This window comes from Nicotiana tomentosiformis, chromosome 9 (genome assembly GCF_000390325.3).
Source record: "Nicotiana tomentosiformis chromosome 9, ASM39032v3, whole genome shotgun sequence".
Taxonomy (NCBI): Eukaryota; Viridiplantae; Streptophyta; class Magnoliopsida; order Solanales; family Solanaceae; genus Nicotiana; species Nicotiana tomentosiformis.
Genome location: NC_090820.1, coordinates 25,942,206 through 26,014,294, shown reverse-complemented (window position 1 = coordinate 26,014,294; position 72,089 = coordinate 25,942,206). Strand labels below are relative to the sequence as shown.

Genomic DNA, 72,089 nt, shown 5'->3' with positions numbered 1-72,089 from the left:
ATTGTATAATGAACGGTAATATTACCGAAGGAAGGGTTGCACTTAGACAATCGGGCGTTCACAGATATCTTGTTGAAATTGCCACGGGCCAATTAGAACCAACACTTTTATGTAACATGACTGCTGGTCCTAGATTTGGAACTTTCCTTCTTTTTAAATTTTATAGAGATGCACCTAGGTGTGATATTCAGAAGAAAAGGTGCACTTGGAATTTAATGCAAGATGGTTTATATCTCTTTTTCGACTGGAATCTAATTTTCAACGGGTCAATGTCATCACCTGTATCATCCAATTTAGATATCAAGTCTGTTGAATATTTGCCTAATAAGGGCACCTAAATGAGTTGGGGTTCCCTATGCTTTTTATATGCTTTTGTCGCATTACAATTCTTTTATTAAAAAAATTTGTTGTCGAATGTGATATGTGCAATGTCTCACCATTATTGTTATTGTTTTTTTTGTTATTTACCTCATAAGTGGGGATGAAGTCTAATTATCACAGGCAAATGCGAAGTAAGCACCAACTGTTGCAGTCTTGCGGCCTGTAATTTGGTTTGAACTTTATATATAATTGAACAAATCCAAAATTTATATCTTAATGGTTGGTTTACACCGATTACCACAACGAAAAGATTACTTTCACTACTATAAAAAAAAGGGGGGGGGGGGGAAATTGTTGAGGAAAGAGTGACTTGAGCATGAGGGTAGTTTAGTCTATTTATACATATCCGGATTAGTTAATCTGTTAGTGGTTAATGATGTGAGTGGTTGGTTAGTTAGGTAGTTACATTAGTACTAAGCTACTTGTATGTGTATATATGTATATATATATATATATATATAAAGAGTGACTTGAGCATGAGGGTAGTTTAGTCTATTTATACATATCCGGATTAGTTAATCTGTTAGTGGTTAATGATGTGAGTGGTTGGTTAGTTAGGTAGTTACATTAGTACTAAGTTACTTATATATATATATATATATATATATATATATATATATATATATATATATATATATATATATATATATCAATTACCCACTGAAGCAGAACAGAATGAAAGTTTACACTATTTCATTCATTTCCTTTCTTCCTTTCTTCTTCTCTCTTCTCCCTCACAGCTAGAGTTTTCTACTGCATTCAATCTATGAACTTTAGCATGGTATCAGAGCTTTGAGCTCTGAATTGAAGCTCAAAATCGATCCTAATATTCTTCTCTACTCTAATTTCAGCTACTTTTCCCTAAATTTGAGTCAATTGTGACTTCAATTTCTCTGATTAGAACCTTCAAACAACACAACATGCGATTGATGATTTGGAATATGAAAATGCAACTATCACTGTCGAGAATGCATCGCATGCATCATCGGACGATGAGTTTGAGGAAGGCGTACAGTAGCAGTTACTCATCCTATGTACCTTGCTCCTGGTGATACAAGTGGCATCTCCTTGATTTCATTTCAGTTGACTGGACCTGATAATTACTCCTTATGGTATCGATCTATGCGAATTGCTCTACTTGGCCAAAATAAACTGGGAATTATTGATGGCAGGTGGCCAAAATAAGAGGTTTCGTGAGAAGTATTAGTACTAGTAGGAAAGGTGTAATATTATCGTACTGCCGTGGTTGACGAATTCAGTTGCTCCTTCGCTAATTAGTGGTATAGCTTATGCTACCAGTGCGCAAACAGTGTGGCTGGATCTACAAGAGTGGTTTGATAAGGTAAATGATACTCGTTGCTACAATTTACACAAAGATACAGCCACTTTGTGTCAAGGTACCTCATCTATCTCTGTCTATTATTCAAAACTTAAAGATCCCTGGGATGAATCTGAGTATGTAATACCTACCTCTGAATGTGACTGTGTCAAAACAAAGGAGTTTATTGTGCATTTATGAAAATAAAAGGTATATCAGTTTCTAATGAGCCTAAATGATTCTTACTCACAAGCTCGTAGTCAAATTCTTATGATGAATCCCTTACCAACAGTAAATCAAGCTTATGCAATGCTCATGAGTGATGAGAGCCAAAGAGCTGTAGCTGCCTCGGCTGGTGTATTAGGTCCTCCTCCTACTATGAATGCAAATACATATGATTTTACAGCACTCTATAGTGCTAAGTCCAACTCTAATCCAAAGTTTAGAGAGAATTATAATGTTCAGTGTGAGTTTTACAAAATAAAAGGTATTAGTAAGGAGAATTGTTACAACATAATAGGATATCCCTCTGATTATAAGTTCAAAAAGAAAGGGGGAGCTAGTGCACACAATGTAATGATAGAACATGGTTACTCCATGCCTTTATATATTGATAGTACCTCTCAGTACATGTCAATGCAGTCATTGCCTATGAACTATGGTCATCATCATGCTATGGGAAAAGTTGCTGAAAAGTACCAGGTACAAGGGAATTCTGGTTCTCAGGTTCAGGCTAACTCTGCTGCTTCACAGGTTCAAGGTGCTATAAATGCAAAGTCATCATCTCAGGGAGGTGGTTTTTCTTTCACCAAAGAACAATATGAGCAAATCATGCTGATTTTGAACAACAATCACAATGGAACCTCATCATCTACTTCTCAGGCAAATGTAGCAGGTACTACCATTGCTCTTTTGGCATCTTCTAGTCCACAGGAATGGATCATTGATACAGGAGCCACGAATCATATGGTGTTAGATATCAATCTATTAACCAAAACCTCCTTAACTGCACCCACTAATCCCATATTCTATTGCCTAATGGAGATATCACTCAAGTAACTCACATTGGAGATAGTCATATTTCAGACAACAATATCATTAAAGAAGTTTTCTATGTGCCTCAATTCAAATTCAACTTGATGTCAGTCTCCAAAGTGACAAGAGACCTAAGATATTTTGCTTCCTTTTATCCTGATTTTTATGTATTTCAGGATCTCTTCAGTGACAGGGTGAGGGAGATTGGTAGGGAGAGAGATGGACTGTATTTTCTATAGAATCATGGTTCCAAGAAGCTCACTGCAATCTCTTTGGCTGCTGCTGGAATAAAGTCAAACAGAAATAACTATACCATTGATGTTAGTTTGTGGCATAAAAGATTAGGACATGTGTCTAGTATAGTTTTTAAGAAGTTGTTTCCTGCCAAACTAGCAAATATTACTGATACCATAAATAAATGCAATTTATTTCCATGTGCCAAGCATACCAAATTACCATTTCCTACTAGCTGTATTAAACGTATTGCTGCCTTTGATCTAATTCATATGGATGTTTGGGGTCCGTAGAAATATGCAACCTTTGATGGTAATAGATACTTTCTAACAGTTGTTGATGACTTTACCAGAATGATTTGGTTATTTCTCTTAAAACTAAAGTATGATGTGTGTATGGTCCTTACTCAATTCATTACTTTTGTTCAAACTCAATTCAACAAAATTTTGAAAGTAATCAGGTCTGACAATGGATCTGAGTTTGTAAATTCTACATGTCATGCATTATTTCAGAAGCATGGTATTATTCATCAGAAGACTTGTGCATATACCCCTCAGCAAAATAGAGTTGCTGAGAGGAAATACATGCATATTCTGGAAGTAACTAGAGCCTTAAGGTTTCAAGCTCATATTCCCATTAAATATTGGGGCCACTCTGTTCTTGCAACTATTTACATCATCAACAGAATGCCAACTTATGTTCTTAATGGTTTGTCTCCCTTTGAGCTACTATATGGTCAAAAACCTACTGTGGAGCATCTGAGAGTTCTTGGATGCTTGTGTTATGCCAAGAAAGTTCAAGAAACAGATAAGCTTCTTCCCAGATCTAAACCTACTATTCTTATGGGCTTTTCTGATACTCAAAAGGGCTATGTGCTACTGGATCTTGCCACTAATTGCTTCTTCATCAATAAGGATGTCTCTTTCAGGGAGGATATCTTTCCTTTTAAGGAGTCTCAATCCTCACCAATGTTGGTCGATAATTGGCAAAAATCGACCGAAGACCGACCGATTCGTGGTGATCGGTACCGACTTCGGTTGATATTTTTAATTATATAATTAAAAAATACACCATCTATTGCGCCCCATTTTCTCGCGAAAGCGGGTTTCGACATGTGACAACTCTTTTAAATGTGTATTGAAAGAGAAGAGTCGCCACCTAATAATTTTTAAGGTGCGTTAGGGCACCTATTTACAAATAACTCTATTTGACTAGTCAACGCCACCAAAGATCGGGTAAGGGCTTAAATTAACTCAAAGAGAAGGTGTTAGACACTCTTCGAGGTCCACAACTGTAGGTCCTGGCCAAACTTTATACTATGTGGATTATGTAATTAAGCTAGGTGACCAAATAAATAGAAAAGAAATTCAGAAGTTGTAGAGTCTTATTAAAACATATAAGAATCGATACAAGTCTTAATAACTACAAAGGTACAAACTATATTGATATATGTTGAATGACTAAGTGTAAATAACACGCACATAAAAAAGAGGATGGGGGTCCTAAGTATTTTAGCCTAAAGGATCACCCTGTGCAACATAAATAATACTTCGCAACTCTCTTAAGGCAGAGGTTGCTTGTATTATTCAGCGGGCATAGACTATCATCTCCTGCTACCTGATTACTATGTTGAAGTTGTTTACTTAAAGGCGTTATAATTCAATTCTAAGCCGTACCCTATGCGTGCACTACTCGTCCCATGCCTATGGTCCAGGAGGCTTTGGACCTACGATCAGGTGGTTCTAGACTTTACTTAGTTTGCTCAAAAATGATAAAACTATGCAACATTCAAAAGAGATAGGACTGCATACAATAGCAATAAAAGGCTCAAGTTAACCTCCACACATAAGCACGAAAGCACACAAACAGATTTATGGTTAGGCAGTAGACAAAATTAAGGCGTATTAGAATCCTTAAGTCCTGTAGGCATGATTTTTATATAATTCCAGTATTATACAGGCAGTGCTGTAATTTATGGACTAATGTATAGGCAAATTAGAGCGTTGCAAGTCCTATAAGCATGATTTCTAATCGTTTGCGTAATAAGGTAATGCAAAACAATCCCAGAACTCTGAATTGCTAGCACTGATTTTATAGGTATGCGTCTTAGGCAGGTGACAGTACGTTATAGACATGATCTCTAATAGTCGCATAATTAGGTTGTGAGGTCGTTCGAAAACACAGGATTAGTAACGTCAATAAACACCCTATGGGCAGGATTTCTAACAATTGAAAATAGACTTGATTTTATAATACTTTATCCCTATATGCATGCTATCTAAGTGAGGTTGTACAAAAAGCAGCATGAAGCAGTTGATTAATTATTAAACCTTATAGCCAGGGTATCAAGGTTAGCAAAGGTATTGCATTATTGTATCTTATAGGCATATTATCTAGGAGTGTTGAATAGCAGACATGGAAACGAGTGTAGCATATTTTTGACAAGTTAAGTGTGTGTGTGATTCCTATCAGTATGCAATGCAAGCTAACAAAACAAACAAGGCATGCTGGACATAATAGCAAATAGAATACATAGACCCTATAGACATGTTTTCTACCCACTCATGCAAGTATTAGAATAACCCAACCCCTATGTTCATTAATGCCCCCAATTGTGTATTTACAAATTATTACAGGCCCAATTTAGAATAATAAAATAAATACAAACTTGATAGGACTATTACAGGACCAAATACAACAATTACAGGTCCAACACAAGTACAAAGTAACCCAGCAGTGCCCTTCTAGGCCTTCACCAACCATACTCTTGCATATCAAACATACCCAATACCCAGGCTCGCAAGCTTGTTTGACCAATGCTTAGATCCAATAACACACACGGCCCAATAAGCCAGGCCCCAAAAATGAAAACAATTGTATTGATTACCCATTAACAAATAACAGGAACATGGGGTCATAAAACATGTCATTCAAATGGCTCAGAGCCCAGGCAAAGACACATGAATTTCTATTATTATAATCATCAGCAGAAAGATTTTCTAAGTATCACTTTATGGGTGACACCTAACAGGTAAGAGGATGCACATGTACAAAGACCTTACAATGAGCACATAAGTGAGGCTTTCAAACTAACAAATAAGTTCAAAGCATAGACTTCTTAAGATGCACCAGATTAGTTATGGGCAACATGAATCCACAAAGCAAGAAACTCAGCATAAGAGTTAAGGACATGGATTAGTTCTAAGAAGATTAACAAATGATAATGACATGCTTGATAGACTCCCCTTTGGGGTATATACCACAACAGTCTTCTCAAGAAGAACATAAGGATTCAAGGCAGGGCATAACTTAGAGTTGCAGACCAATTCAGGGCAAGTAGAAATGCTACTAAGGAAACCTATTACAGAAGCTTAGGGTCAACAGTATCACAAACTCAATACCACAACTAGTCAGTGAACAAGTACTTAATACAAATTGATATCAAAGATTCCCTAGGCATTAAACCTCAGCAATCCTAGCAATAGCAGGCGTGAGTCTACAAAACAAGATGGTAGTAAAGCAAACAACTATAATGAGGACTAGGGTTCACAAATGGTAGAGTAGCATGCTTGTTTGAAGAGTTCAGATTTCATACAGACATGACCAAGTAGCAAGTTATGCCTGAATGGCTTAGCATAGAGAAATACAGTCAAGCAAATTCTGGGCATGAATAAGTATCCCATGAGTTTTAATACAATAACTCAGAGCACTACATGAACATGGGCAAGCAACATACGTAGGAAACTCATGTGTGCATAAATATCGTAGACTAAGTCGGTTTAAGATGGTCAAAATAAACATAGTGGGTAGACATCCGAGTACAGGATTTAGGCAAGTTTAGATGCTAGAGAATACAGGACTATATGCTAACTTCAAGGTAGATAGGATTACAAACAAAGGTAACAACATATTGTAATCTTATAGGTTCAGAAAATTCGAACAAGCATGGTATTCATGTCATGACCACAACTAAGCATAGAATTGCAAGAGTCAAGGTACTCACCAGTTGCAAATTAAATGAACAAGGAAATTAAGCTCCGGCAGCAAATCAACTAGCAATAAACAACAGGACTCCTAGAATCTCAGTGCGTCAGAGTTCCCAAGGGTCTCGAATGAACCCCGGGCAGTGCTCACACTGAGAAGGAGCAACAATTGAATTTTTGTGGCCTTGACTTTCAGCCGGCAAAGGTCTTAAATTTCAGAACAGTAGAATGAAGGAGAGTGAGAGAAAAATAGTGATTCCGGTACGTTTAGGGGAATTAGGTGAGGGGTTTATATAGTGTTGAAATTGAATGAACAAACAAGGAAAAAAATCGATTAAACATAAATAAGGAAAGAAAATATCGCATGCAATCAGTAACAGAGCCGGCAAAGGAAGAAATTGAATTTCAAACCCTAGTTAGGGTTCAACGATTGAAAATTGACCTGTGAATGTGGGGAATCAATCCCTTTTCCAAGTATATGGATGAGATATCGTCCAAATCTTGAAGATCAAAGCTGAACAGGTCTGATCTGAAATGGTGATACTTGCCAAAATTAGGGCGAGTACTAAGTAATATCAAGAGCGTGTGAGTAGTAGCGGGGTAGTGTAAATAAGGTAAGCAGATCGTAGGAATCCATAGTATAACCGGAATCAGAGAGATATTTGGGGGGTAAGACAGCCAGGGTTCATAGAAGATGAGAGCGTGTGAGGGCGACTGGGAAAAGAAAATGGTCTCTAGGGTTTGGGGTGGGGATATAAAGAGAGTGGGGATTTTATTTCGGGTCGTTGATCATTTGAGATCAACGGCTAAGATTAAAAAGGAAGGTGGGGCGAGTTGAATAAGCAGGTCCCGGCCGGATTAAGAGGTCATTTGGTTTGGTCCAGGGCAGATTGGGCTAAGGTTTGGGGTGTTTGGGCTATTAATTTGGTCCAAAAATTGGCTTGGGATTGGGCTGGATTTTAAATACAAGGAATTAAGATTAAAAAAAATAATTATAAAAAATGACTAATAAATTGTAAAATATGATTCACGTAGTAAAATGCTCGAAACTAACAACTCAACATTATAAAAATATAAGAAATGCTATTTTAGTATAAAATAATATAATAAATACAAATATGTACAGAATATAGGCTATTATTGCAAATTGTGTAAAATCGTTTTAAAATACAAATATAATTATATAAAAACAAAAAAAAAATTATGAAACATATTTTTGGATGAAAATAATAATTTTTGATGATTAAGTCATCACAAAATAATTTAAAGGGGTAATTAATAAATATTTGAACAATTTAAATGCAAGAAAATTAATTTCAAAGCCTTAAAAATTATGAAAAATTACATAGAATACTTTTATAACCCTTGTAAATTAAGTAATGATGAAAAATAATATTTTGAAAGTATATATATTATTTGAAAAATATGAGGGCAAAATTGGGTATCAATAGATACCCCTCTTTACCTGGGAATGATGAAAGAGTTGTCGGGTAAAGAAAATGATGACCAATTTTATCCGAAGTGAGTGAGGAATGATGTGTTTTGAAAAAATGGGGGCTGAACCCTGGTTCTTGAGTTGCCTACATATCCCTGGTGTTACGGGAATCAGACCGTGTGTAGTTCTGGATCCAACGGCGAATGAAACCGATGGAATTGTTATAAGAGCGGTCGTATGTTTCAAAAAGGTTCTTTTGGGTAGGATAGTTTCGTAAGTAACAAATTATTTTAGGTGGAGCTATAAATTCGAAATGAACGTTACAGGTGTACGAGGCAGATATTTGAATGATGATAGAACAAAAGGTAATCAATTGCTAATCATCGGTTACATTTGAGGTGATTGAAAGATGTTAATGTTGTTAACGAAAACCGGAGCGAGAATTGCTCCTGTTTGTAGAACGGCTTCCTCCCGAGTTACCTGCGAAAACTTAAAACACGATGCATGCGAATATATACAGGTGATTGCAAAAATTTAACCATGATGCAAATTCCCTTTGGACCATGAGAGTTGTCTTTGGACGATGAGGATGAGGTCCTTAGACTATGATGTCCCGGGCCATGAAGTGTATGATAAGGGATTCGCAGGCCATGGAATGGTTTCCTCAGGCCATGAGTATGGTGCCTCCGGACTATGATGCCTTTGAATAATGATATGCAATTTTGAGAGATCCTCCGGCCATAACATAGTGTCATCAGGCTTTGAGGATGGTGCCTTTGGACTATGACGCCTTCGGACAATGCGGTGATGTTTCAGTCCATGAGATGCAAGTATGTGGTAAAATGGATTTATTGATAAAGGAAGCAGGTGATGCTTAGTCGTATGTGAGAACGAGACGAGACCAGGTTTAGTCTTGTATGAGATGAGGGCAGTGCTTAGCCCGATGCAAAGAGCGGAGACAATGCTTAGTCTCATGCAAGGAAAGGCAATTCCTAGCCTTATGTAACAATAGAGGCCATACTTAGCCTCGTGCAAGGAATGGAGACAGTGCTTAGTCTCGTACAAGGAAAGGTAGTGCGGAGTCTTATGAAATGATGGAGGCAATGCTTAGCCTCGTGCAAGGAATAGAGACAATTCTTAGCCTCGTGCAAGGGAAGGAGACAAGGCTTAGTCTTTGGCAAGGAAAGGCAATGCTTAGCCTTATGCAATAATGGAGGCAATGCTTAGCCTCATGCAAGAAATAGAAACAGTATTTAGTCTCATGCAAGGAAAGGCAATGCATAGCCTTATGCAATACTCGAGGCAATGCTTAGCTGATGGTAGGCAATAATCTCAAGTTTTAGTCGATTATTACATTCCAATTTACTACACTTTAGTTGAGTTTGAGCTTTAATCGCCAGTGTTTTGCACTAATTGTGTGTTTATGCCTTGTAGGAGTGATTTCGAGCTATGTAGATGTTATGGAATGAATTCAAGTGATTTGGAGCTTTGAAGTCTGAGTAAAAGCTCAAGGAATTAATCCGGGATCGTGTTCGGGGATCAACGGATGATAGTTAAGAACAAACGAAGAATCGAGCAGGCATATTTTGCAGTGTCTAGTAAAATGCATATAACCTTTCTCTCGGAACTCCGTTTGGGCTTCACAATATATTGTTGGAAAGCTAATTCAAAGCACAACAACTTTCTTATTTTACATGTTTTCAAATTCCCAATAGAACATGGTGAAAAGTGCACGGCCGCGCACTGACCGCGCATATGGGGCAGAACAGTGTGAAAAGTGCGCGGCCAAGTGCGCAGGCACACTTCTAGGTGCACGGTCGCGCACGTCCAACTCCAAAAAAGTATCCTTTTGTGCATATGAGAAGGTGTATTTGTTTGGCGCCAACCCTACTTGGTATATATACATAGAAAAATGGTATTTTGAGTACTTTTGACATAATTTAGACCTAAGGAAGCTAAGGAGAAGAGGGAGAAGCAAGAGCACAAAGATTTCACCATTCATCCTCACTCAAGACAAGGGTTTGGATATTTTATGTTTTCCATTGACTTAAACTTATTTGTGATGAATTTTTTCCATATCCATGGTGTAATGCTTCCTTAGGGATTGATGGATTTGGTATTTTGAGAATTGTTTGTGGATATTAACTCTAGTTTTATGTATTAAAGTGTTTTGGGTGTTTTTATTATTGCATATATATTCACTTGTTTATGTAATCGAAAGAGGCATAATTTGTGATATTTTGTATTATCTTATTGACTGAATTCATTGGTTCTTATTAGTAATCGAAAGAGGCTAGTTGAATTAATGTTTAGACCTAGTTAGGAGGATAATCGAAAGAGGTTCTCCTAAGGATCAATCCACTATGAATTCTTGCATATCTTCACCAAGCTTAACTTAGTTCATATCGTAAGGTTGAGACTTAATCGAAAGAGGAGTTTCTACTGAATGTTTGAACATAAAAGAGTGAATTCGAGAGACTCACTTGAACCATAGAAGTGAAGTAATTGGAGTTAATTCCCAAACAAGTATCTTACACCTATCCAATCAACCCCTATTTTCTCCCCTTGATATCTTCTTGCTTACTCTTGTTGCAATTGTCATTAGCCAATAGTTAGACTTTTAGTTAATGTTAGTTTTAATTCACACAAATCTAAATTGTTGATCATATTGAATAGAAATAAAGCTGTAAACTACGACAACACTGTTTAACTCCAATCCCTGTGGATACGATATTTTCTATACTATATTCGACTAGCGAGCATAATTTTGTGTTGTGTTTTTAGCTCGTCAAATTTTGGCGATGTTGCCAGGGATTGGCAATCAATAGTGTTTAAAATAGTTTGTAGTGCTAATTCAGGAATCTTTGTTTTTATTTTTCTTTTATTTTTCTCTTTTTACGTTTGGGTGTTCTTTGACTGTGCGCACGCTACAGGTTAGATTGGTGCATGACCTGATCTTCTGGGAAGGAATTGCAACCATACGAACCAGAAATCGAGAAACATCTGCGACAGTTGAGGAAGAAAAGAAATCTCTCTAAGAATATAAAAATGGTTTGGCAATCCTCAACCAAAGAAAAGATGGCGGGAGATGATGATAATGTTGATTTGGTTATGAGAGAGGCAGCCTAAATCAGAGAGAAAGCTGCAAGCGATGCTGAAGAAGCAGCGCTCAGAGATGCACAAATTGATTATGAGGAGGAGAGAGCTTGAAGAATAGCTCAGAATTAGCCGGTGGGTGCAGACCAGTTCAGAAACGTAGCTCCCGGCCAAGGGAGACCACTTGGTGATTATGCTAGACCGGTCTACAACCAAGGTTTATCAAGTGTGAGACCACCTCCAGTTACAGCCAATAATTTTGAGCTGAAGCAAGGGTTGCTTCAAACCCTCCAAAATAACTGTGTCTTCAGAGGAAAGATGAATAAAGATCCAAACAATCATCTACTGGACTTCGAGAAGATCATGAACACCTTTCAATAAAATGGTGTGTCACAAGATGCAGTGTACTTAAAGGCATTCCCATTCATTCTAAAAGATGATGCAAAGCACTAGCTTCAAAGCTTGCCCCAGGGATCAATTAGAACATGGGAGGAGATGACCTCAAAGTTTCTTGCTAAATATTTCTCCTCAGCTAAAACGGGCAAGTTTAGAAGAGAAATCCATAACTTCTGCCAGAATGAGACTGAGATTGTGTTTGAAGCATGGGAGAGGTTTAAAGAGATTGTGCAAAAGTGTCAACACAATGGAATTGAACTCTAGATGCAACTCCAGTACTTTTGGGATGGTTTGACACCAACCTCACGCAGAACATTGAGCAATGCAGCTGAAGGTCCCTTAATGAAGAAGACTCTAGAGGAGATAGTCACTATTATAGATGACTTATCTGAAGATGCAAATTAGTGGCCCTAAGAGATTACTGAAAGAAGAAGATCAAATGGTGTTCACCAAGTTGATACTAACACATCGGTGCAGGTACAGCTTGATGCCATGGCAAAGGAAATAAGGAAGCTAACCTTAGCTTCAATACATAATGAGCCTCGTGCAACATGTGATATATGTGGAAGAGGACACCCTACTCATGAGTGTCAAGCTTCAATGGAGGAAGTTAATGCTATGGGTAATTACAATTTCAATGTAATGGGTCAGAAGCACGCCGGTTTTTCATGGAGTTCACCTAGGGTACAGCAAATTCATGGCAACAAAATAACTCCAGATTTCAAGGAGCTCCTGGTTTTGTGAATCAGCAGAGGCCGCAGTTTCAGCCTCAATAGCCAATTTAGTCTGGGTTAGAAGATCTAATGAAATCCTTCATTGTCAATACTGATGAAAGATTAGATGCTCATGGGGCAGCTATCAAAGAACTTGGGACAGGTTTGCGTAACTTGGAGAGACAAGTGGGACAAATTGCAACTGTATTATCTGAGAGGATCCCAGGTACTCTGCCTACTGATACTGAAAAAAATCCCAAAGAAAAGGTAAATGTTGTGACCTTGAGAAGAGGACAAGTGTTGAAGGATCCCACTCCAATTCAAAAGAAGTTGCGCCTGAAAAAGAAAGTGGGAAAGAGTTAAAAATTGAATATGATGATAAAAAGACTGAGAAGAAGAAAGGCAAGAAGGGAGCTGAGAAAAAGAAAAATGAGGAAAATTCAAGAAGGGAGGACACTGATGATGGGAGCAAGCACATGCCTGCTCTATCTTTTCCTCAAAATCTCTATAGAGAAAAGCTAGACAAGCAGTTTGAGAGATTTCTAGACATGCTAAGATAGGTTAATGTAAACCTGCCATTCACTGATGTTCTCTCACAAATGCCAACTTATGCAAAGTTCTTGAAGGAGATCCTTATAAAGAAGAGGAAGATAGAAGAGAGCTCAGTGGTCAAGCTTACAGAGCATTGCAGTGCTATCTTGCAAAATAAACTCCCACAAAAGTGTGGAGATCCAAGGAGTTTTACTATACCTTGCTCTTTAGGCACTCTAAATTTTGATAGGTCTTTACGTGATTCCGGTGCCTCAATTAATCTAATGCCATTGTCTATTTATAGAAAACTGGAGAAGGAGATTGGAGACATAAGGTCGATGCCAATATCTTTGCAGCTGGCGGACCAAATGACTATAACACCCGAGGGGATAGTAGAAGATGTTTTGGTGCGGGTGGATAAGTTCGTATTTCCTGTAGATTTTATAGTGGTGAATATGGAAGAGAAAAGGAGGTCCCCTCATCCTAGGAAGACCATTTTTAACAACGGGTAGAGCTATACTAGATATACATGATAGAAAACTCATTCTTAGAGTGGGTGAGGAGACTGTGACTTTTGATATGAATGTGCCAAGTGCAGTGAAAAAGGAGAAGCCAGATGCAAGTGTTGAGTGGAAGGTGAAGAGTTCAAAAGAGAAGGCTCCAGTGATTGAGAAAGACAAGTGTAGGGTGTACCCCAAGAAGGCTGAGAAGAAGTTGTCCGCATGGATGTGTGCACTAGTTCGGGCGCGTGGAATGGAACCCGACTTCAACTCAGACCCCAACTGAAAATTCAGGGAAGTTTCCTTTACCTTATTCTTTTTAATTGTGTGTCATGGGGACGTGCCATAACTTAAAGTGTGGGGTAGGGGATATTTGTATGTTGTATGTATATGTATTTTAGTTTTTGTTAATTTTAGTAGTTAGAGATAGAAAAATAAATTGAAAAAAACATAAAAAGTTTAAAAAAAATTATTTTTCCTGACGATCGATATCATTCGACGGGTTTCTTGAGGGATTAAAGTCGAAAGAAAAATACAAAAAGATTTTCTTTTGGTAGGTAGTGTAGAAATTCCCTCTTGGTTTTTCTTTGTGCCGCGGTTCTTTTCCAAGGGTTTTGTTTTATCCGGGTGTAGTTAATTTTTATTTTTGTTAGGTGTAGGAAACCTTGTGCTTTGGTTTGAATTGAAAGCAATTTTTCTTGACTTGGTTATGCCTTGAGAAGAGTGAGTGCTTTGGTTGTGATGCTTAGGCTCAGTTTTTGACTCTTGTTTAAGCACCTTAAAGTATATGATCTTAACTTTGCTTAACTGCTTTGACTAGAGTGTCTTGATAAATCCAATCTTGAGTGAGTTATGTGCCATGTGTGTGTGAGGTTTGTATGATTCTGTGCATTGTATTTGTTGTCTAGAACTTGCCCTGTGTGTTTGCGAAGCGAAATAGTAGTTTTATTTAGTCTTGAAAATGATATAGGTGTTTCTTTGTTGAGCCAGATAGATGTGTTTACCCACCAAATTTTTATGTAATCGTAGTTAACCCCATTGAGCCTGCAATCTTATTTCTGTGGCAACCACATTACAAGCATTACCTAGTTGTTTGAATTGATCATCTATTTGAACCAATTACCTCTCGTGAGCACTTGAAATTATTATAAACTTTACAAAAGTTGAAGTGTGGGGTGATTGGTTTGGCTTTTGAGTAGAACTATTGAAATAAGGAGAAAGGTGCAATGAATTGAAAAAAAAAAAGAGCCACTTGAATTAAAAAATAATAAAAAAAATAGTTGTATTGTTGTGAACGAGATTCATTAATAAGTGGTAACTCTTGATGTAATGGTGCTTAAATAATTTGGGGAGTTAATGCATGTTGATGTCAAGGTGGAGTATGGTTTGACATAAGTGTGGGGTTTGAACAATGAAATGTATGTATTAAAGTACTTATGGAGGTGTAGTCACTCTTATATCTAAATGTATCATATCCGTCCAGCAGCGTACATTACAACCAGCTAAAAGTCCTACTTGATCCTTGACTGAATGAGCTCAATTAGAAGAGTAGTACACTACGGGCAAGCCTATGGTTCATCTTTTGTGGCATATGAATGTTGTTTCTGAGAGTGAGTGAATTCATTCTACCTTGAGTTCCTGATTATTCATAATTTTTATTGTGTGTGGAACTATTCTCTATTGTTGTGTGAGGGCACATGATTCATGAAGGAAAGGTAATGTCATTGACCTCTATGTTAGAGTAAGTGAGTCAATTGTGAATAATGCGTGGTACTTGTGAGTCAAATCTTGAGGTGAAGATGTTACACTATTGTGCTTAGTCTATTTTAAATATTCTTGGTGTGATGAGTTAGGAGAGTTGCTTAGTAAGGTTGTATCTATATAAAGTGTGGTTTGATTGCTCGAGGACGAGCAATGGTTTAAGTGTGGGGTGTTGATGGTAGGCTATAATCTCATGTTTTAGTCGATTATTACATTCCAACTTACTGCACTTTAGTTGAGTTTGAGCTTTAATCGCTAGTGTTTTGCACGATTTGTGTGTTTTATGCCTTGTAGAAGTGATTCCGAGCTATGTAGATGTTATAGAATGAATTCAAGTGATTTAGATCTTTGAAGGCTGAGTAAAAGCCCAAGGAATTAATTCAGGATCATGTTCGAGGATCAACGGATGATAGTTAAGAACGAACGAAGAATCGAGCAGGCATATTGTGCAGTGTCTAGTAAAATGCACATAACATTTAGCTCATAACTCCGTTTGGGATCCAAAATATATTGTTGTAAATCTAATTCAAAGGGCTACAACATTCATGTTTTACGTGTTTTCAAATTCCTAATAGAACAAGGTGAAAAGTATGCGGCCGCGCACTGACCGCGCATATGGGGCAGAACAGTGTGAAAAGTGCTTGGCCAAGTGCGCGGCCGCGCACGTCTAACTCCGGAAAAGTGTCCTTTTCACGTAGGAGAAGGTGTATTTGTTTGGACCCGACCCTACTTGGTATATATACATAGAAAAATAGTATTTTGAGGACTTTTGACATAATTTAGACCTAAAGAAGCTAAGGAGAAGAGGGAGAAGCAAGAGCACAAGGATTTCACCATTCATCCTCGCTCAAGACAAGGGTTTGGATGTTTTATGTTTTCCTTTGACTTAAAATTAATTGTGATAAATTTATCCATATCCATGGAGTAATTCTTCCTTAGGGATTGATGGATTTGATGTTTTGAGAATTGTTTGCGGATATTAACTCTAGTTTTATGTATTGAAGCGTTTTGGGTGTTTTTATTGTTGCATATACATTCACTTGTTTATGTAATCGAAAGAGGCATAATTTATGATGTTTTGCATTATCTTATTGGTTGAATTCATTGATTCTTGTTAGTAATCGAAAGAGGCTAGTTGAATTAATGTTTAAACCTAGTTATGAGGATAATCGAAAGAGGTTCTCCTAAGGATTAATCCACTACGAATTCTTGCATATCTTCACCAAGCTTAACTTAGTTCATATCGTAAGGTTGAGACTTAATCGAAAGAGGAGTTTCTACTGAATGTTTGAACATAATAGAATGAATTCGAGAGACTCACTTGAACCATAGAAGTGAAGTAACTAGAGTTAATTCCCAAACAAGTATCTTACACCTATCCAATCAACCCCTATTTTCTCCCCTTGATATCTTCTTGCTTACTCTTGTTGCAATTGTCATTAGCCAATAGTTAGACTTTTAGTTAATGTTAGTTTTAATTCACACAAATCTAAATTGTTGATCATCTTGAATAGCAATAAAGCTGTAAACTACGAAAAAACTGTTTAACTACAATCCATGTGGATACGATATTTTCTATATTATATTCGACCAGCAAGCATAATTTTGTATTATGTTTTTAGCTTGTCATTAGTCTCGTGCAAGAGATGGAGACAGTGTTTAGTCTCATGCAGGGAAAGGCAATGCTTAGCCTTATGCAATACTGGAGGCAATGCTTAGCCTCATACAAATTATGGAGACAGTGTTTAGTCTCATGTGCAGTAAAGGCAATGCTTAGCATTATGCAATAATGAGGGTAGTGCTTATCCCTATGCAAATTATGGAGACAGTGTTTAGTCTTGTGCGCAGGAAAAGGCAAAGTTTAGCCTTATGCAATGATGGAGACAATGCTTAGCTGCATGATGTGTAGAGGCAATGCTTAGCCTCATGCAACGTGAGGGAAATGTTTGGACCTATGCAATGATAAGGACAATACTTAGCCCTATGCAAGAAAAAAAATGACTAAATGCGAGAGGATAAAAGCATTTCTTAGCTTGACGTGTTTGCGTTTGGCGACTTTTGTCGGTATGAAGATAGTGAACTGTGTGTATGTATTTGCGGTCGTTCTTGTTATGTTCATTGTGACTGCGTCCAAAGAAAAATTGTGAGTTTTGCGGGGGGAAAGATTGGTTCATGCTCTCGATTCCTTGCTTTGCCTTTGCTCTTGTCTGGAGGCACTGTTTGAGTTACCCCGGGTAACGTCTGGCTGCTATAAAAATAAAATTTTCAAAAAAACATACATCTGTGATAAACTGCTTGTATAAAATGTAGTTGTTTTGAAATATGTGATAATGCATGAGAGAAGATAATTTGTTAAATGGATGACTGTAACACGCTTTTGAGACATTACAACTTCCTTAACTCGGAATAAGAGGATCCTCCTCAAAATTCTACCCCAGTTTAAATGCATACTTCCTACGATACATTCCTTGGCGATTTCAAACATAATGGGGTCGGGAAAACTCGAGATCATGCCCCAGTTTCTAACCATAGGGAGTATGAAGATTTTATTATGATGTGACCGAACCCACAGGGTTGCCTACGTATCCCCTCTTAAATGGGAATCAGGTCAAGCGTAGTTCAATTACATCAAATAGAAAGTGCAAACATAATCTTAAACATAGTATCTCTTGACTGCATCCGAATTGATGGGCTTTGGCCAGATCTCTCCGTCCATTTCTGTAAGTATAAGTTCTCTTCCTGTTAATACTCGGTGAACCATGTAAGGGCCTTTCCAGTTGGGTGTGAATTTCCCCTTTGCTTCATCCTAATGTGGGAAGATTTGTTTCAGTACTAATTACCCTAGTGTGAATTGCCTTGACCTAACCTTTTTGTTGAAAGCTCTTGCTATTCTATTCTGGTAGAGTTGACCGTGACATTCTGCGATTATTTTTTTTTCCATCAATGAGAGCTAGTTGTTCATACCGGCTCTGTACCCATTCTGTGACGCTAAGCTCGGCTTCCTATATGATTCTTAAGGAAGGGATTTCTACTTCGGCGGGAATAACGACTTCAGTATAGTAAACTAGTAGATATAGGGTTGCCCTAGTGGATGTACGAACTGTGGTGCGATACCCGATCAAAGCAAACTCTAACTTCTCATGCCATTGTTTGTAATTGTTTACCATTTTCCTTAATATCTTCTTGATGTTCTTGTTTGCGGCTTCTACGGCTCTATTCATATGCGGCATGTATGTTGTAGAGTTCCGATGCTTGATCTTGAATGTTTCACACATGGCTTTCATCAAGTCTCTGTTGAGACTGGAGGCATTGTCAGTATGATTGACTCATGTAATCCAAATCGACAAACGATGCGGTTGCGAGCAAAATCTTTTACCACCTTCTTAGTTACAGCCTTATAGGATGCGACTTCAACCCATTTCATGAAGTAATCTATAGCCACCAGAATGAACCTATGTCCGTTTGAAGCAGAAGGTTCAATTGGTCCAATGACATCCATACCCCAAGCAGAGAAGGGCCAGGGCGAACTCGTTGTATTGAGTTCGTTAGGCGGCACTCGTATCATATCAGCATGTATATGGCATTGGTGACACTTTTGAACATATTTGGTGCAGTCTGTTTCCATATTCATCCAAAAATATCCTGCTCTTAATATCTTCTTGGCCAGAATGAAACCATTCGTGTGGGGTCCTCAAGTTCCGGTATGTATTTTCTCGAGCAATCTAGACGGATCCTTGGCATCGACGCATCGCAACAATCCCAAGTCAGGAGTCCTTCTATACATAATTCCTCTGCTTTGAAAGAAATAGTTGGCCAATCTTCAAAGCGTGCGCTTCTGAGTGTGTGTAGCGTGGTCTGGATATTCTCCCTTTTCCAAGTATTCGTTGATGTCGTGGAACCACGAATTTCTGGCAATCTCTTCCTCAACATTAGCCTTATAAGCTGGTTGCTTATGAATTCCTATTGGGATAGGATCGATGAAATTCTTTTCTGGGTATTTTATCATAGAGGATAAAGTGGCTAATGCATCTGCAAACTCATTTTGAATCCTTTGAACATGCTTGAACTCTATCTTTGTGAATCTCTTGATCAGCTCTTGTACACAATGCAAGTATGGAAATATTTTGGTGTTCTTCGTAGCACATTCTCCTAGAACCTGGTGTACCAATAGATCTGAATCTCCGATTACCAGTAACTCATGAACGTTCATGTCAATGGCCAACCTGAGTCCCAGGATGCAGGCCTCATATTCTGCCATATTGTTGGTGCATGGAAACCTGAGTTTTGTGGATACCAGATAGTGTTGACCGGTTTCTAACACTAAGACAGCTCTGATACCCACTCCTTTGAAGTTTGCTGCTCCGTCGAATAACATCCTCCAACCATCGTATGCCATGGTAATATCTTCTCCCACAAACGATACCTCCTCGTCGGGAAAATACCTTTTCAATGGTTTGTATTCTCCGTCTACTGAATTTTCTACCAAGTGATCCGCCAATGCTTTCCCTTTGAGTGCGTTCTGGGTTACATAGATGATATCGAACTCACTCAGCAATATCTGCCACTTTGCTAGTTTTCCCGTAGGCATGGGTTCTGAAAGATGTATTTTAGCGGATCCATCCTCGATATGAGATATGTAGTGTACGCACAGAAATAATGCCTCAACTTATAGGCTATCCATGTCAGAGCACAGCAGGTGCGCTCCAATAAAGAATACCGGGCTTCATAAGGCGTGAACATCTTGCTCAGATAATATATCGCATGCTCCTTCTTTCCAGTTTCATCATGTTATCCTAGAACATAACCAAAGGCCCCATCCAACACAGACAGATAAAGCAGCAGGGGTCTTCCTGGTTTTGGTGGGACCAACACGGGCGGTTTGGATAAATACTCTTTGATTTTGTCAAAGGCTTTCTGGCATTCTTCAGTCCTGCTTGTTGTAGCATCTTTCCTCAGCATTCTGAAGATTGGATCACATATCATCGTCGATTGTGCTATGAAACGACTGATATAATTGAGGCACCCTAGAAAACTCATCACATCTTTTTTATTCTTTGGCGGTGGAAAGTCCTGGATAGCTTTGATTTTTTACGGGTCTAACTCGATACCTCGGGGACTGATGATGAAACCTAATAATTTTCCAGCAGGGACTCCGAAGGAACATTTTGCAGGGTTCAACTTCAAGTTGTATTTTCGAAGTCGATCGAAAAATTTCTCCAGGTCTGCTATGTGATCCGAACTCCTTTTAGATTTGACGATAACATCGTCCACGTACACCTCTATTTCCTTGTCTATCATGTCATGGAAGATAGTCGTCATGGACCTCATGTAGGTAGCCCCAGCATTCTTCAAACCAAACGACATCATTTTATAGCAATATATTCCTCATGGTGTGATAAAGGCGGTCTTTTCGGCATCCTCTTCATCCATCCAAATCTGGTGGTATCCTGCAAAGCAATCCATAATGGATTGGAGTTCATGCTTGGCACAGTTGTCAATCAGTATGTGTATGTTAGGCAGCGGTAAATCAACCTTAGGACTTGCTCTATTCAGATCTCGGTAATCGATGCATACTCTAACCTTCCCATCTTTCTTTGGAACTGGCACAATGTTGGCTAACCAGGTCGGGTATTCGACCATTCGGAGAACCTTGGGTTTGATTTGCTTGGTGACCTCCTCCTTTATCTTCAAACTCATATCTGGCTTGAACTTTCTGAGCTTCTGCTTTACTGGTGGACACATGGGATTGATAGGTAGCTTGTGAGCTACTATAGATGTGCTTAAACCAGTCATATCGCTGTAGGACCATGCAAATATGTCCTCATACTCCTTTAGGAATCTGATATACTCTTCTTTCTCAAACGGTGATAGATGAATGCTTATACGAGTTTCCTTGACTGTTTCGGAATCCCCTAAGTTAACGGCTTCAGTTTCCTCCAAATTAGACTTTGGTTTATTTTCAAAATTCTCTACTTCTTTGACGATTTCCTCAGGTATTATATCATCTTCCAGATCTTCCGAATCACTGTCCTTATGTTGTGTTGTCTTATTACATGTCACAGTTGTAGGTTCATCGGGATATGTAATAATTATGCTGAAAAGAATGTAGAAAGATAATAATAAATATGAAAAGCATAAATGCATTAAAACATTAAAATGTCAACAAATACGACTCGATGGCTCGAGTAATTATTTCAAAACAAAATACTAAAAATGTCTTAAATGCTCAAAACTATTTGAAAGTAATTCATGCTAATTTGCCAGGCTACCCAGGAACTCGGCGAGCCCGGGACGGTGCAGTGGTCCAGTTTTTGAGAAAAGCGCCCTCCTCCATTGTCTGAATAGTAAGATCTTCCTCCTCCTCCTCTGCCTCCTCAACGATTGCACTGCAGTCCATGTCTTCTTCATCTAGAAATAGCTTCCTCATGCCGGCCAAAACCTCATCTTCCTCAGATCCCCACATCATATCAGCCTGATGTAATGTCTGGTGCAGCGGTGGTATGGGTTGTTCCAGTGGATAATAAGGGGCACGCCATGGCGGTGACCAATCCTGATATTCTTACTATGTATATTCATATCCGAGTCCAAAGGTCGTGCCATGGTACTGTGGTTGTACGGGTTTGGTGATCCCCTGAAACCTTTTGCCAAGACCCTTGCTTTGTTCATATCCCGTCCACAGCAATATACTTTCTATCTTCTTGCTCCACCATCGATCCTTTTCAATTGCATTCACCCGTTCAATGCGGTGATATGTTTCTTCACCTAACTTCCTCCTGTTTTCGATGACCAGAACGGTCTGATTGGTGTATATGGGGTTTCTTCCATCTCCATGAATGATCACCGCCCGATTATTCCACTCAAACTTCACAGTCTAGTGCAGAGTTGAAGCCACTGCCCCGACTGCATGTATCCATGGCCGTCCCAACAATATATTGTAAGTAGCATATATATCTAGCACTTGGAACTCGACATCAAACCAAGTTGGACCCATTTGTAGATCGAGGTTGATCTCTCTGATAGTGGCTCTCTGAGATCCATCGAACTCTTTCACATTCATGCTTCCCATTCGTATCTCGTGTAGGCCTTTACCCAATCTCTTTAGAGCGGTCAGTGGGCATATGTTCAAACTCGAACCTCTATCTATCAAGACCCTGACGATGAACTTATCCTCGAATTGCACTGTGATGTGCAATGCCCTGTTGTGACTCAGTCCTTCTGGTGGTAACTCATCTTTGTGGAGAGTGATTTTGTGGCTCTCCAGTACCTGTCTGACCATGTTAGCCATCTCTCCACTAGTGATGTCGGCGGGTACATAAGCTTCACTTAACACCTTCATCAAGGCATTCTTGTACGCTTCTGAGTTTTGCAACAGTGATAAGATGGATATCTGAGCTGGAGTCTTGTTCAGGTGGTCAACAATAGAGTACTCCCTTGCTTTTATCTTCCTCCAGAGATCGTCAGTGCCAGTCTCAACAACAGGCGGCTTAGGTGCAACTTCCTTTTTTGTTTCTCCCAGATTCTCGGGTGTGTAAACTATGCCAGTTCTAGTCATACCTTGCGCGGCACCTGTTTCTTCCATTTTGGCTTTTCTTTTTCTCCTTGCTTCCGCAACATAGTCCCACGGGATGGCATCAGACTCATAAGATGGTGTGGGAGCTACCATTACAGTGTAGGGCGTAGCTACCTCAACTTCAAATGGCGCCTGGGTTTGTACCACAACTGGCATGAGGGTGACTTGAGATGTTTTAGGAACGTCTCCTTCTGGAATGAGTCCAATGGACCCTTCCTGATCCCACTCTTCATTAGTTTTTATCATAATCACTCCCTCACCTCTGTGATCCGGGAGAGGGTTGTTGTGAACATTTGGTGCAGCTTCCTTTCCTTGTATAACCTTAGTGTCGATCATCGTTTGAATCTTGTCTTTCAACGTGCGGCACTCCTCAATGGTATGACCATTCATGCCTGAATGATAAGAATATATTTTATTGGGATTGATCCATTGGGAGGGATTTTCCACAACAATAGCAGGAATAGGGATGACGTAACCAACGACCTTCAATCTCTCATATAGTTGGGATATGGGTTCAGCAATTGGGGTGCATTGTCTAGGTGGCCTGCGGTCAACATTTGGACGTGGCTTTGGGTAGTTTTGGCGGGCGGGTGGAGGTGAATGGTAATATATAGGTTGAGTGTTGTAGGTATGGTAGGTGGTGGCAGGGTATTAGTTTTTTGGTGGTGAGGGCTGATATGTGGGTGGAGGTGTTTGGTATTTGAGGGGAGACTTAGGGCCCAGGGCTACCATCACGACACCCACTTCTTTCTTCTTTGAGATACCTCTTGATTTCAAGGATTTATTCGCGGCTTGCATCGCCTCGAAATTAGTTACCATCCCGCTCTTGATTCCTTCTTCTATTCTTTCTCCTAACTTGATGATGTCGGAGAACTTGTGATTTTTGATGACCATCAACCTTTCGTAATACTGCGGATCTTGAGCTCTAACAAAGAACTTGTTCATTTGTTCTTCTTCAAGTGCTGGCCTTACCTTTGCGGCCTCTGATCTCCAACGTCTGGCGCATTTTCTGTGTTGAACCTAAATCTATCCATGAAATCTGATGCCATACTCACCCAATTAACCCACTTCTTTGGGTTTTGACTGATGTACCAAGACAAATCATCCCCTGTAAGTCTTCGCATGAACAGTTTCATGCGGATTTGTTTATTCTTACCCACTCCTACAAGCTTGTCGCAATATGTTCTCAAATGCACCTTCGGATCACCAATACTATCAAACATTTCGAACTTAGGAGGTTTGTAACCCTCTGGCAGTTCCACATCCAGCTGAATGCACAAGTCCTCAAAGTTTAGACCTTTAACGCCTTTCCCACCTTCAACACTCTGGACTCTCCCTGTGAGCTTCTTGAGTTCCTCTGCCATGTTTATAATGAGCAGGTCCTTCTCAGTAGATTCGGGTATGTATATGGTTTGCTGCGGGGTATGGGGGTAAGTTTTCCACTTATATCAGGTTGCTTTGATGAGTTCCCGGAACTTGGGTATATGGGTGGTCATTGGTCTAGTTTTGGGGATCGGGAGTAGGTTGTGGTGCATTTTAGGGGGTGTGATAAGTAGTGGTTTGCGGGTATTGAGTTAGATGGTGGTGGTGTTGTTGAGGGGTTGGCACTGGTGGCGGGTTAAGGTTCTGGGGAGGTGCGGGATTATGATACTGGTGTGGTGAAGGAGGATTTAGTGGTGGGTTCTGGTTTTGTGTGTTTTATGGTGGTGCTTGGTTTTGGATAGTCGAGTTTTGCTAGTTGATGTCGGGAACATTGAGAGTAAGGGAGAGGTTTGCCAGATTTCGGACATGCTCGAGCTTGCCCGGTAGTTCTAGGATTTTCTGCTCCAAACGTAAGACCAGCTCATTCTGCACCGAAGTACTTCTGCCATCTGAAGTTTCAACGTTTTCTGCCACAATAGCATTGTCTTTCCTGATACTTAAATCATCCATCTTCCTTTTTCCCTTGCTTTTGCCTTTTGGGTCGCTAGGTGGAGGAGGAGGTAGAGGACCTCTGGATCTAGTGTGGTATGCTGATGATGCCAGTATAAACGAACTATCTTTTGGGGATGGGAATAATCAAAAAAAAAAAAAAAAGGTAACCAAGCTAGTAAGGTGAAATAAAAGAATGTTTGCAGTATTTAAACATGTTTCGCAAAGTCATGCAATAATTAGCGTCCTAATTTTGGGGACCTCATTGTGCCTGAGGTAGGCCTAAGAGACACATAGACTTGAAAAAAATTGATGCCAACTTTGCTTCATTTCATTAATGCAAAAATAGCCAAAACAAACTTTCACTAAATCGACAATAATAACAAAGTCACTAATGGCATCAAGCTTTATTATATCAAAATCTAATCTAAGATAAAACGTAGTAAAGAACATTATCTCCTAATCTACTGGGTCCCTGAAGGACCTTCCCCATGCTTGGCTCTTTTGACCCTATCAATTAGGTTTCCCAGGTCGCGCATATCCAACGGTAAGTAAGCTTTTGCCAGATTCGCTCCTTCATCGTCGTTCATGCCTTGACCATTCGAGAGACTCTTTCTCATCTTCCCTTCTAGCTCTATCAGTCCTTGTTCCAAGTATCCCAATCATTCTGTTGACCTGGTGGCAATCTCTTTCCATTCCCTTATCGCCTCCATGTTCACTTTGTGCTACTCCAGATGTTTAGCTTCGGACTTGAACACCCTTTTGCGTAGCCTTTTGTACTTAACATGTGCCTCAGCCGCTTCATCTATGATCTTATCCTTCAGATTGACTCCTGGATTGACGTCCCCTGCTACGTCGTCTTCCAACCATGATAGATAGTAGTACATATGACCGGCGTGATACCTGTCTGGATCAATAGTTTCTCCTTCCACAGTGATCTTTTGGTTCCACATGTGTTGCGCCTCAAACTTGAACGGAATGACATCTCCCTTGAAATGTGCCTTGTATTAGACCATGTTGGATACCCGAGGTATGACTTGTTTTCTTCCAGCTTGTCTCATGACCTTTATAGGAGCGTAAGGCTGCCTCGCAGCCCGATTAGCACCAAATGAGTAGTCCCCCTTGATCTGATGATGAACTCACTACTTAGGAAACCATTCAAACATCCAATGTACCTGCTCGTCTGTCAAATTACTGAAGAAATACACCCAACCTACAGCATTTCCAGGCTTTGCAAATCTGTCTGGAATAAATATCATTTTCTTTGGGTGTTGGTTGGCTATGTAGTCATTCAATGGCCTTCGCACAAGCTCTTGATGGTACTCTCCTCACTGAAAGTGTCCCAGCATCCAGACTTGTAGCAATAGATTACAACCCTCAAAGTGTCTGAATCCCTTCTTGCACCAATCTAGAGCGTGGTACATCTCAGCTAAGATCATGGGGATGATAGTGTAAGTTTGTCCCTCGATGCCATCCATTAAGGTCCTGGCGACCATGGCTAAGCGATTAGGAATCCTTCCTCCTTTCATCGAAAATATCAACAACCCCAAGAAGCAAATAACGAACACATAAACCTAACGGTGCACTCATCCCAAGAAAGTAATCGCTAGTTCATCATGGTGAAGACGATACGACTTGCTATGCCCATAATGCTCGTAAAGAAACTCAAAAGGGATGTATGATTTATTCAGACATAGCAGTTCATCATTCTTCTTAAAACCCAACATTTTCAGGAAACCGCGGGGAGGGTGATTTTCTAGTACTAGTAATCCCGGACTATCCCATGAAAACTAGGCGAAACCTCCTATTTCTTCTAAGAGGGGAGTCATTTCTATATTGCCGAATAAAAAAATAGCTCTTTTCTCGTCCCAAAACATAGTGGTGGCCTCGATCAACTCTCTATTTGGTTGAATGTTCATCAAAGATGGAAAGTCACCAAGTATTCTCCTCACGTGATTTTTGTCACAAGGTGCAAGGTCTATTTGACTAGTCAACGCCATCAAAGATCGGGCAAGGGCTTAAATTACCTCAAAGAGAAGGTGTTAGGCACTCTTCGAGGTCCACAACTCTTAGTCCTCGACGAACTTTAGACTATGTAGATTATGTAATTAAGCTAGGTGACCAAATAAATAGAAGGGAAATTCAGAAGTTGTAGAGTCTTATTAAAATATATGAGAATCGGTACAAGTCTTAATACCTACAAAGGTACAAACTATATTGATATATGTCGTATGACTAAGTGTAAATAACACGCATATAAAAAAGAGGAGGGGTCCTAAGTTTTTTAGCCTAAAGGATCATCCCGTGCAACATAAATAATGCTTCACAACTCTCTTAAGGTAGAGGTTTCTCGTATTATTTAGCGGGCATATACTATCATCTCCCGCTACCCGATTACTATGTTGAAGTTATTTACTTAAAGGCATTCTAATACAATTCTAAGTCGTACCCTATGCGTGCACTACCCGTCCCATGCCTATAGTCCAGGAGACTTTGGACCTACTATCATGTGGTTCTAGACTATACTTAGGTTGCTCAAAAATGATAAAACTATGCGACATTCAAAACATATAGAACTGCATACAATAGTAATAAAAAGGCTCAAGTTAACCTCCACACATAAGCACGAAAGCACGCAAACAGATTTCTGGTTAGGCAGTAGACAGAATTAAGACGTATTAGAATCCTTAAGTTCTGTAGGCATGATTTCTATATAATTCCAGTATTATACAGACAGTGTTGTAATTTCTAAACTAACGTATAGGCAAATTAGAGCGTTACAAGTCCTATAAACATGATTTCTAATCGTTTGCATAATAAGGTAATGCAAAACAATCCCAGAACTCTGAATTGCTAGCACTGATTTTATAGGTATGCGTCTTAGGCAGGTGACAGTACCTTATAGACATGATCTCTAATAGTCGCATAATTAGGTGGTGAGGTCGTTCGAAAACACAGGATTAGTAACGTCAATAAACACCCTATAGGCAGGATTTCTAACAATTGACAATTAGACTTGATTTTATAATACTTTATCCCTATAGGCATGCTATCTAAGTGAGGTTGTACAAAACGCAGCATGAAGCAGTTGATTAATTATTAAACCTTATAGCCAGGGTATCTAGGTTAGCAAAGGTGTTGCATTATTGTATCCTATATGCATATTATCTAGGATCATTGAAGACATGGAAACAAGTGTAGCATATTTTGACAAGTTAAGTGTGTGCGTGATTCCTATCAGTGTGCAACACAAGCTAACAAAACAAACAAGGCATCCTGGACATAATAGCAAATAGAACACATAGACCATATAGGCATGTTTTCTACCCATTCATGCAAGTATTAGAATACCCCAACCCCCTTGTTCATTAATGCCCCCAATTGTTTGTTTAAAAATTATTACAGGCCCAATTTAGAATAATAAAACAAAATACAAACTTAATAGGGCTATTACAGGCCCAAATACAACAATTACAGGTCCAGTACAAGTACAAAGTAAATTAGCAGTGCCCTTCTGGGCCTTCACCAACCATACTCTTGCATATCAATCAGGCCCAATACCCAGGCTCGCAACCTTGTTTGACCAATGCTCAGATCTAATAACACAGAGGCCCAATAAGCCAGGACCCAAACATGAAAACAATTGTCTTGATTACCCATTAATAAATAACAGGAACATGGGGTCATAAAATATGTCATTCAAATGGCTCAGAGCCCAGGCAAAGACACATGGATTTCTATTATTACAATCATCGGCAGAAAGATTTTCTAAGTATCACTTTAGGGGTGACACCTAACATGTGAGAGGACGCACATGTACAAAGACCTTATAATGAGTATATAAGTGAGGCTTTCAAACTAACAAATAAGTTCAAAGCATAGACTTCTTAAGATGCACCAGATTAGTTATGGGTAACATGAATTCACAAAGCAAGAAACTCAGCATAAGAGTTAAGGACATGGATTAGTTCTAAGAAGATTAACAAATGATAATGAAATGCTCGATAGACTCCTCTTTGGTGTATATACCACAACAGTCTTCTTAAGAAGAACATAAGGATTCAAGGCAGGGCATAACTAAGAGTTACAGACCAATTCAGGGTAAGTAGAAATGCTACTAAGGAAACCTATTACAGAAGCTTAGGGTCAATAGTATCACAAACTCAATACCACAATTAGTTAGTGAACAAGTACTTAATACAAATTGATATCAAAGATTCCCTAGGCATTAAACTTGAGCAATCCTAGAATTAGCAGGCATGAGTCTGCAGAACAGGATGGTTGTAAAGCAAACAACTCTAATGAGGATTGGGGTTCACAGATGGTAGAGTAGCATGCGTGTTTGAAGAGTTCAGAGTTCATACAGACATGACCAAGTAGCAAGTTATGCCTGAATGGCTTAGCATAGAGAAATACAGTCGAGCAAATTATAGGCATGAATAAGTATCCCAGGAGTTTTAATACAATAACTCAGAGCGGTGCATGAACATGAGCAAGCAACATACATAGGAAAATCATGTGTGCATAAACATAGTAGACTAAGTCAGTTCAAGATGGTCAAAATATACATAGTGGGAAGACATCCGAGTACAGGATTTAGGCAGGTTTAGATGCTAGAGAATACAGGGCTATAAACTAACTTCAAGGTAGATAGGATTGCAACCAAAGGTAATAACATGTTGTAATCATATAGGTTCAGAAAATTCGAACAAGCATGGTATTCAGGTCATGACCACAACTAAGCATAGAATTGCAATAGTCAAAGTACTCACCAGTTGCAAATTAAACGAACAAGGAAATTAAGCTTCGACAGCAAATCAACTAGCAATAAACAACAAGACTCCTAGAATCTCAGTGCGTTAGAGTTCCCAAGGGTCTCGAATGAACCCCGGGCAGTGCTCACACTGAGAAGGAGCAACAATTGAATTCTGGTTGCCTTGGCTTTCAGCTGGCCAAGGTTTCAAATTTCAGAATAGTAGAATGAAGGAGGGTGAGAGAATAACAGTGATTCTGGTCCATTTAGGGAAATTAGGTGAGGGGTTTATATAGTGTTGAAATTGAATGAACAAACAAGGAGAACAATCGATTAAACATAAATAAGGAAAGAAAATATCGCATGCAATCAGTAACAGAGCCGACAAAGGAAGAAATTAAATTTTAAACCCTAGTTAGGGTTCAACGATTGAAAATCGACCCGTGGATGTGGGGAATCAATCCATTTTCCGTGTATATGGACGAGATATCGTCCAAATCTTGAAGATCAAAGCTTAACAGGTCCGATCTGGAATGGTGATACTTGCCAAAATTAGAGCGAGTACTAAGTAACATCAAGAGCGTGTGAGTAGTTGCAGGGTAGTGTAAATAAGGTAAGCAGATCGTAGGACTCCATAGTATAACCGGATTCGGAGAGATTTTTAGGGGGTAAGACACCTAGGGTTCGTAGAAGATGAGAGCGTGTGAGGGCGACTGGGAAAAGAAAATGGTCTCTAGGGGTTGGAGTAGGGATATAAGGAGAGTGAGGGTTTTATTTCGGGTCATTGATCATTTAAGATCCACGGCCAAGATTAAGAAGAAAGGTGGGGCGAGTTGAATAAACGGGTCCCGACCGGATTGGAATAAAGAGGTCATTTGGTTTGGGCCAGGGCAGATTGGGCTAAGGTTTGGGGTGTTTGGGCCATTAATTTGGTCCGGAAATTGACTTGGGATTCGGCTGGATTTTAAATACAAGGAATTACGAAAAAAATAATTATTAAAAATAACTAATAAGTAGTAAAATATTATTTACGTAGTAAAATGCTTGAAAATAACAACTCAACATTATAAAAATATAATAAATGCTATTATAGTATAAAATAATATAATAAATATAATTATGTATAGAATATAGGCTATTATTGCAAAATTATGTAAAATCACTTTAAAATACAAATATAATTATATATAAACAAGTAAAATATTATGAAATATACATATGTGGATGCAAATAATAATTTTGGATGATTAAGTCATCACAAAATAATTTTAAAGGGTAATTAATAAATATTTGAACAATTTAAATGCAAGAAAATCAATTTCAATGCCTTAAAAATTATGAAACATTACAGAGAATACTTATATAACCCTTGTAAATTAAGTAATGATGCAAAATGATATTTTGAAAGTATATATATTATTTATAAAATATGAGGGCAAAATTGGGTATCAACACCATCTGGGAATCGAATTGGGGTCTATACTATAGCAAGATACTATTCTACCACTAGACCGTTGGTGCATTTTAGTTTAAGACTTTCTTTTATTTTATTTATACTCTTTAATTGTATTTTCGCACAAAAATAATCGGCCGATTTCGATCGATTTTATTAAAAAAATAAAATTACCGACTGAAATAGGTTGGTTTTTAAAAATGACCCACCGAAATAACCGACCGATTTCGGTCGATTTTTTGAATATTGATTTTAATTTATTTTAAATGAAAAACCTATCAAAGTTGGTTGGTTTCTTGTAAAATAAATTTCGAGAATGTAAAAATAGTTTCCCGCATTTTTACGCCGAAAAAACCGACAAAAGTTGGTCGGTAATGAAAAATTAAAAAATAAAATATTTTGATAAACCGACCGAAATCGATCAATTTTTCGGCCGATTTTTTGACCGACTGAAATATATTGATCGATCGCGGTCAATTTTGACCGAATTTCTAGTAGTGTTTCACTCATTATAAGTATCTTCCGCCCATGTTTTATGGAGAATGGTTTTTTTGTTAGAAGGAGCGGTTTACTGCGACAAGGAGAAAAAGGAATTCTACATAAACAAGATAATTCTTGTTTAACTGACACATATAATGACAAAGAATTGTGTCTTTTCTTTTATTCTACTTTTATTTTTATCTTATTTTCATTTTCAGGGACGTTGACCCTCATAATTGATCGGATTATTTCCTTTATGTCCTGCTTAGATATGGTGGGTCAACTATTATTTCTATGATGTAACTTTCATACAAAATGTCCGTTCGGGGACATCCGATAAAACTTTCATACAAAATGATTTGATGGTATAACAAATCGTGACCTTGTGTTTTAATTATAAAAAATATACTTTAAAATTTATATGCATCTGTTAGGAATATGTATCATACAGATTAATGCAGCTTAGAATAGATTGCATTAGATAGACTTCCGATCCCCTTCTATTATCTAACTCATGATTGTATTTAATTTCAATTAACATCTTAACAAATTAATTTTCTTCTTCATTATATTTAGGCCCTATATAAGAACTTAAACTCCAAAGTTTTGACTAATAGAGTCACCAAAAGAAATATACCAACTACAATAAGGAAAATATGCCTTTTTCACTCAAACTGCAAATGCCCATTTTAGTTTACCTCTTCTTCCTATCATCATTTTCCTATTATGCAAAAGCAAACTTCTTCAATATAGATGTCATTAGTGAGTTGATCGATCCATTATATATCGATTGTATAATGAACGATAATATTATCGAAGAAAAAGTTGGCCTTAAAGAATCAAATGTTCATAGATATCCTGTTGAAATCGCCACAGGCAGATTAGAACCAACTCTTTTATGTAACATGACTGCTGGTCCTAGGTATGGAACCTTTCTTCTTTCTAAATTTTACAGAGATGTACCTAGGTGTGATATTAGGCATAAAAGGTGCACTTGGAATATAATGCAAGATGGTTTATATCTCTATTTCAACTTCGAGCATAATCTAATTTTCAACTGGTCAATGTCACCTATATCATTCAATGTAGATGTCATTAGTGAGTTAATTGATCCACGATACATCGACTGTAAAATGAACTATGTAAGTGTTCCTACGGTCGGCCTTAAACAATCAAATCTTCATAGGTATATAGTTCCAATTAATAATACTAGAGAATTGGTACCTAATCTTTTATGTAACATGACTGCTGGTCCAAGGAGTGGAACTTTTCTTCTATTTGACTTGAATAGAGATGGAATAAGGTGTGAGGAATTGAGGTGCACTTGGTGTCGCACCCCTTTTTCTACCCGCAAAATAATAATGTGTGGATTAAAGGATTTTTCCAATTAAAGTGATAAAATTGAAGAGGGATTATTTTATTTACAGAGTCGCCACTTGGAATTGATTTTGTTGGTGTTCCAAGTCACCTTTTATTTGAATCCCTAATCAAAGGAAGATTTGACTCTATTATTATTGGTTTGCGAAAATAAAGTCCGGGTAAGGAATTCTGTTAACCGGGGAGAAGGTGTAAGGCATTCCCCGAATCCCGTGGTTCTAGCACGGTCCATTTTATTGACTAAAATTTGGCTTGAATTATTTTTGGATAAAGTGTGTATTATTTGCCTTAAGTTACTATCGTCTAGTGCTGCTTGATAATTAATAATTTTGGCCTAGGAGCGTGCAAGCACACAAAGTCCTTATTTGATTATATGTATTAAAATAAAGAACGTGTCGGTACACATCGTTTAAATACAATTAATATTGAAAAGTCAAGGAGCGGGAATGCACACATGACTACTTTATTAAAAAAAAATATTGATCAAGGACCATGTATGAACACATGGTCTACATCTCAAACGTGCCTAAAATTGCCTATCGCTTAAATTAATTAAAAAACGCTTCTTTTTTATTTACTGGAGGCGAGAAACTCCCGTTCCCTTCTCCTTTCTTACTCTTCCGAGGATGGTTCAGGGGGAGCCGGTTCCGCCTCCGGCTGAGGAGGGAAATTTCATTTACTTGTTCGACTGAAAAAAAAAATATTATTATTAAAAATAATTTTCACTAATGCAAGACATTAAACTCGGGTAAGCTTATGTTAAACTTTCATGGTATTGGGCCACTTATTTTATTTAACAAAAGATAATTTATTGATTTTAAAGAAAATACTCATCTTACTTTCTATTGTCATTGGGCCTACAAATTTTAGCTTATTTGGCCCATGTTGGTTAAGAGCCTCGACGACCAAGACAACACAAAATAACAAGTATTCTTCTAAGCCCAAATTGCTTCTTACATTGATGTCCAAACTAAAAATTATTTTTTCATAAAAGAAACTTACATGCTAATTATTATCTTTTATCTTCTTAACCAACTATTTCTTAAGGACTAACATAATATTTCTACTCATCTACACCAATCATGGCACTAATCAAACTACACTCATTAACAACATAAAAATCACGACTAAATATAAAAATTATCAAAAACGGTAATACTTCAATGCTAAAGAGAAGAACTATATTAAGTATAACATTATGTTGACTATAATTCAAAGCATCAAAACATTTGAAGCTAGAAGTCTTTCTTAGATAATTATACATGAACCATGAAAGTAACTCACGGAAAAGAGCCCAAACTAAACAAACATGATTAAAAGTGGGGTCTTTATCTTTTTCTTAAACTAAGTAATCTTAATAGAATGCAATTTCAATCACATATATAAAGAAGAAAACGATAATTTAACTAATTTTTAACAGATTTACATGATGATAACACTAATATAACATTCATCTTGAAACAAAATCATATCTAATATGTTCCATCAATCAAACCGGGATCAAATCCTTCTTATTATCATCAAGAATCTGCAATATAAGAATTTGAAAGTTACCTGGTTTGTAGAATAATAAAATACAGCAGTACAGCAACAAAAAACTTAGCAGCAAATACAGTAGAAACAGCAGCAACTCAAGTGTTAAGACAACCCAGAAAACTCAACAAAGATGCTTGAAACTGGTAGCTATCAACTTCACAAATTGCCTAAGGGATCTTTCTATTTTTCTCAAGGTTTTTGCACTCAAATAATCTTCATAAAACTCTGAAATTTCAGCTTGTTATATGTATTAAGTTGCTGATTTTTCTCAAAGATATATGTATTTAAGCAACTCTCCAAAATGTGTCTCAGTATAAGATAGAGTGTGTAATAGAGTGTCTGTTCCTTTTTAGTGAGTAAGGACCCTTTAAATAGGTAAATAAATCAGATTTTTTGGACAGATTTTAGTTCACCAAAAGTCTATCCAAAAGACTGACTTTGTGTGCTAAACATTGTTCAAAAGCTGTCAAAAAGTATTGTACTTGTCACCACACAATGACTTTTGAGTTTTGCACTCCAAAGTCTTTGCACAGTAAAAAACAACCAAACTTGTACTATTCCTTCTTTAATTTCAGCTTTTATCAACACAAAAATTCAAATACTCAAATCCAATAAAAAGAAATTCACTAAGCACTTGAAACTTCTATCATAAACTATCATGACTAAGCAAATAGCTATTTTAAAACTAATGAATAACTAATTATCAGTGATTAATAACTATGAACGACTAAGCTAACATAGATTAAACACAACTAATAATAAAAATATAAATAATAATAATAAAAATAAATTTAAAAAAAAATCAGAAATTATGCTAGACATAAACTAAATACAATACAATTAGAAAAAATAGACAAAGAAAATGAGAATAGGGATATACCAAACGAGGGTGTTCGGGGTGGTCGCCGGAATTTGGCCGGATATTTAGTTTGCCGGATTTTCGGGATGAAATTGACATCAATAGGTAGGTCTTGATGAGCTCTATCCGTTGATATAGGTATTGTGGGGTGGTAGTGGCCGGAACTTCAATAATTTGGGAAAAAAAGTGGCGGCTAAAGTTTCCTAGATCTAAATTTTAAGGCGTTTGAGAGGGTTTTGAAGGATTTGGTTTGGAGATATGAAAAGAGGAGGTTGTAGAGATTACATGGTGTGAATTTGGGGGTGTTTGGAGGTTGGACGCCGCCGGTGGGTGATTTCCGGCGACGGCGGCGACGGCGGAGAGAAGAGAGAGAAGAGAGAAAGAGTTATGGAGGAAATGAGGGAATTTTTTAGATTTTTGAGGCTTTAAATACCTCTTGAGAGATCAAATATGGACCATTAGATCAAGGGGTGATCAATGGGTGAGATTTGATCTTGGGTCAATTAATGAAACGACGTAGTTTTGAGGCAAAACTACGTCGTTTCGGACCCTTTCAAGGGCAGCCCCTTATCTTGCACTTTTGGCCACTTTCTCTTTCAAATTTGGCCCAATTTCTTTCTTAATCCTACTTATTAAACTAAATTTACACAAACAAATAAATTAATTAAGTAACTTATTCAAATGATCAATTAACTATATTAATTCACCAATTGAATAGTTAGTTAATTCCTAAAATGCACAAATAAAGAAAGAACTATTTTTTGGTATTTTTATGATAGGAAATATGCAATCAAAGACACAAAAATTGGGAAATATAATTAAAGTAACAAAACACTAATGACTTTAGGAGGTGTTAAAACAGTACAAAAATTAGGTATTCACAGCTGCCTATCTTTGCTCGAGAACATGAAGAGTTTTCGTGCAAAGAAAAGTGAATGCCATGGCTAATATTTGCTCACATATCACTCCAATGAAAGCATTTTTTTTTTAAAAAAATGGTGACCGAACCCTGCTTCCGAGGTAGCCTACATATCCTTGTTAAGAAAAATCAGGTTAGTGTATTTCTGGGAAAATTTGGTAGCTGGGACTACCAGACACTTAGATTTAAGACTGTTGTTACGGTTATTGTTGCTGTTACTGTTACTTGCTGCTTGCATCAAAAGGAAAAGAGAAAGAACTACATATGTCTGGAAACTCAGAGTTACAAAATTCCTAATCTATGTGTCTTGTGGAGTCAAATCTTGATTCTTGACCTTCTTGCTTGTGTTGACCTTAGATTGGATCTTGATGCTCTTTGAAGAAAAAGATCAGGGCTCATTCTCGATTGCTTGCTTTTCGGATCAGAATTCGAGAAAATGAAACTCGAGAAGCTTGGCTGTTAACACATTATCCAATCTAACTCCAACTATCTTGTGACCGAAAAACTTCTTTATTCTGATGAGAAAGCTGAAACTGCAAGCTTTAATCATCACTTGTGCTATGCGGCGGGGCCTGCAAAGCCATCAAAGACGAACAAAACAAACAAAATTTTTCTGCCCCAGTTTGGCACTGGAAAAATTTTGTGAGTTAGAGAAAGCTATAAAGTATCAAATTTGTTGAAATGAAGACAACAGGAGTAGTATAAACTATGTGAGGATATGCAACCACGAGGGGAAGTAACTTATGTTACCAAAGGAAATGGAATTAGAGGATGGTACCCTGTATTACCGAAAGGAAATGTAACCAGGGGTTAGTACCCTGTATTACCGAAAGGAAATATGTCCAGGGGTTGGTACCCTATATTACCGAAATGAGTGTAACCAGGGGTTGGTACCTTGTATTACCGAAAAGAATGTATCCAGGGGTTGGTACCCTGTATTACTGAAAGGAATGTAACCAGGGGTTGGCACCCTGTATTACTGGGAAGGAATATAACCAGGGATTGGTACCCTATATTACTGAAAGAAGTGTAACCAGGGGTTGGCACCCTGTATTACTGAGAAGGAAGGTAACCAGGGGTTGGTACCCTGTATTACCGAAAGGAGTGTAGCCAGAGGTTGGTACCCTGTATTACAAAAAGGAGTGTAACCAGGGGCTGGCACTCTGTATTACTGAAAGGATGTTGAATCCCCTGGGCGAAAAGGTTCTACCTAGGTTAAACTACGAAAAGCAAACCTGGGCGAAGAGTACTTCTACTCGAAAATATGAGTTGGAACCCCCTAGGCAAAATGATTCTACCTGGGTTAAGCTACGTATAACAGCCTGAGCAAAGAGTACTTTTACCTGAAACTATGAGCTGAATCCCCCTAGGCGAAAAGGTTCTACCTGGGTTAAGCTACGAAAAATAGCCTGAGCGAAGAGTACTTCTACCCGGAAACTATGAGTTGGATCTCCCTAGGCGAAAATGTTCTACCTGGGTTAAGCTATGAAAAACAAGCATGGGCGAAGAGTACTTCTATCCGAAAATATGAGCTGGATCCCCCTAGGTGAAAAAGGTTCTACCTGGGTTAAGCTATTGTAAAACATCTGAGCGAAGAGTACTTCTACCCGGAACTATGAGCTGGATCCCCCTAGGTGAAAAGGTTCTACCTGGGTTAAGCTACAAAAAACAGTCTGAGCGAAGAGTACTTCTACCCGGAACTATGTGCTGGATCCCCCTAGGTGAAAAAGTTCTACCTGGGTTAAGCGACGAAAAGCAAGCCTCGGCAAAGAGTACTTCTACCCGGAAATATAAGCTGGATCCCCTTAGGCTAAAAGGTTCTACCTAGGTTAAGCTACGAAAAGCAACCTGAGCGAATAGTACTTCTACCCGGAACTATGAGCTGGATCCCCCTAGGCGAAAAGGTTCTACCTGGGTTAAGCTATGAAAAGCAAGCTTAGGCGAAGAGTACTTCTACCCGGAAATATGAGCTGGATCCCCCTAAGTGAAAAGGTTCTACCTGGGTTAAGCTACATAAAACATCCTGAGCGAAAAGTACTTCTACCCGGAACTATGAGCTGGATCCCCCTAGGCGAAAAGGTTCTACCTGGGTTAAGCTACGTAAAACATCCTGAGTGAAGAGTACTTCTACCCGGACCTATGAGCTGGATCCCCCTAGGCGAAAAAGTTCTACTTGTTAAGCTACGTAAAACAACCTGAGCGAAGAGTACTTCTACTCGGAACTATGAGTTGGATCCCCCTAGGCGAAAATGTTCTACCTGGGTTAGGCTACGAAAAACAAGCTTGGGCGAAGAGTACTTCTACCCGGAACTATGATCTGGATCCCCCTAGGCGAAAAAACTCTACCTGGGTTAAGCTATAAAAAATGACCTGGGCGAAGAGTACTTCTACTCGGAAATATGAGCTGGATCCCCCTAAGCGAAAAGGTTCTACCTGGGTTATGCTACATAAAACATCCTGACCGAAAAGTACTTCTACCCGGAACTATAAGCTGGATCCCCATAGGCAAAAAGGTTCTACCTGGGTTAAGCTACGTAAAACAACCTGAGCGAAGAGTACTTCTACCCGGAACCATGAGCTGGATCCCCCTAGGCGAAAAAGTTCTACCTGGGTTAAGCTACGTAAAACACCCTAAGCGAAGAGTACTTCTACCCGGAACTATGAGCTGGATCCCCCTAGGCGAAAAGGTTCTACCTGGGTTAAGCTACGTAAAACAACCTGAGCGAAGAATACTTCTACCCGGAACCATGAGCTGGATCCCCCTAGGCAAAAAGGTTCTACCTGGGTTAAGCTACGAAAAAACAACCTTGGCGAAAAGTACTTCTACCCGGAACTGTGAGTTGGATCCCCCTAGGCGAAAAGGTTCTACCTGGATTAAGCTACGTAAAACAACCTGAGCGAAGAGTACTTCTACCCGGAACTATGAGCTGGATCCCCCTAGGTGAAAAGGTTCTACCCGGGTTAAGCTACGAAAATCAACCTGAGCGAAGAGTACTTCTACCCGGAACCATGAGCTGGATCTCCTAGGCGAAAAGGTTCTACCTGGGTTAAGCTACGAAAAAATAACCTGGGCGAAGAGTACTTCTACCCGGAACTGTGAACTGGATCCCCCTAGGCGAAAATATTCTACCTGGGTTAAATTACGAAAAACAAGCCTGAGCGAAGAGTACTTCTACCCGAAACTATGAGCTGGATCCCTCTAGGCAAAAAGGCTCTACCTGGGTTAAGCTACGAAAAATAACCTGGGCGAAGAGTACTTCTACCCGGAACTGTGAGATGGATCCCCCAAGGCGAAAAGGTTCTACCTGGGTTAAGCTACTAAAATGATCTGTATGAACAATAGTGATGCATGCTGAAAATAAAAGAAAATGGAGATTTTGCGAAAACTTACCTTTGGTGACATTCGTCCTTTAGGAATCGACATTATGCAGTGCTTTGTTCCTGCTGCAAACAAAGAAAAAATGTGAGTTTTAAAAAGTGGTGGTCGATTTGTGGCCTTGATGTCTTTGGCAGCTTGGCTTTGTGCCCATCTTTTTTATGATGACTTCCTGAATACCACGGTTGGCCGCGTGGGACTTAACCTTCTCAACTTTATTTTTACTTTGTGGCATTTCACTTTCGACTTCTTTCCTCAACACTTTCAATTTCAGAGCATTGGGGAACCTTTGGCTTTTCAAATTTTGCCTAAACGGTTAGCCACTTGAGACTTAACCTTTTCAACTTCATTTTGCCCTTGTAGGCACTTTCAATTTGATTTCATCCTTACAAGAGTTTTTGATTTCGAAGCATCGGCCGCCATGGCCAGTCGGGGTCAACTTGATGCCCATGCCGAGTCTGGGTGCCTTTTTTGCATATTAGCTTGTATCAAACCGGAGTCCTGTAAATCAGTCTTGTTATCCCTTCTTTGACTTAGTTTCAAAACAGTGTTAGACTAAAAGGGATTCAAGGAAAAACAAATAGTAGAATGTAGAATGAATTTAGACAAGAGGTATCCCTTTCGGGGAAAGGAAAGAAGGACTTATCTGGAGTACATGCAGATTTCAATGAACATGACATACTTTTTGGACTGGATGCATGATCTGTGTAAACTGTCTGACTCTCAGAAATTTATCAAAACTTTTGCCTCGAAACCGAGAAACAATGCCCAAGACTGTCAATACCAATGGCTGTGAAGATCCTCTTTTCGATCAGTAGTGCCCTTTGCGGGTTTTCACCAGCTAATCTCTCTCATTTCTCTTCTAACCATCGCCTTATAGTGCCCTTTGCGGGTTTTCACTAACAAGACTCTCTTATTTTCATTTTCTCTGCTCTGCAACGCCCTACGATGGCCGTGAGGATTTTCACCAATAAGACTCTTTTATTTTATTTCTCTCATTTGGTTGTATTAGATCCAAGTAACTGTATTCTCCAATTCTTGAACATTCTCGTTGATTGATCGGAAGAACTTGAAAAGGATTTGGATAAAAAAGATTTGGATTGAATTACAACTTTGGAACCTTTAAAGCGAAACCATCTTCGACCATCTGTAACAACTGCCCTAGTTTCATTTTCTTTTCTTTTTTTCTTTTTTCTTTTTTTTTTTGGAAATGTTGATTTTTATTTTGGTGTGACTGAACCCCAGAGAGAGGCTGCCTACATAACTTTTCGGAATCAAGTCGAACGTAGTTCAATTCACTTTATTTTGATTTTCTTTTGTTGTTGTTTTTTTTTTCATTTTCTTTTCTCTTTTTTTTTCATAAAAACTTCTAGGATCCAAAGAGGGTAATCAAAGAAAAGTAACCAGCTCAAGAGGGTTTTCAAAGGGTTGATAGAGTTTGGGTAGCGAGAATGAAAGCCTTCGACATCCCAATCAGAGAACATTAAAGATGCGTAAAAAGGGTCAAACATAATACCTTTTGGCAGTGTCTGTATAGACAGTTGTCTTGGAGACATTTCCTTCAATATCTCCCAAATACAATGCTCCCTTTTGGCAGTAATCTTGTTACAATGTATGAACCATTCCAATCTGGAGCCAATTTTTCTTTGACTTCTTCATGATGCTAGAGGATACGTCTTAGGACGAGTTGCCCCACTTCGAACTTTCCGGGCCGCACTTTCTTGTTGTAGGCACGGGTCATTCTTTGTTGGTACAACTGCCTATGGTAAACTGCGGCCATACGTTTTTCATCAATCATAGTCAATTGTTCCAAGCCGGTTCTTGACCCAATCTTTATCCTTAATCTCGGTTTCAATAATGATCCGAAGAGAGGGAATTTCAACTTCTTCCGATTTCATTTGGACTTGGCTTAGGCCTAGTGTTCCAATTCTTTGTTTATTTTCTCACAAGCTTTATCTTTAACACATTCTGCTTCTTGATTCATTATTTCGAGGTCTGACGGCGTTTTAAGATCTGGGCATGAAGTCCGCAAGCATGTCATGTTATTAAAATCTGCATTAACAGAACTTCAAAAAGAGAATAAGAAAGGTGACAAGATTAAGAAAAGAGAACATTCCTAGACAATGAAATATTAATTTCATTTAATTGATTTTTTTTTTTTTACTTTGAATTTTTTTTATTTTGAATTTAAAAGATAGGAGGGTTTTCATCGGAAAGTAAGACAATAATGTAAAATATCCGGATTACACCCTGAAATAATCTGGATGCAGAAAGGATAACAAGACTGGCTACCGAGTCTCCCGTCTGATGGGGGACTTTCAGGTTTGGCGACCATTTTTTGCTTTTCTTCTGTCTCGACAATGGATGCAATGGCTTTCAATGCCGGATCAAATTCCTCATCTTCACAGATCATTCCAACTACTGGCTCATTGGTGTGAACATGCAAAGGATTGTTCATCATATTAAAGGCATCTTCATCCCTAAGCATTATTGCCTTGACCTCGATGAGGTCTTCCACTGCTCTCTTATGATTCCAACAGTCTTCCGTATCATGTCACACTGCTCTAGAGTGATATTCACATCTAGCATTAGCCCGGTACGAGGGGGACTCTGGGCTTGGCCGGTTCGAGGCCACTGGCTGCAACAGACCTAGCCTGACTAGCTTTTGGAACAAGCTCGAGTATGATTCACCAATAGGGGTGAACTGATTCTTTCTGAAAGGCTCTCTTGGGCAAGGATTATATTGGGGATCATTTGGTTGGGGGATTATATGGAACTTGGTAAGAACGGGCATTTCTGGAAAGTGGATCTCAGTTTTGTGTATAATGCAGTGGCCGTATGTAAGGTTGCGCGTTCATCACTGCATAGGGAGGCGGTGCAACGACCTGTGATGTGGCTTTAAAGGCAGTATAACTCAAGATTTGACCCGTTTTTTTAACCATTTTCGATCATCTCCCCAATTTTGATAGCCTCGGCGAACGGATTACCCATAGCGGACATCGTGTTCTGGAAGTAGTCCGCCTCTTGGGCCTATTGGAAGACCGTAACCATTAATGCTTCGTCCATATGAGTCTTTACGATGGCGGCTTGTTCGCGCCATTTGACAGCATATTCACAAAAACTTTTCGCCGTTTTCTTTGTCAAACTAGACACATAGTTCTCTTTTTTGGATTTTTACTCTTGTTTTCTTTTTTTCTTTTCTTTTCTTTTTTTCATTTTTTTTTTTTTTTGCCTTTTGTTTTCTTTGTTATTTTTGTCACTCTATTTTTTCTTCCTTTCTTCTCTCTTTTTTTTTCAGTTTATTTGATGCAATGATCGAATCTGATGGGGATTGCCTACGTATCATGACGCCGCATGAATCAGATCTTGCGTAGTTCAGGAAGATTGGGAATAGATTGGCCCATTTTTCATTTTTTTTCTTTTTTTTATTTATAAATATTTTTAAATATATATTTTGAGTTTGTTTTTTCTTTTATTTTGAAATTTATTTCTTTTTTTAAAAAAAAGAATTCTAAAGAAGGAAGAAAATATTTTGGATTTTGATTTGAAGATTCTTTTTGTTCTTTTTTTTTTTTTGAATGAAAGGCTTCGGAAAAGAAGGAAAATATTTTTGGATTTTTTTTTTGGATTTTCTAAGGAAAGAATTCTAGAGAGGGAATCAAGTAAAGGGAAACTATTTTTGAATTTTTCTTTTTTTAAAAAAAAACTTGGGGCCGGAACCGATGAGGTTTGCCTACGTATCTCACATCCGGTGAGAATTAGACCCGCGTAGTTCGGTCAAAACTGACTATTTTTATTTTTTTTATTTTTATGAAAATTAATCTTTAAAAACCATATGCACTAGACCACATCATTTTTTCTCTGTTCATTCAACTGATTTATGCTGAAGTCGGTCGACATGCAAGCCTCCCAAATAATGCAACAAGTAGCACATAACATGACATAATGGTCTCAACAAGGTACATGTCCTAAAACAGAACTCGGCCTCTGCGTCGAGCGATGCTAAGTCAAATGCACATGATGCAAATAAAGTGTAGCTTACTAGGGATATTCATTGCTTGTGGCTTGTTCTTCTAAGTTTGTAAATTCTAAAGGAGATGGTATCTAGAGCTGGCTTACCCAGGCGGACAACCCGAGCCGAGGAGCGTCAAGCGTCACCAGTAGTAGAACAGCACTGGCTAGCTAACGGCTCTCCCGCCTAAAGACGTGTGACTAAATCCTTCACCAGAAGCTGGTAGACTAACTGGCTTTATCTCAAGACAGAAATTTTGTGATGCTCGTAGGCAAACACAACATAACTAATTATCAGAAGACTTAGAGGGATGCAAGAGAAGATACAATTTATATGTACAGTTCAACAATATCAAAACGGTAAAAACTCGACAAGTAACACATTAGGCCCAAATAAATCACAATATATACAAAAATTAATAAAGCCAATCTTTACTTGGATCTGTTTTTATGCTATTAGCTATTCTGTTAATTCTTCTCCAAACAGGAACAACCGATTTACAAATCTCATTAACCACAGAATTTAGTGAGCGGCGCCAAATCTTTCTATGGATTGCTTCTTTCGCCTCTTTCGCCGTCAAAGTGCCTATGGTACCAGTTCATATTTGGTTACCCGAAGCTCATGTATAAAGTCAATGTACAAGCTCGAATTCTTGAAGTCCCCAGTAGAGTCGCCAGAGCTGTCACACCCCTTTTTCTACCCGCAAAATAATAATGTGTGGATTAAAGGATTTTTCCAATTAAAGTGACAAAATTTAGTAGGGATTATTTTATTTACAGAGTCGTCACTTGGAATTGATTTTGTTGGTGTTCCAAGTCACCTTTTATTTGAATCCCTAATCAAAGGAAGATTTGACTTTATTATTATTGGTCTGCGAAAATAAAGTTCGGGCAAGGAATTCTGTTAACTGGGGAGAAGGTGTAAGGATTCCCCAAATCCCGTGGTTCTAGCACGGTCGCTTTTATTGACTAAATTTTGGCTTGAATTATTTTTGAATAAAGTGTGTATTATTTGCCTTAAGTTACTATTGTCTAGTATTGCTTAATAATTAATAATTTTGGCCTAGGAGCGTGCAAGCACACAAAGTCCTTATTTGATTATATGTATTAAAATAAAAAACGTGTCGGTACACATGATTTAAATACAATTAATATTGAAAAGTCAAGGAGCGAGAATGCACACATGACTACTTTATTTAAAAAAATATCGATCAAGGACCGTGTATGAACACATGGTCTACATCTCAAACGTGCCTAAAATTGCCTATCGCTTAAATTAATTAAAAAGCGCTTCTTTTTTATTTATTACTTGTTCGACTGAAAAAAAAAATATTATTATTAAAAATAATTTTCACTAATGAAAGACATTAAACCCGGGTAAGCTTATGTTAAACTTTCATGGTATTGGGCCACTTATTTTATTTAACAAAAGATAATATATTGGTTTTAAAAAAAATGTCCATCTTACTTTCTATTGTCATTGGGCCTATAAATTTTAGCTTATTTGGCCCATGTTGCTTAAGAGCCTCGACGACCAAGACAACACAAAATAACAAGTATTCTTCTAAGCCCAAATTGCTTCTTACATTGATGTCCAAACTAAAAATTATTTTTTTCATAAAAGAAACTTACATGCTAATTATTATCTTTTATCTTCTTAACCAACTATTTCTTAAGGACTAACATAATATTTCTACTCATCTACACCAATCATGGCACTAATCAAACTACACTCATTAACAACATAAAAATCACGACTAAATATAAAACTACAAAAAACGGTAATACTTCAATGCTAAAGAGAAGAACTATATTAAGTATAACATTATGTTGACTATAATTCAAAGCATCAAAACATTTCAAGCTAAAAGTCTTTCTTAGATAATTATACATGAAATATGAAAGTAACTCACGGAAAAGAGCCCAAACTAAACAAACATGGTTAATAGTGGGGTCTTTATCTTTTTCTTAAAATAAGTAATCTTAACAGAATGCGATTTCAATCACATATATATAGAAGAAAACGACAATTTAACTAATTTTTAACAGATTTACATGATGATAACACTAATATAACATTCATCTTGAAACAAAATCATATCTAATATGTTCCATCAATCAAACCGGGATCAAATCCTTCTTATTATCATCAAGAATCTGCAATATAAGAATTTGAAAGTTACCTGATTTGTAGAATAATAAAATACAGTAGTGCAGCAACAAAAAACTAACAAATACAGTAGAAACAGCAGCAACTCAAGTGTTAAGACAACCCAGAAAACTCAACAAAGATGCTTGAAACTGGTAGCTATCAACTTCACAAATTGCCTAAGGGATCTTTCTATTTTTCTCAAGGTTTTTGCACTCAAATAATCCTCACAAAACTCTGAAATTTCAGCTTGTTATTTGTATTAAGCTGCTGATTTTTCTCAAAGATATATGTCTTTAAGCAACTCTCCAAGATGTGTCTCAATATAAGATAGAGTGTGCAATAGAGTGTCTGTTCCTTTTTAGTGAGTAAGGACCCTTTAAATAGGCAAATAAATAGGATTTTTTGGACAGATTTTGGTTCACCAAAAGTCTATCCAAAAGACTGACTTTGTGTGCTAAACACTGTTCAAAAACTGTCAAAAAATATTGGACTTGTCACCACACAATGACTTTTGAGTTTTGCACTCCAAAGTCTTTGCACAGTAAAAACAACCAAACTTGTACTATTCCTTCTTTAATTTCAGCTTTTATCAACACAAAAATTCAAATACTCAAATCCAATAAAAAGAAATTCACTAAGCACTTGAATCTTCTATCATAAACTATCATGACTAAGCAAATAACTATTTCAAAACTAATGAATAACTAATTATCAGTGATTAATAACTATGAACGACTAAGCTAATATAGATTAAACACAACTAATAATAAAAATATAAATAATAATAATAAAAATAAAAATAAAAAAAATAAAAATTATGCTAGACATAAACTAAATACAATACAATTAGAAAAAATAGACAAAGGAAATGAGAATAGGGGTATACCAAACGAAAGTGTTCGGGGTGGTCGCCAGAATTTGGCCGGATTTTTAGTTTGCCGGATTTTCGGGATGGAATTGACATCAATAGGTAGGTCTTGATGAGCTCTATCCGTTGATGTAGGTATTGTGGGGTGGTAGTGGTCGGAACTTCAATATTTTGGGCAAAAAAGTGGCGGCTAAAGTTTTCTAGATCTAAAAATCAAGGCGTTTGAGGGGGTTTTGAAGGATTTGGTTTGGAGATATGGAAAGAGGAGGTTGTAGAGATTACATGGTGTGAATTTGGGGGTGTTTGGAGGTTGGCCGCCGCCGGTGGGTGATTTCCGGCGACGGCGACGGAGAGAAGAGAGAGAAGAGAGAGAAGAGAGAAAGAGTTATGGAGGAAATGAGGGAATTTTTCAGATTTTTGAGGTTTTAAATACCTCTTGAGAGATCAAATATGGACCATTAGATCAAGAGGTGATCAATGGGTGAGATTTGATCTTGGATCAATTAATGAAACGACGTAGTTTTGAGGCAAAACTACGTCGTTTCGGACCCTTTCAAGGGCAGCCCCCTTATCTTGCACTTTTGGTCACTTTCTCTTTCAAATTTGGCCCAATTTCTTTCTTAATCCTACTTATTAAACTAAATTTACACAAACAAATAAATTAATTAAGTAACTTATTCAAATGATCAATTAACTATATTAATTCACCAATTGAATAGTTAGTTAATTCCTAAAATGCACAAATAAAGAAAGAACTATTTTTTGGTATTTTTATGATAGGAAATATGCAATCAAAGACACAAAAATTGGGAAATATAATTAAAGCAACAAAACACTAATGACTTTAGGAGATGTTAAAACAGTACAAAAATTAGGTATTCACACTTGGAACATAATGCAAAATGGTTTATATCTCTTCTTCAGAAATTCAATCAATCGAGTTTATAATTGGTCTATGGAGAGACTTGTTTAATTCATAAAAGAGATGATATTTTGCTATCAAAGGATATGTTAAGTCAGTTGAATATTTTTTATGTGAAAGCCTAAATGATTTGGGGTTCCCTATACTCTTCATATTCTTCTGTTGTATTACAATTTTTCTTTTAATAATTTGCTTTTGTTATGAGTTTAAGTTTTATACACTAACATAATAAAAAGTATTCATACAATCAGATAATTTACAAAATAGTTACATGTAATCTCTATCATAACTCATAAGGGTTAATTGAAGTCTACTTACCACATGTGAATGCAATGTATGCACAAGCAGTTATGCAGCCTCATCACTTAATATATTTTGTTACACAAACCCAACAAACCAGGAAAGTGGAAGTCAACATTTTACGTTACATGAGACGTGTCACCCATATTGGTCAATCCTGAAAAATAAAATAAAATAGAACATAATAGGAGAAAAAAACAGTCAGTAAATGTCGTATTTGAATTACAGAGACAGAATACAATATACAATTGTTTTAATTCTTCACAAGAATCATCAACACAAGTTCTTCGGATAGGTTCACGGTAAACTACATAAAAACAATTGTGTCTTTTTTGAGGAAAAATTACACAGTATAGCATTAGCCGCTGTCAAAAATAATAGCTTTCAAAATCTATTGTATAATATACAAAAAATATATATATTTAATGTTTTTATTTACCCTCAAAATCGGATAACAAGTAAATTTGTAAGGGATTTTAAGGATATGCAGATTAATTTGATACAAAACGATAGATTGAATTAAAACGGACAAGTAAAGATACAGTAAATTCAAACCACGCAAGGAGAATGATTCCAACCTTAGTGAAGTATTCACCCTCGATCCGGGCTCACAGTAGAAAATTTTGATGAACGAGAGAAAAGCTTACAATAACAGTGAAAATAGTAGTATATTATTTTGAAATGCGTGTTACAATGTATCTAATGAATTATCAAACCCCTATTTATATAGTAGGGGAATCCTACTCTAAGTACAATTCCATAAAAGGTAAAAATATTCTGTTTAACTTATTACGGGTTCTTCATCGATACGTGCCGAGATCCACGCCGTGATATCCCGTCGGTCGCGGATATTACGGCCTTCTGTTGGCCGTGCTTGATTGCCCGACAATGTTCTCCGAAGTCTTTCAGGATTTTGATCGATCTCGAATCATAACCCCGATATTCTCGAGGGCAGGCATCGTGCTCCCGGATTCTGACTCGATGAGACCTTTGCTTCGATTCCGATCCTTCGCAGTCATATCTCGAGCTCATTTTATCCTATTGGAGGCCAGAGTGTATCATGAGCTCGGTTTTTACCCGTATACAGATAGTCCCCTCGTTTCTCGGAGAGCAGGCTGATGAGAAAATACATGAGAACCCCGATTCCTTTTTCAATACACCGTGACAGAAACGACAAAAATTCCAAAACGTCTCGTCAGTCATGTCATAATGGCCTTAAATGCACGTTAGTCGTCGGTTGGCTGTTCTTGGATGCGTCGTGAGGCCCCTATAAATACCTCCTCATTTGTTCATTTTTTTACTTTACGCTCAAACCTCTACCCTCGTGCCTTTAGAAATCCAGTACCCTCTTTTACACTCTAACATTTTTACCTCCGTTACTCAAGTACGTTGCAGAATTTTTACTCGTCTTCTACTCAAGCCAACACATCTGAGCTTTCAACTTTCACAATTTCTCTATCTTTTTCAAGTTTTTCCCATACAACAATGGTCAAAACCTCCAAATTTCTTCCTCAACAGGTCATTTTTACCTCCCAAACGACTTCCGGAACCAACGAAACCACTTCCGATGTGGTCGACCTCTGGAGATCCGCTGCTAACGTAGTTATCGATGAACCGTCTCTTGAACCTCCCTTGAAGATGTTCATTCCCGGGGGTTGTTCGATCGCTGACGACTTCAAGGTCGAGAAGCCCTCTTCAGTGCAGGGTCGGCGTGAGGAGGCATCGAGATATATTTGCTCGATCACCGAAGATGATCTCCCCTTAGTCCGAAAGGACTGCAACTGGGCCAAAGAGGACATAGTGGTCCGGACTCTGAGGAGGCCATTACCACCCACGTTAAGGGATACCTAAGTGTCTACACTTATCTCTTTACATTGGTCCTGGTAGATCCGGTCATTATAGACTTCTGTAAGAGGTACGAGGTATGTCTCGGCTAGATCCACCCATCGTTTTGGAGGATCGTAATCCTCCTTCGATTTTTTGTGAACCAGATCGACTCCTGTCGGTTCACCATTGATCATATGCTCTGTCTGTACAGTCCCTGAATCTTCCGAGGGGGACTGATAAAGCTCATGCGTCGGGCTAGTAAGGCCCCCTTTTCAAGCATCGATGAAGACTGGGATCGAGGTTGGCAGGGACATTTTGTCCCGGTGAGGACCTTGGACTTGATTCCAACCGAATCTAGGCCATTCTCCGAGAAATGGAATGCATCACGTAAGTATAACTTCTCTTTGAATTTTGATTCCATGCGCATCTCTCTTTTTCCTCATTGGTGTTTGTGGTGACGCAGTTGCTCAAGTCCCTAATATCGTTCTCTGATTAAAGGAATGGATCGAAGGCATTGTCTCGCAGTTCCCTATTCCGAGCGCTCGTGGCGCAAACTTTCGAAGGGCCGTTGGGAGGCCCGTTCTCATGGTAAGATCTTTTCCCCGAATAGGTTGTGCTAGGCTTCTTCTTCTAGCACCACATTCTTATTATATTTTCTTTACTTCTCTTTTGCAGGTTTGCCTAAGACCGTTGAGCTTAGGCACCCGGTTGGGGACGAGGACTTACCTACTGATTCTTCTGCTTCGTTACAGCCTGGAGCCACGGCATGGGAGAAGAAAAGGAAAAGGGCCACGAGTTCCCCGAGCTCGGAGAAAAAGAAAATGAGAAAGAGTCTAGTTCGTAAGCCAAAGGAAACTTCTAGCTCCCGAGTGCTTGACTCGAAATCACTCCTCCGGCTCAGAGATGAGCCCGAGTAGGATGAAATATTTATGGCCCACGAGCCGTCTATTCCCGAGGAATGGGTGGCAGCCGAGGGGGAAACGATGGAAGCTAACCCCCCTCAGGTTCGCGAGGTTGATGCCGAAGTGAGGGCCGAGAACTCTCGAGACTCCGGCTCTACCCCGCCTAGCATTATAGATATTTCGGGATCGCCTTCGTTCACAGAATCAATGTTCGATGAAGCCCGAACGACGAAGGAGCGATCCCACGAGGGGGTCCGTGGAGCGGATGATCCCCTGTGAGGCTTTTTTGATGGTGTAGACTCATTCGCCCCGGAGGATTTCACCGGATTGGGTGACTTAGAGGTGCCAAGGAAAATTCCACCCTCGGAGGTCGGCGAGTTGAGCTTGAGCCCAAGATTGATCAATCGGTTCCCCGCTCCGAGCATGGATCCTGGTCAGAAGTGGTCTGCCGTTATCACCATTCTGGAGGATGCCCGGATTCTTTCCTCCATCGTAGGGATAGCTAGTTACCTCCGGTGCCTGGTAACCGAAGAAGACCAGGAAAAAATGAACGAGGTAGATGCGTCATGCCTGTTCAACGAAGTACGACAGGCGCTAAACCGGGCAAGGTGTTACCAAACTTTTTAATTTTTCAACTTTAGTTCTTGATAATTCTAATATCTCTTCTCATATTTGTAGGCCTCGGTGCTCCATCATGAAACCTTCCTCCGAGAACTAGGATGAGCTGAGCCAACTCGAGGCCGAAGTCAAAGAACTTGCTGAGAAGAGAGGCATGTATGAGCTTCTCATCGAGCAGCATGAAAGAGAAGTGAACAGCCTTCGATTCGAGTTGGATGTGGCTCAGAAACAACACGCCGACCTGGTGGAACAGGTAAAAATCTTTGAAGTTAGTGATGATAAGCTAGACACGGCGTCTAACGGTCAGAATCCGCAAGTCCAACAGAAGGTTGATCGGGTCGACCAATTCCGAGCTGAGATGAACAAGTTCAAGGCCATGGCCGAATAGTGGAAGGGCAAGATGGACCGATTGGCTTTGAAAAAGAAGACTGCCCGGGAGCAACTGGCCTCGGCGGAGGCCCAACTTCGATCGGTGAAGGAAAAAGCTGAACCCCGATCCCAAAAAATCGAAGACCTACAGTATCAGCTAGGCTCGTCTGTTGCCGCACGGAATACCCTTGCCAAGGAGCTTGAAGCAGCCAAGTCAGCAACGCAAATAACCAGGGCTGACACTGAAGAGATGGTGGCCCAATACAAATTAAAGGTGATGCTGAGGCAGCCCAGGAACGCTTGAAGGCCATTGTCGAATATGTGAGGTGGCTGTCCTGGAGGGAGGCTCTCGAGGAAGTTCATACTCGGGGATTCGATTTATCGACCGAGATCAAAAATGTTAAGAGGCTCGAGGCCAAGGCCAAGAAGTTGGCGTACCCCGAGGATGAGGAAAATTCCGAGGGTTCGGGCGGATTCGAGGATGGGAAAGACTCTGATGGCCTTGGTGATGAGGCGGCCTCCGGCGAAGATCAAGCTTCTTAGGTGCCTTGTAGATTTTTCTTCGCTTTTGTATTTTTTGTTGAGGCCGCTTGGCCTTTGTAAATATTTGTGTATATATACAAGGCTCTTTTTTCCCTTCGACAATTTCCAAGTTTGTTCTTTTTTGCTTTTCTCTTTACGATTGCAAAGATGTTAAATGCCTTAGCACGTAATAATTAGGTCTTGTTCGGAGGTTCAAACAATGATCGTTCTCGATATTATTTTGTTTAAGACTCGTGGTGTCTTGGTATGACTGGAAGCTTTCCCCGAAGTGTTTACTTAGAATTTTTTGGATTATAATTTTGCGAAGGGTAGCCTTTGAACCGGTTTAGAAATTTTGAAGGCCTTATGTTTTGGTTATGGATCTCGGATGTCTCCGAGCCGTTCTAGGACGGCCGTAGCCTATTAAGTTCGGGTGTTGCCCAAAGGACAACACTCCCCGAATGGGGGTGGTCGTAGCCTTTGAAGTTCGGGCACTGCCTAATAGGTTTTGTGCCCCCGTGCTTCATAGACCGAGTTATCCGGGCTTGCCCATGACGACATTCCCCGAGCGGGGGTGATCTCTTGGATTCGGACAGAGGTGGCACATGGGCCCGATGTCCTTAAGGAAGAAAATACATTAGTTTTTAAGAGACAAAATATGTATCTGCAAGGTAGAAACTTTCTTTTATTTCTGTGCAACATACAATATTGCAAATGTGTACAAGTTTCATGTTATGGCTTAAGTGGTCTATGTGGGCACGGTTCATTTGACCGTTTGGCCCTTACAACAAATCCTATCCACCAAGTTCAGACTTGTTTGAGCACGAAGTTTTCTTCCTTGCTAAAATAATTACCCCAGGGTGATGGCCCCCAATATTCGAGGTCGATCTTAGAGAGGGATCGGATACTGTTGATGCAAACCTTGACTTTGGTTCATAGTAGGTCTTCAATTCTAAGTTAGCACGATCCACTGTTGCCTCGTTAAAAACATTGCCGGAAAACCCATTTGGGACAAAACCGGTTCAAGGGAAAAAGAGTGCAATGCGTGCTTTCACGCCTAATAGTTGCATCATTCCTTAGCCGTTACCTGCAAGCGTTAGTCCAATTCGTAATATATTTAAAGAAGTGTAATGAATGGGGTCGTACCTTAGCAGTAGTTTCATTTTAAGTTGGTTATGTTCCATTTGTTCGGTAGCCGCTCACCGTTCACCATTTCGAGTTTGTACGATCCTTTGACTGTGATCTCAATAATTCGATATGGACCTTCCCAATTCGGTCCCAACTTATCTTCGTTCAGGTTCCGGGTGCTCAGTGTCACCTTTCTTAACACCAAGTCCCTGAAATTGAAGTGTCGAAGGTTGGCTCTCTTATTGTAATATCTATCGATCGGTTGCTTTTGGGCGACCAACCGGATGAGGGCGGCCTCGCGCCTTTCGTCTAACAGTTCCAGGTTCATTCTCATGGCCTCATCATTTAACTTTACGGTCGCATATCGGAACCTGAAATTCGGTTCTCCTACTTCGACCGATATAAGAGCTTTGGCACCGTAGACCAACGAGAATGGGGTGGCCCCGGTACTGGATTTTGAGGTCGTACGATATGCCCATAGGACTTCGGGCAAGATTTCCTTCCATTTCCCTTTGGCGTCGGTCAACCTTTTTTTAAGGTTTTGGAGTACGGTTTTGTTCGTGGACTCTGCTTGCCCGTTTCCACTAGGGTGATAGGAAATTTATAGGATCCTTTTGAACTATGGTCCTCGAAAAACTTTCTCACTTTGTTGCCGATGAAATACTTCCCATTGTCATACACGATCTCAGCCGGCATTCTGAATCGGCATATTATGTGGTCCCATATGAAATCAATAACTTCTGTCTCCCTGACTTTCTCAAATGCCTAGGCTTCCACCCACATAGAAAAATAATCACTCATAAATAAGATAAATTGAGCCTTACCAGGCGCCCAGGCCAGGGGACCAACGATGTTCATTCCCCATTTCATGAACGGCCAGGGTGACAAGACCGAATGCAGCAGTTCCCTAGGCTGATGGATCATCGGAGCATGCCTCTGACATTCATCGCATTTTCGCACAAACACCTTTGCGTCTTTTTCCATGTCAATCCAGTAGTAGCCGACTCTGATTATCTTCCGAACCAACGACTCGGCGCCCGAATGATTCCCGCAGGTGCCCTCGTGGACTTCCCTCAAAACATACTCGGTGTCACTTGGTCCTAGACATATGGCGAGTAGGCCATCGAATGTTCTTCTGAATAAGGTACCATCTTCGGACAAGTAGAACCGGGCCGCCTTCGTACGCAGAGCTCTCGATTCTTTGATATCTGAGGGAAGTTTTTCGGTTTTCAGGTAATCTACATATTTGTTTCTCCAGTCCCAAGTTAAGCTTGTCGAGTTTATCTCGGCATGGCCTTCCTCCACTACCGATTTCATGAGTTGTACGACCGTTTCCGAGTTGAATTCATCGTCGTCGACCGACGATCCCATGTTAGCAAGAGCATCGGCCTCGCTATTTTGATCCCGAGGTACATGTTGTAAAGTCCATTCCCTGAACCGATGTAACGTCATATGTAGCTTATCTAGGTATCTTCGCATTCGTTCCTCTTTGACTTCGAACATTCCATTGCCTTGGTTCACCACGAGGAGGGAATCGTACTTAGCTTCGATCACCTCGGCCCCCAGGCTTTTAGCCAGTTCAAGACCTGCAATCATGGCCTCATACTCGGCCTCGTTGTTAGTCAATTTTACATTTTTAATACATTGCCTAACTACATTACCGATCGGTGGCTTCAACACGATGCCAAGCCCGGACCCCTTTGAGTTTGAGGCACCATCCGTAAAGAGGGTCCAGATTCTGGAAGAGGTCCCCGAATTCAACAACAACTCCTTCTCGGCCTCAGGAATTAGGGCCGGCGTGAAGTCAGGCACGAAGTCCGCGAAAATTTGAGATTTGATAGCGGTTCGGAGTCGATATTCGATATCGTGCCCGCTGATCTACACGGTCCATTTGGCCAATTGTCCCGAGAGCTCGGGTTTATGCATTATGTTTTTTAATGGGTAAGTAGTCACAACACATATGGGATGGCACTGAAAGTACGATTTTAACTTCCTAGAGACGCTTAGTAAAGCGAGCGCCAATTATTCTAGGTAAGGATACCTTGTTTTGGCCTCGCCTAGAGTTCTACTAACATAATAGATAGGAAATTGCATACCTTCCTCTTCCTGTACCAGGACTCCACTTACCGCTACCTTGGATACCGCTAAGTACATATACAATTGTTCGTCTGCCTTCAGAGTATGAAGCAAAGGTGGGCTCGAGAGGTACTGCTTGAGTTCCTCCAAGGCTTGTTGGCACTCCGGAGTCCATGAGAAGTTATTCTTCTTCTTCAACAGTGAGAAGAACCGGTGGCTCTTGTCGGAGGGCCTCGAGATGAATCGACCCAAAGCGGCTATGCGCGCGATTAACCTTTGAACAGCCTTGACATTGTCCACAACAGCGATGTCCTCGATGGCCTTGATCTTATCGTGATTAATCTCGATTCCCCGATTGGACACCATGAATCCGAGGAATTTCCCGGACCCGACTCCGTATGCGCATTTCTCTAGGTTCAGCTTCATATTATATTTCTTCAATATGTTGAAGGTTTCCTGTAAATGTTTCAAATGGTCCTCTGCTCGCAGGGACTTAACTAACATATCATCAATGTAAACCTCCATTGATTTTCCTATTTGTTCTTCGAACATCCGATCTACTAAGCGTTGGTAAGTGGCACCGGCATTTTTTAGTTCGAATAGCATTATGTTATGGCGGTAGGTACCGTATTTAGTGATGAAAGACATTTTTTCATGGTCGTCTGGGTCCATCTGAATTTGGTTGTACCCGGAGTAGGCGTCGAGAAAACTGAGGATCTCGTAGTCGGCCGTTGCATCGATCATTAGGGGTGTACAAAGAAAACCGATAAACCGCACCAAACCGATAGTCTGAGTCAAACCAAAAAAAACGATGTGGTTTGGTTTGATTTGGTTTGATGTTGGAAAATAAAACCCGACCATAATTGGTTTGGTTTGGTTTTAACTAAAAAAAGTCAAACCGAAACCAAACCAACCCGATAGTACATTTATATAATTTTTAAAAATATTTTATACATATAAATATTTATTGTAATGTAATTTATAAATATTTCTTAAACTTTTTCACAGTTTTATCTTTTAACGTATTATTTCAAGTTTAGACTTAACATTCTTGAATGGTAAATAAATTTTATAGCCCATAAATATAGTAACTCAAACAAAGTTCAAATCAATACTAATGCTAACAAAAGAAAATCAATTCAATACTAGAAATGCAGATAATGTTGGATAATTATTTTAGTTTTACATTGGTTTATAATGAAAATGCATAACTCAGTTTATCTTTTTCTTTAGTGCTTAGTTATGTAATTAATATTAGTACTTATTATCTATACTTATTTTAACATGACTTATATAGTATTTTTAGATTATGTTAATTTTTATTATGGCTTATTAATTAGCAATATTTGTTTTATGTAATTTTATTATTTTATCTTTGTTATTGAATATTTTAGTATAATGCTATGACGTATCTCATATTATTGTGTTAGTTTCTTGGAAAACACATTATATAGTTGTATTTTACTAGGACTTAAGAAATATTTGGAGCACAAGTTACATATTTTATGCTATGAAAACTTTACCGAAAAAAAATCGAAAACCTGAAAAAATCCGAAAAAACCGAGAAAAACCGAGATTGAAAAACCCGACTTTGTCGGTTTGGTTTGGTTTATAAATTTAAAACTCCGACACCATTGGTTTTGTTTGATAATTGAAAATCTGAACCAACCCGACTTATGTACACCCCTATCGATCATGCGATCGATGTTTGGCAGAGGGAAAGAGTCCTTGGGGCATGCCTTGTTTAAGTCTTTAAACTCTACACACATTCTTAATTTATTCCCCTTTTTAGGGACTACTACTATGTTTGCTAACCAATCCGGGTACTTAACCTCCCGGATGGACCCAATTTTAAGGAGTTTAGATACCTCATCCTTGATGAATGCATGCTTAACATTGAATTGAGACCTCATTTTCTGCTTGACCGGATGGAACTTCGGATCTAGGCTCGGCTTGTGAGCAGTTATCTCCGGAGGAATCCCTGTCATATCGAGGTGGGACCAAGCGAAACAATCTATGTTAGCTATAAGGAATTGAATGAGTTTTTTCCTGAGCTAGGGACTTAACCCCATGCCCTGGTATACCTTACGATTGGGTAGGTGTTCGATCAATATGACTTGCTCCAGTTCTTCGACTGTTGATTTGGTGGCGTCAGAATCATCGGGGACTATGAAAGACCTGGGAACTCCGTAGTCGTCGTCCTCACCCATCCCCTACTTCTCCGGTTCGATCGAGGCCGGTGTCGGTAATTGCTATTTGGTTTCCTCTCTGGCAATCGGACTTATACCCTTTGATGTCGAAAGTGCGGATACTGGGATCACCTCATCGACCGCAAACATCTCCTTAGCGGCCGGTTGTTCTCCATAAATTTTTTTAATCCCTCCTTGCATCGGGAATTTTAGCACTTGGTGCAGCGTCGAGGGTACTGACCTCCTGTTTTGAGTCCACGGTCTCCCGAGCAGAGCATTGTACCTCATGTCTCCTTCGATCACGTAGAACTTTGTTTCCCGAATGGTTCCGGCGGTGTTCACCGGTAATATTATCTTCCCTCTAGTGGTCTCACATGCCATGTTGAATCCGTTTAGAACTCTGACTGCAGGCACGATTTGGTCTTGTAGACCTAGTTGTTCCACGATCCTCGATCTAATGATATTGGCCGAGCTACCTGAATCAATTAACACACGCTTAACTCAAGATTTATTTGTGAGTACAGATATTACCAGTGCATCGTTGTGGGGCTGAACGATGCCTTCAGCGTCCTCGTCGTTGAAAGACAAGGTTCCTTCCGGTACATAATCTCAAGTCTATTTTCCCTCGTGATGGATACTTCGGTGCGCTTTAACATTGGCCCCTGGGGAACGTCGAACTCACCGATGATTAAGTTAATGACATACTGAGGCTCTTCCTGCTCGATCTGCTTACTAGAATCTATATTCCATAAATAATTTTTGGCTCGATCGCTCAGGAATTCCCGGAGATGTCTGTTGTTGATTAACCAGGTTACTTCTTCTCTCAATTGTCGGCAATCTTCTGTTCTGTGGCCGTGAGTGCCATGAAATTTACACAATAAGTTGGGATCCCTTTGGGCTGAATTGGACTGTATAGGTCGAGGCCACTTGGTGTCTTTGATGCGTCCGATGGCAGATACGATGGCAGCGGCATCGACGTTGAAGTTGTACTCTGATAACCTCGGCGCTTCCTTAGGCCCGATGGGCCTGTCGAAACCGTTTTTGCTTATGAGTCATCGGTTATTTTGACCTCGATCGCTTCTCCTTTCACTCCTCATAGGGTTTCGTCCAGACCCATTACCCCTACGATCACCGGTGTACGGTTGATACTGATCTCTACTTGACCTTGGTTCACGGTCAATGTCTCTTTTGGATCTGTCACTAGCTCGGACGGGATAAACAGACCTGGAAGGGGCCCCAAGCTGATCATCTTCGACCCTAATTTTTGATTGATACCGGTTATGCACATAGGCCTAAGTTACAACCGGATATTCTACCAGATTTTGCTTCAATTGCTGCGAAGCCAATGAGCTTCGAGTATTGAATCCTTGGGTGAAGGCCTGAACGGACCAATCGTTCGCCACCGGCGGCAAGTCCATCCGTTCCATTTGAAACCTTGACATGAACTCCCTGAGCATCTCGTTATCTCTTTGCTTTACCTTGAAAAGATCTGACTTCCTGGTCTCGACCTTGATGGCTCCGGCGTGCGCTTTTACAAAAGTATGTGCAAGCATAGCAAATGAGTTAATAAAATTGGGGGGTAAGTTGTGATACCATATCATAACTCCTTTTGGCAAGGTCTCTTCGAACTTTATCAGCAGGACAGGTTCGATCTCATCATCTTCCAAGTCGTTCCCCTTGATGGCGCACGTATGAGGTCACATGTTCATTGGATCAGTTGTTCTGTTGTACTTAGGAATTTCAGGCATGTGGAACTTCTTTGGTATTGGCTTCGGAGCTGCGCTCTGAGAAAAAGGTTTTTGAACAAACTTTTTGGAATCTAGGCCTTTCAGTATCGGTGGTGCTTCGGGGATTTGGTCGACCCTGGAGTTGTAGGTCGACCTTCTTGTCGTTGGCTTCGATTTTCTTTTCTCCCATTTCTACCCGTTTTGTCAATTCCTCGAGCATCTTTATTATCTCAGGATTGGTCCCGAGTTCAGCTTCATTTGACCTATTTGTGGCTGGTTCATGATTGTTTTCCCGGGATAGTTCGGGCTCAACTCTACTGGGAGCGCGACTTTGGTTTTGCAGTTGGGCTATCGCTACCTGCTGAGCCTGCAGCATTTCTAAGATCACCCACAAGTTGATCCCATCTTCTTCACTGTTACATGTATTTTGGGCTACCAATCGAACTCCCCCGTGGACGTTGTTCTCAGGATCGGTAGGCAAATTCGCGTTAATGGCCACATGTGAGTTGGCGTCGATCGGGTCCGCGGCCGGAATTCCGTTGGGATCGGCAGGGGGCACCTCATTACCGGGCACCATATTGTTGTTCTCGCCATGGTGGCCAGACTCAGCATCCATGTTTAGAGGGGCAGATTGGGAGTTCGATATTTTAAACTTAGACCAGAAATCAAAGACACTCCAAAGAACAAGTGTGAAGTAGGGTGTGTTATGAAAATTTGTATCAAATTACCATTATTATCCTTAGCCCCACGGTGGGCGCCAAACTGTTTACCCTCAAAATCGGATAACAATTAAATCTGTAAGTGGTTTTAAGGATATGCGGATTAATTTGATACAAAATAATAGATTGAGTTAGAATAGACAAGTAAAGATACAGTAAATTCAAACCACGCGAGGAGGATGATTCCAGCCTTAGTGAAGCATTCACCCTCGATCCGGGCTCACAATGGACAATTTTGATGAACGAGAGAAAAGCTTACAGTAATAGTGAAAATAGTAGTATATTGCTTTGGAAAGCATGTTACAATGTGTCTAATGAATTATCAGACCCCCTTTATATAGTAGAGGAATCCTACTCTAAGTACAATTCCATAAAAGATAAAAAAAATATCCTGTTTAACTAAATGCCGGTTCTTCATCGATGCGTGCCGAGATCCACGCCGTGATATCCGCTCGGTAACGGATATTACGGCCTTCTGTTGGTCGTGCTTGATTGCCCGATAATGTTCTCCGAAGTCTTTCAGGACTTGGATCGATCTCGAATCATAACCCCGATATTCTCGAGGGCAGACATCGTGCCCCCGGATTCTGACTCGATGAGACCCTCGCTTTGATTCTTATCCTTTGCAATCATATCTCGAGCTCGTTTTATCCTATTAGAGGCCAGAGTGTATCATGAGCTCGGTTTTTACCCGTATATAATTTTATACATAATCAGTATATAATTTTCATATATTGACTAATAAATATAATTATTTGTGGCCGACTGACCAAACGTGTGACTTGCCCTTTTTTTAATTGTTTCTCTCTCTCGGTCTGGACGTCGACGTGTCCATATGAGTGAACCAAGTTATTCAAAATTGAAATTTCGAAGCAAAAAAATAAAAAGTTTTAAAAATTTTGCACTAAATTGAATATCATCATATTTAGAATTCTAAATTTTTGAATATTAATTACATTTCACGTCATCCATAAAGTAGGCTTAAGTTAAAATTTGATTAAAATTCTAATTATATTGAATAATGAAGTACAAAACTTACATATCTATTACTAACTAATAAATAATTATCATTTATTAAATTAACATATGAAATTTTAAATTAATTACTAGTTTTAGTTAACAATTGAACATAATAGAGAAATCTATTTTTAAAGTAATAATTACATCAATCAACCAATTCAATCCAGCCCGTCGAACTAACTCAGTCAAGTCCAAGCCTAGTTAAATCCTACCAAAGGCACTATTCTCTTGTTTTTGTTTAGGATCCCTTCAAAACAATTTTCGGGATCAACAAAAGAATAACAGAAACTTTGTGACTTAAAAATCAGAGAACATACTCCATAGTGTAATCTAACAAAAAAGGAAATCAAATAAATAACTAGCTAAAATAAAAGCAACTTTAAATGAGAATCTTGAACCTTGATATTCCACGCTCGTTTAAAGCAATAATATAAAATATTCATAATTAAAACTTTCCCTAATTGGAAGAGAACAATCCTTTCTAAATGTGACGCTGTAAATTCATAGAAACTAATTCATTACAAGGATTGCCTCCTAAAATAGTGGGAACCATATCATTATTTCTCCCCATATTTCAGTTTCATGAAACTCAAAACCATGTGCTATATAAAGGACATAAAACTCAAAAGAATGAACAATAATAACAAATAACAACATATGGCTTCTTCTATACTACTACACGTTCCAACCCTTGTTCTATTTTTGTTCATAACTTGTTCATTAGTAGCTCCAGCACCAGACACATACTATATCGACATCATTGATTCAATACCTAATTATAATTTGCACGTCGAGTGTGACTTAAATGGATTGCAATATCCAGAAGTAAAACTTACAGAGGGTACGATTCAAACTTACAATGTCGACGTTGACCTACCAAGACCAGGTGGTAATTATGTGTTGTCATGTGATGTGGATTATGGATCTGCTAGAATTATGTCGGGGTTGAATTTTATTCTGTTTGATTATCAGAGAGATAAAAATAGATGTGCTAATAAAAGGTGCAGTTGGGAGATTAATGAGGATGGAGCTTTCCTTAAGGTTAGGTTATACGAGTTTGAGGAACAATAAGGACTAATGTCAAATTAGTTCTTTATTCTATTAGTGGATAATATTTGGTAGTTTTTACCTAGATGTACACATATAAAGAGATGACAGATCCATACAACTATATATTCTCTTTGATTTATTAATTAGAACAATCAACTTTTATTATATTTGTAAGAGTAAATCTCTTATTATAACGACTTGGTTCTAGCCACTACAGAACCTTATAGAATGTAAGCTTGTTTGTGAGAGTCAATTGGTTGAAATTCTGCCGCAATTGCTTAACAATTTGTTTTGATGGTTGTTATCGTATTGTTACGCCTTGTTTGGATGGTTGTTACCTTTTGTTTTGTATTGTATTGTATTGTTACTTAAAATATAATATTTGTTTTGATTGTTATTTAAATCTTATTGTATCGTATTCTTAAATCCTTCGTTACGTAACTGACACAATGTGTCACTTTATAGAATGACTAATTTGGTATGATCACGTCTTTGCCTTATTTTTTTTCTCATCTAGCCCTTTCTTATTATTAAATAATCCTATTTTATCTTTTACTATACTTTTTTATATACTAATTCTACCTTGTACCTTACTTTTTCTTTATAATATTGGAAGTTTATTTTTCATATTATTGGTGCATGACATCATGAAACAACGACAAATAATACAATCTATTTAAACATTGTATACATCAAAACGATATAGTACCATATAATACAATGATATATGATACATTATAAAACGATTCATAACAACTCTCCAAACAAGTTGTTATTATAAATACGCGTTTATTTTAAGTGTTACTTTAATTAATTTTATTGTATCGTATCACTAAATATATTGTTACATAGCGATGAAACGACCCTTTTTACATAACAACTAATTTGGTGTGGTTGTATTGTTGACTTATTGCCCTTACTATAATTCTATTTTACTTTTCACCCTACCCTTTTTAATCATCACTCTAACTCATACTCTACTTTTTTTTGTAACATTGTATGCCTATTTTTCAACTTGCTTATGTGTGACATTACGAAACGACGATACAATCTATTTAAACATTATATAAACTAAAATAATACAATACATTAAGAAATGGTATGCAACAACCGTCCAAACAAATCATAAACAAATTTCTAATGAACTTGCTGAGTATCGTGACAAAAGACACTAAAGCATGTATTCCTTTTTAACATAGTACTAGCAATTAAAGCATGTATTATGATTCTTTTCTTAATGAAAATTGAACTGGGGCTAAACCAACTCACCCGAACAGATCTCAATTTAAAGGTCAAACTTTCTTCCCTTCATACGATGTGGAACAAAGACTTGGGAATAAGAATAACAATGGTCTTATTGAATTTAAAATGTGCACTTTTGTTATGCGAAAAGTTTTACCACGATATCAATAGCTCAAAATAAAGTTTGAGATGAATCATTCAACCCCGATCTCCCACCCAACCTGCCGCCGCAAAGAAAGCCAGCTCTATTTCTTAATTATTAGGTGCTTAAGGCTTCATAATAAATCTGGCATATACAGTAGTAAAGAAATTTCACGACGTTTACTAAAATAACATTCCTTCTCCAACAGTACAGCTATTCTGTATAGTGCTTCTGTTCTGTTATATCCACATGTTAGAAGTGTCTAACTGCATCAATTCTGCACTTGCTTCACTTATATGTAAATACGAGTACTAAGAACATCTTACGGTGCTATCCCGAAAGCCGAAACAAAACTTAAGAGTTTTGTGGTCAATCCTAGTGATGCACCTTTATCTAGAACAGATTAAGTCCAATGCAAACAATACCTGATTACGATTTGCATGTCACTGCAGAAGTGAACCACTCCAGTATAAGTTAGCCACTGTCAGCTAGGCTCACCAAGTGAGTAACCACATCTTCCAGGTGAGAGAAGTGAGTCAAGAACTTGTCTCGAATATCAGTGGAGTCGTACTGGTTATGCTGCCACTCAGAAAGAGCATCACCCATAACCTTCAATCCATCCCTCAGTAATTCCACTCCTTTGGTAACTCTGTCAGGAAATTTTCTTTTTCTATTGGTTTGCTTTTCATTGTCAACTTCCATGGGCTCGCAGACCACAAGCTTTGGATCAACATCTCTTATCTTTTTAAAGGTTTCTTTTAGCATTTGCCCATCTATAGCAAGCATGTTAATCGTGTCAGGACAAGGTTTTATCTTTGGACATGCTGTTTCCTTCTCAAGAAATTCTTTTAGCTCAGACATAAATCTCTCCTCATCAGCTTCTTTTCCTGTTTCCAGATCAAAAGAAAGAGCTGCATCCTGAGGCACAAATCTCCAAAGCTCACTACAAGTAGTGCGGCCAGCAAAATATCCAAAGGCTGTGATAGCAAGATGAACAAGTGCCCAATGACGCTCTTTAAGCAACATGTGATACAGCTCCCACATAGCTGAACTAACTGCACTGTCCTCTCGGTCTTCCAATTCAATGTGACCAAGGCCAGCCATAAAAGATGACAAGTTTGGTTTACATTGAAATGATTTTCCGTCTGATAAAGCTGGTCCAGAGATGAAGAGGTTCTGAAGCGCCAATATGACTTGTTCCATGTCATTGGAAGTATACAAATGCTTCATGTTAGAAATGATTCCTAGTGTCTCACTAAGAAGCCTGCGGTATTTATCCTTTATTTTGATTTCTGAAGAATCTCTGTATTTGTGAATAATAGCAACAAGGAACTTTATAGTCTTCATCTCAGCATCGGATATGCTGATTAGGCTGCAAAAAGAGAAAAGAAGAAAAGAAACATAGGGAATCTAAGTTGGGTACTTGAAATTTATCAATAGTAAAAGCCTACTATCATTAAAAAGCAGAGGCCAACAAAAAACACTAACCTTGTTAGTCACTTGCTTTATCATTAAAACACCAACTTTTCTTACTCTTTTGTTTTATGAAAACGTTTAAATAGTTAAGTGCTTTCCACGATAAGCTTAAAACTGTAAATTTCAACATTCTATACTAGTTTGACAAGAATAGACATTTGTGGCTTAGCCATTTAAGTTTGAGAAATTAGCCAATTCATGCAAAAGGAGCTGATTACATACTGAAACTGCAGAGCGGCAGAGAGAGCAAAGACTGGAGCACCATAAATAGCAGAGCCGCCTTCTCTCGGTAGTTTACCACCAAAACTCTCAAGGAAGTCAAAGTATTGAGTTACAATTCGTTGCTTTGCCTCACTTCTGAATTTTTCTGAAAGTGAATTTAGTGGGAATCCCTCCATAAGCAGGGCTAAGTATGTAGTTGGTGAATACTGTGATGTGTTATATCCAACAACTGTATTATAAACTTTATCTACCATACACTTTGGACCACATGTAACCAGTACACAGAGAAATCTCGCCAGTTTTCGCACCAGACTATTAGGGTTTAGTGCAAAGTTAGAAGCTTCTGTGTGCTTCATTAATGAGCAAAACTTTTCAATAATGCCATCTACCACAACTTTGTCAGCGTGACGAGAGATAAAGCACCAAAGTTCAGTAACAATCTCACAACATAGAAAGTGAGGATGAAAAAGGTTTTCAAGCAGGAAAGACTCTACGTCACACCAAGCTTGACTTGAAGAGGTAACTATCATGAAGGTTTTCAAGGCATTAATTATGAAATGGAACAGGGGCTCATCAGATTCATGTTTCTGACTAGTACGAGACATTGTAGGAAGTTCCAAGACAAGAATGGAAGAATACACATCTTCATCAGTAAATATGCACAATAACCATCCAAGTTTTCTAGCCATCCCTAGTCTCGCATCATCTTCAATATCAGGTGCGTTTTTCAGAAGATTAACAAATAAGGCTACTCGGCCAATAAACAGCACCTTTGCTCCCTGCATAGTGCCAGAACTTACAGAGAAAATTGCACTCATTCCGCCAGCTTCAGTAATACTGCACCCAGGAACATTTTCTAAATCAGTTTCCTCACCAAACAACCAGTCCAAAATTTGAAACTTCTGCTTTGATTTCACTTGAGCTGAATTAAGGAAAGAGTTAAGCATATGAAAGGATGTCGGCTCCAAAATTTCTGCAATTGCATCACCAGCAAATTTGAGCAGCTCATTTTTAATGAGGAAAATTCTAAAGGTTGAGATCATTATGACAGATAATATTATATCTTTGAACACATAAAATGCCTCGGATGGGTACTGAGAGATAATTCGTACAGCATTAATCAGGTAAAATTTGACTGGAAGAAATACGCGTCTAGCTTCCACTGCAGAAACTGTTTCTTTCAATGTGGATGACCACGTCTCAGCCGCACATCTCAAAGATCCATTAGCCAGATAAATAAGAGTCAGAATAATATCTCCTACATTCAACTTTACAGCCAAAGCACCCTTGCCAAGCTGAAGTAAGTTAACTACACCTTTCCATGACAAATTAATTAAGCTCACAAGATTTCCTCCATCATTAGCTGCAAGGACGCCCAATTCACACAATTTCTCAACCGTAAATTTCATTATCCTGTTAACGTGATCTGCACTTTCAGCCTCTTCATAGTCCACAACTTTTCTTTCCTCCTCCATCATCTTAAGGTAAGAATCCCAGTTTATGCCATGGGAATATACCTTACATAGACGTACCAGAGCATCAAGAACTTCTAATGCAATTTTCTGCACTTCGGAACCAAATGAGGAAATTGCCTGGAGACAATCACGAAAATTTAGAGCAGTAAAGAAAATAATAGCAAACAGTTCTGAACAGTTCAAACAATCTTTCTCCATTTGCATATACCTATGTATATTCAGAATGGTTTGACTACATTACACCTATCATATTTGGGGGGGGGGGGGGGGGGAGCAATTTCTGTATCAGATTTGCTCGAGGTTGGTAAGAAGGAAAAGATGGGAATAGAATATGGGTGAAACAGGACGCATATACATGAAAAGATGGTTCAACTGCTTTATTTTTTTCATTTTTGACAAGCGGTAGTATGACTGCTATTAAAGCCCTGTAGTTTGTTCAATTTATGGTTAAATGCAATAATATACAGTTTTATTTTGTCTGCTGGAATTTAGTCAACAATTTATTACTCAAGAGTATGCTGATCATTGTGGTTTTCAACCATTGGTTGGTTTGGACAAGATCTCTCAATTTATATTTCTATGCTGAGTCTAATGAATTCTAGCAATTTCTTGAGAGTAACCATTACTTGTAATAATTGCCAAGCAATATGCAACCTACTGCTGTATTATGAAAAATGGCAACCATTTGACCCTATTTTTAGATCAAAATGGCTAACATGAAAAAAGTTTTAACTCGAGTACCAAACTGCTACAAGGGACATGGTAGAAGGTACTTGGCAAATAAGAGGGTCCGCAGCAAGTGTCAGCATTGTAATCGCAGAAATTAGAGTGTCAAAAATAACAATTTTAGCACCATGATAGGAGAGTATATATATTGACATTTTTGGGTAAGACAGACATGTGTAACAGAGAGGGAAAACGCAAAAATAAAAGTATTCACTTGAAACACGACAAAAGGGCCAGTATAAATCAGAAGTTTCTACCTTCTGAGCTAAAATACAGTCCTTTGTGAGATTTAATTCCTCCAATATGAAATTTTCAACAATAGACATTAACCCCTTATCAACCGCAATGGGGTATCTGGTCAAAGCTGCGAAAATAGAGGCAGAGTAGCCAAGCAAATCCAATAGCAACTGAGAAAAATCGAGATCTGTCAGAAGCTAAAACTTGATAGCATTGTTAGAGACACTACATGCATTTCAAAATTAAGGAAACTTACATTATAAGGAAATGCAACACATAAAACAGTCACCAGCTGAACTCTGTACAGCTAAAACATGACTACGGAATCCAAAAGGGGCTTCCACTTTGCACAGTTCAGTTTGGGTTTTTTACCAGTTACTTAAATCAACTAGCTTCATGACACAACAAACAACAATAATGTTATCAACAGGTAAACTCATGTGATCCAGTTCAGTTTAAAGTGTAATAGACAGTTTGGTTGGTTTTGTTATGTTGACTGCATTTGCTTGTTTATCCATGTGGTGCTAGGATTTAACATTAAGACACCAGACAGTGTAACTAAAGAAGTGCAGTGGATTTTTCAAAGTCAGAATGAAAAGAAAAATTCATAACCAAAAAGACAAAAAGATTACATGCTAGGGAAATAATGAAAGAGGCTTTCACAAGAGAAGGAATTATGGTCTTCTGATTGTTATGCAGGTGGACGACTATGATGCAACATTCAAACTCAAATAAAGAAAATTGCAACCATATTGATCTCAAGAACTCAAAGGGAAGATGAGAACCTCACATTGAAATGCCAACCAATTTACCAGGGACATTGTCCGTATGCTAAAAGTAATAATTTGACCTGATAAAAGAGGCTACTATGTTCTTCTTCAGGTGACTCCTGAGTCGACATGAGTGTCATCTGTAGATGCTTTTTACACCATGCGGCAGCCTAATGATTAAGAACTTAATATAAGCAATCTGTATCATCAAGATCACGGGTCACTTAATTAAGGAGAAAAGGGATGAAACAGAACTTACTTTGGCTCCTAGGCCTACAAACTGCCCTAGGCATGCAGATATGTCTGACGGCAGATATTTTGCAGCCACATGCAAAATGGTTTTGTTCAATTTGCATTGAGAAATGTCGAGACATGTGAAGTCTTCCCAGAGTGTCCAGTAAAATGTCAAGGTAGATAACAAAGAGTTGCTACTAAAATGAGATCAAGCTAGCTGTTTTACCAAACCAGAAGAATTTGAGCCAGATCTTCCATAAATACATTTATTAAATTGCAACATCATTCATAACACACAAAACCTTTATATAGCTCTCGCATAAATACATTTACTTGTTTTGCTGTAGCTCTGGCATGGTATTTCGTTCTAACAAAACCTCTATATAGCATCAGAGCTCTGTTTGCTTACAAGAAAATAAACAAGATACAACAGCAATGACGAAGAAAGCATTTACCAATTGTTTACCACCGAAAAGACAAACCATTTTGGAAAGACCAATTCAGACACTGTCAGCAGTACCAAATTCAAAAGTATGCTGAAGAACACAGGTAAAGCGTCGTCGATGAATGAGTGAATTATTGTAACTCTTACCTAAACATATGCTCAAAGGTCAAACTCATAGAGAAGATAGAACTTATGAATAGTGACTCTTCAGTTGTCATTTCTGTGGTTAACTGCAAATTTAAGAATTGAAACTAATAGCATGTTTGGCCAAGCTTCTAAAATCAGCTTATTTTGAGAAGTGTTTTTACTCAAAAGTACTTTTGGTGAGAAGCAGTTTGTGTTTGGCTAATTAATTTGAAAAGCACTTCTAAGCAGCAATTAGTGTTTGGCCAAGCTATAAAAAAGTGATTCTAAATGTATTTTTCTCAAAAGTGTTTTTCAAAAAAGTGCTTCCGGAGAGAAGCTACTTTTTTCTGCTTCTACTCAAAAGTACTTTTTTTTCTTCTAAAAGCTTGGCCAAACACTTCAACTTTGAAAAAGAAAAGCACTTCTTTTTAAAAAAGAAGTGCTTTTAGCCTTGGAGAAGCTTGGCCAAACAGGCTATAAAAATGGTGTTCCCAATTTCTCAAGCCTTGGCACATTAGTTCTCTCAACCAAATTTGTCGTAGTCTCCATTTGATTATAGAAAATCATTTCTTGTAACTGGAATGTGTACATACATCACCTATGGCAATGATAAACCCACAACCTAGTTCCCAGCTTTTGAGTCTTTACAGACAGTAAACCGAATTCTCCTTTTCTCAATCCAATTAATCCATGGCATTATACTGTGAGATCAAGAAAAGTATGTCTAATAGTCATCAGGATACTTGTAAGGATTCTATAAGAGAAGCCACTTCTGATTTCTCTGACAGATCTAACTCACCAAGTTCATCAAGCAAGTCAACACGATTCTCAACAACCTGCGGGATAGAAAGGACGCTATTGAACCAATAATAGGATACAAATAACTAGCAAATAATATCAAGGAATAGCTTAACATTTAAACAAAGCTAAGAAGTTATTAGGTATGATTTAAGATAGTGAAAGCCATCAAGAAGAAAAGAAAAGACGAGTATAGAAAGTATCCGAAAAGAACAAAAGATTTAGAATATATTAGTGACAAGTGGAACAATGTTTGTGGAAAATGCCTTATCTTGGGCAGAATACTTTCGGTGGCAACTTACAAACCAAGTTATAGCAAGCTTCTATAAGAGCACAAAACACAAACATCTACCCTACCGGCTTGAATAAAAATGTTGAGCTTTTTTCATTGATTTTAATATTACATATGACTTGGACACAACTCAGCTAAACTTGCACAAACAAGGAAAAAGACAGAAATAACTTTCCTATAAAACCCTCATTCTTTCTAATCAGCGTATACACCTTTTAAGCTCCAATCAGAAGTCCTTACTTTGCATCCTTATATGAACTATATTAAGGTCATTGCATTCAGCCATTCACTTAGTTCCTATTGATATTTTTTTTATCAGTAAGTTAAATTTTATTGACAAAAGAAGCCAAGCACTAAGCTAGCGCCGGAAGTCACAGAATGAGAAGGCCCTGTATACAGAAACAAACTAGATATCTTTACGTATATAATACATACATGAATAGGTGTGCTCTTTCCTTTGAACATTTTCCTTCACACGAAAAACAAAACCTTAAAACAATCTACACTAGTTCCAAAGGTGTTTATCCAGTGGCGGAGCTACAAGTCTAGCTATGAGTTCGGCAGAACCCAAGCTTCAACTCAGACTCTGTATTTGTGTTAAAATATCTATTGAATATGTGTAAATAATCTATCCCGAACCCACTAACTTATCTTGTCCTAGAATACGGAATCCATATACTTAAAATTCTGACTCCGCCTCTAGTTTCAGCAAACTACACCTCATAATAATGAAATTATCAAAAATACAATGCAACTTCTAAAAACTAAAGGAAACGTGATGAGGAAAAAATACAACACTAGAATCGAATAACTAAAACTGATATTAGTCATTTTGACCTCTAAAGTCAACTTAGGGCACTAAAAAGTGGAACAACTGAGCAGAATCTAATAAAAAAAAAATTACAGAAACTAAACCCTAATAAACAATCTAAACTACTTCCAGTAGCAATTAATTCAAAACGAGACTCATAATAACAAAATTACAGTGAATTAAATTCTGAAATAAAAAGAAATTTATACAAATTAATTGTGAAATGATACAAACAGTTGAATCAAATGAATGAAATTGAAATTAGTCAATTTGACCTCTAAAGTCAACTTAGGGCACCAAAAAGTGGGACAAAATGAGTAGAATCTAATCAAAAATCACTGAAACTAAACCCTAAAAAACAATCTACACTATTTCAAATAGAAATTTCATAAAATTATAGTGAATTAACTATTGCAATACGGAGAAAATTTATACAAAATAACTGAAACACCGACAGAGGAAATACAAACAGTTGAATCAAATGACTGAGATTGAAATTAGTCAGTTTGGCTTCTACAGTCAAGTTAGAGCACCTAGATTGAAATTAAACCCTAAAAATGTAACACTATTTCTAATATCAAGCTGACACTCATAATAACGAAATTTATAATGAAATAACTTATGAAAAATACTAGGAATTTATGAAAATGAAATAACAGATGAATAAAAATAAGTGCAATTGGATTTTTGAATTATGAGCTAAGAATAAAAGCTTACATCGGAAGATTTGATAGCTTCGACCAAGCTTCGTATATCTCTGCCGGACTTTGGTTTTGAGTAGTTCATTTTCTCTCTCTGTGAATTTTCTCTTGGAATTTTTCCCGCCTTTGCCTATATTTATAGTGAGAGTGGAGGAACTTATTGATAAATTTATAAATTTTGTTAGTACCCTTGAATTTAAAGTCTATTTACATACTGATACCCTGTTCGATGTAGTATTAGCTCAGGTGCCCCGTTTTGGTTTTTTTTTTTTTTTTTTTTTTATGTGTCACTTTACTATTTTGAGGAGCTCATAAATAGCAGAAAATGATTTACTATGCCCATTTATGATTTGAATAGCAGAAAATGACCATACA

At 38.4% G+C, this 72,089-nt stretch overlaps 3 protein-coding genes, 2 long non-coding RNA genes and 1 other non-coding gene across 8 annotated transcripts; 1 reads left to right on the top strand and 5 right to left on the bottom strand.

The window, feature by feature from the left end:
* Positions 1-1,924: 1,924 nt before the first annotated feature.
* LOC138898503 (uncharacterized) lies at positions 1,925-4,026 on the top strand. Its single transcript, XM_070184572.1, has 3 exons — positions 1,925-2,668; positions 2,911-2,928; positions 3,481-4,026. Exons 1-3 carry the CDS (start codon positions 1,925-1,927, stop codon positions 4,024-4,026), a joined length of 1,308 nt encoding a protein of 435 aa, XP_070040673.1.
* A 7,999-nt stretch (positions 4,027-12,025) lies between these two features.
* Positions 12,026-12,132, bottom strand: LOC117273972 (small nucleolar RNA R71). Its single transcript, XR_004504018.1, has one exon. It is a non-coding gene; the product is annotated as a small nucleolar RNA R71 (small nucleolar RNA).
* A 7,071-nt stretch (positions 12,133-19,203) lies between these two features.
* Positions 19,204-19,971, bottom strand: LOC138898502 (uncharacterized). Its single transcript, XM_070184571.1, has one exon. It carries the CDS (start codon positions 19,969-19,971, stop codon positions 19,204-19,206), a length of 768 nt encoding a protein of 255 aa, XP_070040672.1.
* A 14,283-nt stretch (positions 19,972-34,254) lies between these two features.
* On the bottom strand, positions 34,255-35,707 carry LOC138899479 (uncharacterized). The gene is made up of 2 exons (XR_011411150.1): positions 35,344-35,707; positions 34,255-34,455 (listed from the first exon to the last, which is right to left on the bottom strand). It is a non-coding gene; the product is annotated as an uncharacterized lncRNA (long non-coding RNA).
* Positions 35,708-45,416: 9,709 nt separating this feature from the next.
* On the bottom strand, positions 45,417-47,049 carry LOC117273971 (uncharacterized). Its single transcript, XR_004504017.2, has 2 exons — positions 46,667-47,049; positions 45,417-45,785 (listed from the first exon to the last, which is right to left on the bottom strand). It is a non-coding gene; the product is annotated as an uncharacterized lncRNA (long non-coding RNA).
* A 16,298-nt stretch (positions 47,050-63,347) lies between these two features.
* LOC104086982 (uncharacterized) lies at positions 63,348-71,839 on the bottom strand. Of its 3 annotated transcripts, XM_009591349.4 has the most exons (7): positions 71,731-71,839; positions 69,856-69,948; positions 68,567-68,701; positions 68,388-68,477; positions 67,558-67,707; positions 65,100-66,691; positions 63,348-64,773 (listed from the first exon to the last, which is right to left on the bottom strand). In XM_009591349.4, exons 1-7 carry the CDS (start codon positions 71,797-71,799, stop codon positions 63,876-63,878), a joined length of 3,027 nt encoding a protein of 1,008 aa, XP_009589644.1. In that variant the 5' UTR covers positions 71,800-71,839; the 3' UTR covers positions 63,348-63,875. The 3 variants fall into 3 exon arrangements, with proteins under 3 accessions (XP_009589644.1, XP_033509503.1, XP_009589645.1); XM_033653612.2 differs by lacking the exons at positions 69,856-69,948; positions 71,731-71,839 and having other exon boundaries at positions 68,328-68,477; positions 68,567-68,592; XM_009591350.3 differs by lacking the exons at positions 68,388-68,477; positions 68,567-68,701; positions 69,856-69,948; positions 71,731-71,839 and adding an exon at positions 67,794-68,321.
* Positions 71,840-72,089: the final 250 nt, after the last annotated feature.

What these genes read in the sequence shown, in the direction of transcription:
- LOC138898502 (XM_070184571.1), bottom strand. Translation starts at nt 19,971, where the DNA reads ATGCCTACGGGAAAACTAGCAAAGTGGCAGATATTGCTGAGTGAGTTC.
- LOC104086982 (XM_009591349.4), bottom strand. Translation starts at nt 71,799, where the DNA reads ATGAACTACTCAAAACCAAAGTCCGGCAGAGATATACGAAGCTTGGTC. An exon ending in ACTGTATTTTAGCTCAGAAG is followed by an intron (nt 66,692 to 67,557) that starts GTAGAAACTTCT and finishes GATTGTCTCCAG; the next exon opens with GCAATTTCCTCATTTGGTTC. An exon ending in TCTGCCGCTCTGCAGTTTCA is followed by an intron (nt 64,774 to 65,099) that starts GTATGTAATCAG and finishes CTCTTTTTGCAG; the next exon opens with CCTAATCAGCATATCCGATG.
- LOC138898503 (XM_070184572.1), top strand. Translation starts at nt 1,925, where the DNA reads ATGAGCCTAAATGATTCTTACTCACAAGCTCGTAGTCAAATTCTTATG.